Raw genomic sequence first — 72,089 nt, 5'->3', positions numbered from 1 at the left:
ATTCATCTGCTCTAGAAATTTCATTTGAGTCTTTTAAACATATTTGTCCACTTAGCTTTATGAACCTAAGAATATAGTCACAAAAGCATTTTAATTACATTCTCTGTTAACTGTATCATCTGTATCAATTTTGGATCCAGCATTGATTGATGTATCAGTCTCCCCAGCTGGGTTATTTTTTCCTATCTGTCCACATTTTATAATCTTCATGCTTTGTGAAATTTACATTTCTGGGTGTTGGATATTTTTGCATTCTTATAAATCTTCCTCTGCTTTGTTCAGGATGATCTTCAATTACTTAAAAAGTTTGGTTTCTTTTAGTTCTTTCCAGATTGGAGGCAGTTCTCAGGCTATGGGTAATTTTTCTCCTGGTTGGGGGGAGATCCTTGTTAGTACTCTGCTCAATGTATCTGAATTATGCGTTTTCCTCATAGGCTGACAGTGCCCAGATCGTGACAGGGGTCCATACTGAGACATCTAGGGTTCTCCTTGGGCAGTCCTCTTTCCCTATATCTTTTTAGCCTGTAACTTCTCACTCCTTTGACCTTATACTCTCAGCTGTCTTCAAATCAGAATCCTAACTGGCTACCTCAGTTCTTTAACCCCATGTGATGGCTTGAAAACTCTCAGGTTAGTAAGCTCAGGCAAATGAAGGCCTCATTTCCTCTTTTCTATCTCTCAAAATCACTGTCTGCCCAGGTATTTTGGGGTTGCTTCTGGGTCCAGGTCGCTGCAGCCTCCTCCCCCACGAGCCTCCTCAGCCACTGCAGACTAAGCAGCCTTCTCTCCAGAGTCCCGGGAACTCTGGCTTTCATTTTCCCTCCCTGCACCTGATCACCTGCGTGCCCCAGAGACGCAACTGTGGGCCCCAGCCAGGAGATCACCCCCAAGGCCTTGAAGAAGAATGAAGCTGTGGAGGAGGCAGAGAATGGAAGACCCACGCCCCTGACTAGGCGAATGCTAATCAGAAAAATAGGGAGCTGGAGACTGACAATGAGGTAGATGATAAAGAAGAAGGTGGGGAGAGGAGGAAGAAGGTAATAGCGAGGAGGAGAATGGAGATGAAGATGAGAAAGCTCTACAGGCACATGGGCAACGGAAGAGGATAAGGATGATGATGTTGGTACTAAGAAGCAGAAGACTGATGAGGATGAATGGACAGCAAAAAGAAACAGTACCTAAAAACAGGCCTCCGTGACCTATTCGTCCTCCACTCCTCAGAATCTAAACGTGGTTACCTTCAAGTAGAGAACCCCCTTCCTGTACCCGCCCCCCAGCCCCTCTGAGGGCAGCATCACCAAGTTCCCCACCACTCCACCGAAACCACAACCAGAATTTGCAACACGAGAAGAAAATACCTAAACTTCAAAGGCTCTTTTTGTTTCTTCAAAGTTTTAAAGTGGAAAATTTGTTTGCATTTTTTTACGTTTTATATTTTTGAACATAGGGTCAGCCATTTTTAATGATCTCAGATAACCAAACCAGCCTTCAGTGCATTCTATCCTGCTTCTGACTTCTCATATTGTGACCATGTTCATTGTCATCTCAAAGGAGAAAAAAAAACACATTGTAAAAACACAAAAGCAAAAACAACAAATCTTATTCCAGAATTATAGTAACTTTTATTGTGTATGTATTTAGCTGTACTATAAAGTAGTTGCTTTGTATGAGATGGCTAAGAAGGCCAAATAGAAAGGGTTTCTTTTTTTAAAAAATCTATGAAATTGCTGTTTATTTTTTGGCCTGTTTGATGTGTGAAAGAATGTTGAGCAACAATAAACTGGAATTCTATTTTGCTGAATTGTTCTTAAATAAAAAAAACACTGTCTATTGCTCAATATCAAGTACCTTGAAAATTATTTTGTATATTGTCTTTCTAATTTGCTTTTCTGTTGGTTGGTTTTGTTTGTTTGATGCAGATGAAAGGTAAATCTTTTCCTCATTACTCTATGTTGCCTAAATGTTCATCAGTGGTAGCAGGCAGGACTTTTGAAATATCTAATAATCAATAACTTACCTCTTATATTTATATATTTAGGATTTGAATGAGAGATTTGGTTTTAGGTCATTTCTCTGTATATTTACACCATTTAAAATTTTTTTCTTAAACCTTACAAAACAAATAGGGAAAGTAATACCATTGAATTCCTCTTCCAGGAACAAGAATTCTGTTGAAGAATATTCATTTTTAAGTTAGGACACTGGGCCAAATTCAATTTAAGCAGAGTCTATAGATCCAAATACCTACATAAGGGATTGAGAGACAGAAAGTATATGCCAGATGCAGTATGAAATAAGAGGAGGAAATGGTATGGAACTGGAGAGGAAGCAACTGTTCAAAGTTACCTAAAAGCAATACTACAAAAAAGTCCTAACTTTCTAGCCCAACTTAATCCAACTGTCTAAATCCTAAACTCTCACCAGCAGTACTTGTATGCTTTTGTTTTGTAATTTTATCATTTTTGTTTATAACCAAAGTATCTTTAAAACCAAGAACATATAGTATTAATAACTATAGGCTACTATTATTAATGTTAATAAGTCCTTCTAATGGGGTCATAGGCTCTCACAGGCATTTTAACCATGACAATACAAAATCATAAATGAGGAAGCCAGTGAGCTTTTCCTAAAACAATGAGTATTCTTTTACCATCTTAAAAAGACCTATCCACCAAGATTAGCCATCCACTCATGTCAAGACAGTGCATCTCTTCTGTCTTCCCAGCCAAAACAACCCATTTATTACAACCAGTTTCACTTGTTTTGCAACATGCTTTGGTCAATATTTTCTTAAGCTAGGAAGAAAGCTGGCTGGGCTGGAAATGGGAAACTAGTCTTAGAAACCTGTTGATAGAAGCTGGCAGAGACATGTTGGAGAGGTGGGATTAGTGTTTTAAATATAACAATTTACAGCTTTCAATGGTTATGGTCCTGTTTCCAGTTCCTAGTGGAAGCTAAGAGTATCATATTAGGAACAAAAATAATATGTAGGATTCTATGTAATATAGCTTGCTATGATGCTCATAAAGTTCTAATTCCTCCAAGTAGTCTACACAAGTACAGACTCAGAATATCTGAGTCATGTTATGAGCAAAATACATGCTCCTACTAATATTCAGTTTCCTTACCTTTTAAAGGGAGTCAAAGAATTTCAACATACAATAGTCAGATAAAAAATGTTGTTTTTAATATCTAATAAAAATGACACAAGATATTAATTATACAAAGAAGAAAGCTCATGTTGGGTAGGCAGTCTACAAGATAACCCTGTCCAGAATAAATACTTTGAAACACAGATCACTGCTGTGACAGTGCCCATTGACTTTAACTGTGAGGTTTATGGGTCTCAGAAATTTTTGAAATGGCAAACGTGTGTGTATGTGTGTGTGTTTGTGTGTGTGTGTGTGTGTGTGTGTGTGCGTGCGTGTGTGCGCATATGCACAGACATGTATCCTGGGGCTTGAACTCAGGGCCTAGGAACTGTCCCTGAGCTTTTCTAGTACTTTACCATTTGAGTCATAGTTCCCTTTCTGTTTTTTAGTGGTTCATTGGAAATAAGAATCTCAAGGATTTTCCTGCTTGTGCTTGTACTCTACTGAGTAGCTAGGAAAATAGGCATGAGTCACTGTCACCCAGTGGCAAACCCTTTTAACTTATTATTTGCTCTAATATCTTAAAGTAAATGAAGTGATTTTTTTTTCCAAGTAGATTTTGTATATAAGTGTTTTCACCCTCAGAGGCTGTTTCCACCTTCTCCCAAGGGACATTTGTCACCATGAGAGATGTTTTGATATCACTACTGCTGCTACTGTCAGGAATGATGACAAAATGTTTTATAATGCTCAGGGTATCCCCACAATGCAAAGAATTCCCCAGCTCCAAAAGTCAGTAAGTCAGAAACAGGTAATCCATGGAATTAAACTATAGCTATGTGCTATGTGATATTATTAAACTTCTGTATAAATTTCAGAGGACAAATACATTTGTTGCTAATTTTTTTTAATTACACTTGCTTAAGAAAAAATAATTTAGGCTTATTTACTCTTTTAAAATATAACCACTTATATCACTTATCACTAATCTTTTACAAAAATCCTTTCATGTTTTCTTTCTTTCTTTTTTTTTGCTTTTGCCCATAGATTGGTGGTGGTTATCTTTCTTTCTTTTTTTTTTTTTTACTGCTATCCAGGAAGAGGCTGACACATTCCAACCTAGTTACATTGACTCAAATTATGAATGAAAATAAAATTCAGTGTTCATTTGGTTATCCTACAGTTGTAACATTCTTGTTACAAATACTACATAGTGCTCAGCTTACTGGTGCACATTTATAATACCAGCATACTCAGGAGAGGCCAACATGTTCTACCTTTAAAATTAAAACAAACAAAATAAAAATGAATAAACAAGATCGACAATAAAAAGCAACAACAAAAAAACCACAACTATAAGCAACGTTTTATATAAAATTGATTTAATAATAAATAAAAAGTCAGGTGCCAGTGGCTAAGGCCTGTAATCCTAGCTACTCAGGAGCCAGCCAAGGCAGAAAAGTCCCCGTGAGATTCTTATCTCTAATTAACCACTCAAAAACAGGAAGTGGTGATGTGGTAGAGCACTAGCCTTGGGCACACAGAGGCTCACAGACAGTGCCCAGGTTCTGAGTTCAAGCCCCACAACTGACAAACAAATAAAAATAAACATAAAGAGGTCACACATGGTGGTACATACCTATAACTCCAGCACTTGGGAGGCTGAGGCAAGAAAATCATGAGGTTTAGGCCAGCTGGGATACTTGGTAAGACCCTATCTCAAAATAAATACATAAACAAATAAATAAACCTCTATAGATAGACAGAAAACCAAATCACTTCACATAGTTGTGGTGTGACCTCAGAAGACAGATGTCTTGCACTCTAAAATTAGAGAGAATGGGAGAAGGTAGGGTATTTTTTGTTTGGTGGACCATAAATATCAAGCACAGACTTCTTTATCCTCTGTTGACACTGTATTTTATTTTGGTACCCTGGTATATATAAACTCACCCTCTCCAAGTTGCAACTATAGCAGAACATACTTTTTAAAAGGCTACCTTAATTCTTTCTGGAGGAAACATTAACGAGACAAAAGAGGCTGTAATGCATGGCTGCTGGCTTTCTCACTTTACTGGCTCACTGTGGGATCTTTCCAGGATTTCTTTGGTTTTTAAACTAGTGATTGTACAATTTTCATAAACTCCTTAAAGTTATATTTTGAAAATTGCACAATCATTAGTTTAAAAATCATGGAAATCCTAGAAAGTAGAGTAGTGATGGAGTAACTCAGTAAATGAAAACATAAAATTGATAAATGTGCTTAGTCCATCCACATAAACAGAACCCACACTCCACTCAGTCTTTCAAAAGAAGAATTCAATACAAAGAGTCCATTGTGTGGGTGATGAATAAAAACAAAAGAATCCAGGGATTAGCAGCCACAGGAAGCCATTATACTTTTAAACAGGTGGGAAGGAGGAGATGGTATTTCCAGAGCCCAAGGCTGATTCCATATTAGGCTTTTCCAACAGGAGATGGAGTCCTGGATGAGACACAGTTGCTGTGGGGGAACCATGCCAAAGGCAGGAAGAGGCTGGGAGCATCCACTGATTTCTTCCACCCTCCAATCACCTGACTGCCCCTGTAGGCCAACCCTGCAGGAAGCCAGCTGACAGAGGGCTCTGGATAACAGCCCACAGGGTCAGCTGAGATAAGCAGAGGAGGAGAAGGCAAAAAGTATCCCAAGGCAAACAGGCCAGAGTCATCCCTCATCCTATGAATAGATGCCAATGGAAGAACACATACTCATTTAAGGTATCCAGTTAATATTCAGGACCTTAACCATGTTTGTTCCAATGTAACAAGATGTCTTTAGTTTTACCTGGACCAAGCAATAAAAAGTAAACTCAAAACAAAGAGGGAAATTGGTCAAAAGAAGCACAGTAACATTAGAATTGAGCGTCTACAACTTAGATACATTTTACAAATGCAAGAAAATAGTGAAATAGTGGGGCTCTGGTGGCTCACACCTGTAATTCTAGCTACTCAGGAGGCTGAGGTCTGGTAGTTCAAAGCAGCCAGGGCAGGAAAAGTCTGAGAGACTCTTATCTCCAATTAGCCACCAGAAAACAGGAAATGGGGCTGTGGCTCCAAATGGCAGAGTACTAGCCTTGAGCAGAAAATCTCAGGGACAGCACCCAGGTCCTGAGTTCAAGCCCCATGACTGACAAAAAATAATAATAATTGTGAAATAGGTGTTGAGAAGAGACGCTGGAATTTATCCATACTTGCTTTACACCCGGTAGGCCCTAGAGTCAAAATAGAAGCACATTGTTGATGAACTCTTGACAACATGGCAACAAAACCTCATCACCTTTCCTCTCCAAGTTGCAAACTGTAATAGAACATACTTTTTAAAAGGCTAGCTTAATTCTCTTTCTGGAGGAAAAATTAACAAGGAGACTAAAGAGGCTGTAAGACATGGCTGCTGGCTTTCTCAATTTACTGGCAGAACATGTAAAATATAATTTTACTTTCCAGGATTTCTATGGTTTTTAAACTAGTGATTGTATGATTTTCCTAAACTCCTTAACATTATGTTTTGAAAATTGTGCAATCACTAGTTTAAAAACCATAGAAATCCTGGAAAGGAAAGTGCTAAAGGAGTAACAGTAACAGTTAATAGAAGAGATAAGATCTGGGCTGGCTGCTGGAAACATTTTGACTTTCTTGTATATTATGGGTCTGTGTACTAACAGATCAAGAAAGCTGCTGGAAGCAGTGATGGGGTATGAAGGCCAGGTATGAAATCCTTCCCCATCCCCACCCCCTTAAAAGAAAGACACATTTAAAAGCACAGAGAAATGTGAGCAGGCACTTATGGAGGGAAATGTAAGGTATAGATCCTGGTAGCTTTGGACACAAGTGGGCTTAGCTGGCAAATTCCAGCAGACAGGATAGGATTGAAGCATCCAATATGCAGAACTGGACCTGGCTCAACTCCTCTGGCTAGGGAGAGGGGCAGGCAGCTTAAGTAAGCTGCAGATTTAAGAGAGTATCCATTTTGAAAAGAACATCTCCATTTCTCATTCTGTCAAGCAAATTGGTATTGCAAATCAGCAGTCTCTTGGGGCAAAGAAGGAGAGGTGAGCAGTCTCCTGGAGTAAAGAATGAGAGGTGTCCAAAGGACCCCAGAAGCTGGCAATGTGCTGCTGCTGTCCTTGCTGGTCAGTTGGCCTGGGAAATACAGTGAATGCTATGTTGAAAATGTGTAGCCAGGATAGGAGGTCAGGCTAAGGAGACTCTTAGATGAACAACTAAGCAAGACATTTAGATGATAATGGGCACAGGGCCAAGGGAAGTACCACTAACCTTCCTTTTTCCTTCCCAGAGCTTTTCTTTTTTTTCCCCCTTTAATCTTCTAAGGCTCAGTTTCTTGATGCACAGGGCCCATAAGTTATCAAGTTGTTTGAGAGCTGAAGAAAAAAAAATGTTTTGGGTCTAAAATGCAAAGAAAATGGTAATGTGAAGTTAGTTAATATTGCAAGAGGGAAATTGTATAAATCTCTTTAACTTTTTTCATAACAAAACATTGTACTTTTCATGTAGGATATGGCTCCATGTTCCAGAGTTTGACAGCCTGTGATGAGGCTTGAGAAAATAAAGCCAGGCTTTATGTAGCCCCTGCCTAGAACTTATTGTACCTGTTGTTGTTCATGTGGGGAGGATCAGCATTATGCTAGAAAGGCTGGGCTAGAAAAGAGTAGATGAGTAGAAAGGAAAAGCTCAAATCTTTATGACCAGAAACATGAGGGGCGGGGGAGGAGGAGGACTGAGAAGTGAGTCTGGGATAGCTGCGAAGCCTGGCTTGTTTGAGTGTTGGTAAGTGTAGGCACAGTGCCCCTGGGGATGGTGCACACTGATTTCTAATTTTGGAAGCGGCCATACCAGAGCTTCCAACCCTGCAGACTGGTTGGCAGAAAACCATTCTGAATAGCAGAGAGAACCATCTGGAGGCAGTTGGCCATTCATTGTTGTGTAGTGGTATGAATGCAGAACTGACAAAAGTGTGACAGCAGGGCTTGGTTTCTAAACCAAAGAGGTGTCAGAAGGGAAATGAGGAGTGAGTAAAACTTAGGAGAGAGAGTAGCAGAAAATCAGCCAATCAAAGATCACAACGGCTAAGAGATTCTAAGGATCCAAGGTTCATTTAGTGTGTGATTGGCTGTAAGACAAACTCAGGAAGACCTCACAAACTTAGACAACTAGGTTGCTAGTTGGGAACACAGCTTAATTATATATGCCTCTGTAGGCAGTTTGGAGCCTGAGTTTGAGTGAATATCAATCAGAGATAATTACTTTGAAGGTAAGGTCCTTTGTGTATCCAGATAAATAAGAGAAGGTGCTGCCATTTTTTGAGTCAACTTCAGAGGCAAATGAGGTGAAGTGGCATCAATTTTGGGGGGGAGAAGGGGATGTTGGAGGAGAAAGTGGCCACACAGCATACAGGGCAGAGTCAGAAGTTTAAATAAATTCTTCACAACCAGGTGTTGTGAAGAAGGGTAGGCCTCCACACATTGCTCTGGAGACATTGAGATAACTGAGCAGAATTAGGGACGGAATTTCTGCATTCTGATTCTATAACATCCATATCCTTTTCTCCCCCTCCTTTTTTTCAATATTTTTTATTTTGAAAATACTGTACAGAGAGGTTACAATTACATGAGCAAGGTAATGAGTACATTTCTTATCAAGCATTGTTGCCTCTTCCTTTGTTTTCCCTTCCCATCTCTTCCCATCCTCCCCCCACCCCAACCCCCCACCCCGCACCAAAGTTGTAAAGTTCGTTTTTCGACATAATATCTTGTATATTTCATTGCTGCAATGGGTCCACCTGTATCCCTATTTAAACAATTTGTTTTTTTCCTTCCCCTCCCCAAAGTATACCAACATCAAATACTGTGAAAACAGGGGTTATACCGTGGGGGAGGGACATACAAAGCAACAAAGAAATCATCTTATAAATATGTTAGAAACAATAGCAAGAAAGAAAAATCATTTGATTCCTTATCTTGGAGTTCATTTCACCTACTATCAAGTTATCTGACCGTTTCTGCTTGTCTCAGGCATATATAGTTATTATTTTGACCATGATACTGTGCTACCGTTTTGGGAGATGTTAACTCTGCTGGGATCTATGTAAATGGCAATTATCTACATTTGTTGCTTTAAACTGAATTGTATTTCCCAATAAAAAAATAAGATTAACTTTAGTAAATAAAAAGTATAGATTATAAAAAAGTTAAAAGTAAATAAAGAGGAGGAGATGGGGCAGCTGCACTGAGTCAGTTAGGGCTGTTGCAAGCCTGGTGACCTGTGTCTGGAGAGCTCTGGGATTCCTTGGGGCAATCTCTGGGGTCCGGAGTCAACTGCAATTTCTCAGGATACCTGAGAGTAGAGAAGGAGCACAGCCAGGGCACCAGGAAAAGAGAGAAAGACTAATAGAGAAATTTCAGGATACATTATGGCAACCGTGACCATGTAGATTCTGGGATAGTCAAAGATTTCCAACTATGGTAAGTAACTTAGGTGCTGGCCCTTAGGGAATGCCTAGGAGATGTAGAATCTTTGGAAAATCTTATAGAAGATATACAAAAATATGTGTACATAAATAAAATATATTATATACCTATATATAAATAAAATGAAATCTATGTTTATATATACATATACATTTGTTTTTCTTCTACTGCATTGTTAATGGGGAATTAACAGCAAGATGACCAAGACTTTTCCAACATAATATATTCCCCTAGTTGAAAAATGGTCATTTCTAAACCTTTAGGCATTTAATGGCCCAGAATCTAGAATTACTAGCATTCTAACTATCTTAGAATATTTTAAACCTGATTAAAATTGGTATTTGATTGACTGGCTATAAAAATGTACTGGTCTGCCATTTCAATGGCAGGACACCCTTATTCTTCATATGGTGACAGAAGGAAAACAAAAAAACATATCTCCTTTACAGTAGACCTGACAGAATCCCCACAGGACTAAAAATTCACCAGAATAGTAAAAAGCCAGAAATGTAGAAGGAAATGGAAACGTAGGGAAAGTAAATGAAATTTTGCGCATGACAAATTGCGAAAAAAAAGTTACGAAACATGGATTTTAGCGTTTTCTATGTAAAAGGCCTAAAATTTATAAACACAATTTCCAAATGAGTTGTCCTTTTCTTTCCTTTCACATGAATTACAGAAGCCAAATGTCATTTTTAAATATCTGATCACAAGTGTGAACTTACAGAAATAGGGCCGAGTTTGGTTCCGTAGGAGAAATTTTAAGATGAGGAAAAGTAACAGCCTGATACTACACTGATGGCACACTAAGATTTTCACTAGTGACAGACTGTTATTTAGGGATCTATTTATATTTTTTCTATGGTAGCCAAAAAAGGGAAAGCATGTTGTAATGGGCTAGGTATTCAATAGGTATTCAGTAAATGGAAAACTCAAAGAAAGGTAGTTCTTCATGGATTGGTAATCCAGCATTCACCTTTTATTTTATTAGTCAAACACATTTTTATTAGTATTACTTGCCAGCCCTGTACTCTTTAGTAGTACTTCATTATTTTATCACTTTATTACTGGATAAGGTTATTGAATGCTGCAAGGAGAAAAAAAATGGTATATTGTAACACTTAGGGCAAGATCAAAGTTAGGAAAAAGTCTGTACTGGAACACACTGAGGAACAATTAAGACCTCTTATTGTGGCCATTTATAAATCAACAAGTATAGTATCTGTCAACCTATCCTAGTTGTTGATGTATCCAAACTTTCACTTGGTGTGTAATAATATTTGATTAGTGGTTAAAAAAAGGATTATTATAACACAGATGGGTTTATATAAGAAAAGGTTTGATCAAAAAGGTCATGTAAAAGTTGGTCACATACTATGAAGTTAATACACAGCCACAATGAGTATGGCAGCTTTAATTTGTCCTTAGTTGGGATTTGGAGATGGTAAAAATATTTGCACTAATATTTCCTCTTCCCTTTTTCTCAGTGTTCATTTCCACACTTGGATTTTATTGTTTTGTGTTGTTTGTTTGGAGCTTCTTGATCTGCACAAACATTCTAACAATGCAATTCCAGGTTATCTGCATGTGTTCCACCATGTGAGCCATGCTCCCAGTCATTTTGCTTTGAGTTTGTTCTTCAGATAGGGTCCTTTGCTGATGTCATCCTGTTGGCTTGGGATTCTGATCCTTCCACAGACACCTGCCTAAGATTAAAGAAATGTGCTACCACACCCAGACTTCCCAAGGCAACTGTAAAGTCTGATTTTATGGCTTTCTTTAAACTTCTAGAAATGATTATATTTTAAGAATGAGTTTCTTAAATACCGGAATAAGACTGCCTTATATTAATTTGAAGTGAGCTTTTCTGTCTGTTCTTATTTATAATTCTAGTATGTTTCGGATGTTAATGTTTTTCTGGTTATGAGTGTTTTGCATGTATAAGGAGATAATTTCTACCATGAACTTGAGTGCATTTAAAAGAGATGTCACGAGCCAGGTGCCAGGGCTCATGCTTGTAATCCTATTGACTCAGGAGGTTGAGATGTGAAGATCATGGTTGGAAGCCAGCCGTGGCAGAAGATTCCACAAGACTCTTATCTCCAATGAACTACAGTATTCAGAAAAAAGGCTGGATGTGGTGCTGTGGCTCAAGTGGAAGAGCACAAAAAGGCTCAGGGACAGTGCCCAGGCCCTGAGTTCAAGCCCTGGACCGGCAAACAACAAACAAATGAAAAAACAGATGTCATACCATGGGGATGTAGATCAATGGTGGAATGGGCTCAAGAGCCTAGGTTCAATCCCTATCATCTCCATCACCCCTCAAAATATGGTATGTCTGTGCATTGTACAGAGGTAGATACTATTTGAATCCCTTTTTCCATTTTCTAGGGAAGGAGTGGATTAATGATCTGGGTGTAATGGAAAAGATCTGTAATGGCAGTACTTGGGAAGTGGACGATGTGGGTCTCAGGCTGGCCTGACCAAAAACCTTTAGGCCCTAGCTGAAACAACAAAAAACCCACAAAACTAAACTAAAAGCTGACAAAACAACAAGGGCTTGGGAGGGATGGCTCTAGGGTCGGACTGCTTCCTCTGCCATTGAGGTCATCAAACTCCAGTCTTTATACAAATCAATGTTAACTGATGCAGCTGAAGTCTAATGGAGCTCGGACAGACACACACACACGGTGGGCCCTGGACAGCTCTGAAGAGATTCACTTCGGGGTGTGAGATCCTACGTGGGTCTCCTTGTGGTGAGCTGAGTGAAAAAGTTCCGTCGCTGCCCCCCTTTCTTCCTTTAAATTCTAGGCGGCTGACGGGGCCGGGCGGCTCCTCTTCCCGGCCGGCGCCGGTCACCCCGGGGCCCGCGCGGGCTGCCGGCGTCGGCAGGCCGGGCCTCCGCTCAGCATCCCCCGGCGCGGGACACCGGCGCGCGCCTCCGCCGTCCGTCGCCGCCCGGGCCTCCGCGCAGCTGTCGGCTTCAGCTGTTCAGAGTTGAGCAACAACTCGCCCCTTAGGCTCGGCAGACCGGGGCGCGCAGGCGACAGCGGCCACGCACGTCTCCGTGGCACTGGAGGGGCCCAGGTGGGCTGTTCGGGTAGGGAAGGTTTTCCTGCCGGGCACAGCCCGGGACCCTCGTTCTCCGCACCGGGCGCCCAGCCCCGTCCCGAGTCCGGTGGAACGAGCAATTCCCAAAACCCGGCGGTGGAGTCGGAAGCCCGGAAGTGGCAGGCGAGGGCGGCCGCAGGAAGAGCCGGCGCGCCGCCGCCGCCGCGCGCACGCGCACGCGCACGCGCCTCGGCGGGCCAGGCTGAGGCTGGCGTCGTAACTCGGAAGCCGGAGCCCGGACGGGCCCGGGGCGGGGTGGGGGTGGGGGGGGCGGGGTGCGCGGGGGCGGGAGCGGCGGAGGCGGCCGCCCCTGGCGGCGGGTTTGTTTATCCCGGGGAAGAAGTTTAGGAGCCGGGGATTGGAAAGGAAGGCAGCCCGGGGAGGAGGGATGCGGCTCGGCAGAGGCGGCCGCCACAGGGACTCGCCGCCATCGCCCCCTCCCGCCGCCGCCGCCGCCGCCGCCTCAGCCACGGCTCCCGGGGCCACCGCGGCCGCCACCGCCTCGGCTGGAGGGGAGCCGCCGCCCGGGGCCGCGCGCCGCCGCGCCGCACGTCGGGTAGGTGACCCCCCCCCTCCCCGCGCCCCGCGTCGCCAGGGTCCCCGCGCGGCCTCCGCCCGCGGCCTCCGCGGTGCGGGGAACCGGCCGGCTCCCGCCGCTCGGCCACGGCCTGCCCCGGGGCTGCCTCCCGGCTCCCCTCCCCTCCGTCCTCCCCCCTTCTCCCCTTCGTCCTCCTCCCCTCGGTCCTCCTTTCTGTCCTCCCCTCCGTCCACCTCCCTGTCCGCCCCTCCTCCCCGCACTTCCCCCCCCCCACCCTACGCCCGTCCTCTCCTGGCGGAGGGGGGGGATGGCGGCCTCCCTCCTGGATCTCCCGGCCTCTCGCCCAGCAGGGTCCCCCTTCTCCCCCTTCGTTTTCTCCACCGGCCTCGCCCCTTTTCCTCCGGTCCAAATGTCTTCCTCCCAGAGGAGCTCCGCGCCAGCCAGCCCGCTGGCTCGCTCTGCCACCCTCCCTGCGTGCCCTGCTCACAGCCACAAGAACCGCACCCCCCCCCATGCGTGCTCATCCAAATACCCCGAGGTCTGCGCCCGGACCCACGCGGTGCACCCTCCGCCTGGGTGGTCATGCCATCCCCCTCCCTCCCCTGCAAGCACCACACTTGCCTTCTCCTGAGTTCTCACATGTAGCCGCCAGCCAATCTCAGGGACCAAGTCTTGGAGATCCAGATCTTGACTTTCCCCCTTTCTATCTCTTGCTGCTGGCCTTCCCCCCCCCCCTCGTTATTATTTATCGGTCTTGCCTGTAACCTGTTTGTGTGCTGGCTGACATAAAGGAAAAGGGTTAGAAGAATTTTCTCCCTTACCGTAGTCAAAATCTAGAAGTGAGATTCACCTTCTCCTCCTAACTTTGTTTAATCTTTCAGGTCTGTAAATACTGTCATCCAGCCACCTGCCATTCTTTCTGACGATTTTACCTATATTTTAACAATCCTGGACCTCGCTTTCCCGATTATGGTAGTCTTCTCACTCTTCCTTAAAATTACACTGTTTCTAGGACTGGAAACTAAAGTGGTGAAAGGGTTATACCTTAGAAAATGATAGATATCTCATTCACCAGGCTGGGACTTGGGCATTACTTCATTCTTGAGAGTAATGTGGCCTAGTGGTTAAGAGCTCAAACTCTGTAGTGTGATTGCCAGATTTCTGCTCTGGCATTTGCCAGCTCTAGCTTTTGGCAAGTTGTTTAACTTCTCTGGCCTGTAGTAGTCTTATAAAGTGAGTCTGTTGATAAGCCTCAGAATAGTAGTGATTACACCGGTTGATGAAGGTAAATTGCTTTGAGCAGTGCCTGGCACATGGTTACCTTTTGATAAATGTTACCTTTATTACTACTTTTACTTGTTTTGGTTTTACACAAAACAATTTTAGTGCTACAAAACACTTAAAACTTGTGGGAGGGATATTCCTCAAGCCCATTTAGGTTGAATGTTCCATCATTAGATAGAACTTAACTTGTTACAATCATTCATAGTTACATACCTTTGCTTAATTATCAAATGTTATTCACTTAAAATTTTTTCACCATATTTGCTTTCATTTTCCTTGATGTCACTTCATATATTCTTAAAATCTAAGTAAAAATCTGAAATCTGTTATTCAAAATGTAAAATATGTAAAAACTGCCCTACATGTAAAATAAGTACATATGTAAGTATTGAAATGGAACTGTTTTCCCATTTTTAGCACAAAATTATTTTGCACCACTAAAGCAATGTGCTCCATACTGAGTGACACTGCCTTTGAGAAGAGAAGACTCTTCCTAGTCTTGAACAAAGTAATATCCTTTGCCATCTCATGCCTGTAAAAGTAAAATAAAATAAAATGCTTCCTGGTTTCCTAGTGTCTCTATTCTGAATATTGGTCTTGGAATAATACAGGCAGCACAATTAGAAGAAAAATGTCTCCCCTAAGAATCTGGCTTTTAAAAGGTTATAGAAAACTTTGAAGGAGTAAAGAAAAGTTAACCTAGGCTTTAACATGATTCCTCTGGTTTGTAAAGATTCCAACAATATTTTAAAAACACCTGCTGTGGGCCTTGCATTAGGGATACCTGAGGGCCTTCTGTGATCCCATTGAAAATCAGTCCTAATACTCTTAAGTCATTCAAGGTGTGTAATGAATGACTTCATCTCTTGAGCACCTTTAATGGTACTAGTTATAGACTGCTCTTGAGAGAACTGAATAGTCAACATAAATCAGGCTTTGTAGGCCTTAATACCTACAGAGCCCTGGTTGGAGAAAAATAATAATGTTAATAATGTGACCTCTGCATTTTTCTTTTTCAACTTATATTCTAGTATGCACTGGCAGTAAACAAAGTAGATACAATTTGAGAGGATTGGCAATGTTATTAATGATAACACGATAGCTCATATAAAACACTGCTAAGCACTGTTTCAGGATATTTGTATATTAACTTATTTAAACTCAGTGATCCTGTTGGTTTCTTTGACAGTAGTGAGGTTTTGAACTTGGGGCCTTGTGCTTGCCACAGGTACTCTGCTGCTGAGCTGTGCCTCTAACCTGTAGACTTTGTGGTCTTCAATGCAGATTTTATTATCTCCATTTTTCACAGGAGGAACTCGAAACATTCCTCAACTTCCACAAAATGGTACAGTTCAGTGAGCAAAGCAGTGGGCAGAATGACTCCCAAGTCTGTTTCTCACTCTTGGGCTTTCTCACTTGTCACTTCCTTGTGATTACTTTAGATAAGATTCTGTATGTTTATGAGAAACTTACCTTTTATAATTTAGTATCAACCATTGAATTTCCTTATCTCTTTTACATTGTGTAGAGAAAGAAAAAATGAACTTTTGTAAAACACTTGGTACCCAGTTTTATCTCAAGCTTTATACATGACCAGATATTGTAGACATGTATATTGGGTGGTCTATTCGTTGTTTTGTTTCCTAGTTTGGATTTGCTTTCTTAGCAAAAGTTTATTAAACAGCTCATCTGTGCCAAACACTCTGCTAGACGATGGTGACACGTTAATGGTAAAATGGTACCTGTATTTATGTAGACAGAACTCAGCTGGGGCATAAAGAAACCAAACAAAACATTACAAAAATAATATTTAGATATAACTGCCCCAGTGGAAAATGATTGTAAACAGTGAAGCCCACTAATCCATTAAGGAATGGTTCTCTGTAGAAGTGACTTTTAGTCTGAAATGTAGAGTGAACTGTAGTAACACAGTGATGTTGGTTATTTCACCTTTCTGGAACTGTGGACCTTAGCATGTTAGAGTAGTTTTATGGGAAGTGAGACCAGAGTAGATCACAATGGCCAATATCCATGCTAAGCATTTTGTATTTAAGCCTAAGAGCAAAAGCAAGTCAGTAGAGAATGTTAAGCTACTCAATAAATTACTCAGAATTTCTTTTTTGCTTTAAAAATACCATTGGTTGCTAGGTAGAGGGTAAATCGGTAAAAGGCTCATGCTGGGAGAAGAGTTGGGTCCATGCTTCTGAAAGTTACCTGTGATGAAAGACCAGTTTTATTTTCGTTTCTGACTTGTATTGGTGCTTTAGTAACATTCACTAAAATATATGCTTTGGTATGTCAGATTGATATGTTTCTTAGCCTATGGGCCAATTTATTAGCTTGCAAAACAGACATTGGTATTGAGTTCAGATGTAAGTAAGTTAAAGGGCTCGGGAGATAGCTCAGTGGTACAGCATTTACTTAGCCTTTACAAGAATTCAAGGCTGTGACTTCTATCCCTAGCACCACTTGGGTTTCATCCTTAGCACAATGGAGGATGGAGGGGATGGAGGGAGTAGTTGAGGAATGAAGGAACCTTATTTCAGGGTAGCAGTATTGGTGATAAAGAAGCCCAATTTGATAATATTTGTGACCTAAAATTGATTTGCTAATGGATTATATTTGGCAGCCTAAGGAAAAGAGAGGGTGATTCTTATCCCTAAGGTAGGGAATACTGGAGGCAGAGCAGGATTTTAATTAAATAGTATCAGGAAAGGAGAGGTATTAATCAATGTTTGAAACATTAAGCTTGAGAGAGAGAGAGAGACATAGATGTCTACAAGTAGTTTCTATATCAAGAAATATTTGAATTGGAGATGAATTTGGGAATTGTCAGCACATAGTTTAATTAATGCCTTGGAGTAGAGGGTAAGAGTGCTTGGGGAAAAAAAAGCTAGAGGATAAGACGGCTTGAGCCTTGGCCTAATGGTTCTAGAGTACTTACATATTGGGGGAAAAAAGTAAAAAAGGATACTGAGAAGGAGTAACTAAGAGATTCAAGGAAAATTTGGATGACATCATTGAAACCAAGGAATAGATTACATGAAAAAGATGGGAATGCCAGTCAGCTATTTTGAGTGCAGCTGAGAAATCAGCAAAGTGTGCTTTGGATTTAGCAACATGCAGAAACAATTTGAGTTTCTCAGTAGTCTATTTGATGATGAATTATGTTTTAAACTGCCAAAGCTACAACCCTAAATTTAGAATAAAATTACATCTATAGCATGAGCTATGCCTTCTTTTTTGAGCTCAGACCAGTGTTCCTGTTTATCACCATCTGGGTATTCTATACATACATTAAACATTTAAAAATAACTCTGAATTCGTAAGTTGTAAGGGGGAAAGACCCACTATTGATAAGACACTGAATTCTAGACTTCGAGGTGTGTGATTAAAACTCGGGACTGGTGAAATGGACACACAAGATGTTCTAATGTGAGTAATGCTGTCATAACAGTGTACTCAGTCAGGGTTTGCCTTGAAGCACAGAGAAGGGATGTCAGGAAAGTCTTTTTAAAGAAAATGGCACTGTGGCAGAGTATTCCTAAAAGACAACTAGAACTAGGTAGAGAGGGCAGTGCAGTGACAGTGTATAGAGAAATGGTATTTCAGAAAGTCTGAAAACACAGGAGTTGTGAAACTTTAATAAAGTCAATAATAAGAAATAGTGAATTAAAAGAGGCAATGAAGATAATGGGTTTTATTTATTTGTTTGCTTATTTTTCTTGTGCTAGACCTGGGGCTTGAATTCAGAGGCTGGGCACTATCCTTGAACTTTTTTTTTTTTTTTTTTTTTTTTTTTTTTTTAGCACTGTACTATGTGAGCACACTTCTACTTCTGACATCTTAGTGGTTAATTGGAGGTGACAAGCTTGCAGACTCTCCTGCCTTGGCTAGCTTTGAACTGCCATCCTCTTTTTTTGACAGGGTTTCTGTGAGGCCAGGCTGTCCATGAACTTCCAGTCCTCCAAGTGCTGAAATTATATAGCCTATTTAGCCACTACAACCAGCAAAATGGATTTAAAAAAATCAACAAATGGGATAGAAGGCATCTGGCTTAAAATAATAAACTCTTAAAATTTGCTACTGAAATTCCTGATGTTATTCCGATTTAAGGTAGTCTTCATTTACCTTTTATGTTTTTTTTTATGACTTTCAAATTTTTATTTTGCATTTTTTTACTGACTTTAATTCCTTTTGTTTTTTGCCTTTCCCCTGTTTTTAGCTTTGTAGGTCTTACTAAATACTTATAAAAGAACTTTATGGTTTTCATATATTATGGCTATTCATCCTAATTATTAGCATGTTCTGAATTGTGTAATACAATTATGTGAGACTGAATTTGACATAGATAGAAGCTAGCAGTTTTAAACAACTGGGTGTGGTGGTGTATATATTTTTTCTTTTTTTTTTTCTTTTCCCTTCTCCTCCTCTGCCTCTGCTGCTGCTGCCTCCTCCTATTCCTCCTCTTCTTCCTCCTCCCCCCCCCCCCTCAGCTTTTTTGCTCAAGGTTGATGCTCTATTGCTTGAGCCATAATTCCACTTCTGTTTTTTTTTTTTTTTCTGGTTAATTAAATCTTAATGGACTTTCTAGCCAGCGCAGGCTTTGATCCTCCATCTTTACATCTCAGCCAGCTGAGTAGCTAGGATTATGGATCACTGGCATTAGCCTCTTGTATACTTTTTATTTTTATTATTTTTTACCTGTCCCAGAGCTTGAACTTTGGGCCTGGGTGTTATCACTGAGCTGCTTTTGCTCAGGTCTAGTACTCTACCTCGAGCCACAGCGCCACCTCCACCTTTTTCTAGGATTTAATTGGAGTTAAGAGTCTCATACAGACTTTCCTGTTTGGGCTGGCTTTGGACTGTGATCCTCAGATCTCAGCCTCTTGAGTAGCTGGATTATAGGTATGAGCAACCAGTGCTTGGCTGCTGCTGCTGCTTCTGCTTCTTCATCTTTCTTCTTTCTTCATCATCAGCATCATTATTTGTTGGTCATGGAACTTGAACTCAGGGCCTGAATGATGTTCCTGAGTGATTTTGCTCAAGGCTCAAGGCTAGTGCTCTACCATTTTGATCCACAATGCCACTTACCCCAGGTATGCTGTTTTTTTGTTTTTTGTTTTTTTTTTACAGTTACAGAAGTCAGGTAATGAGTACATTTCTTTTTGAACAGTGTTACCCCCTCCCTCATTTTCTCCCACTTTTCCCTCTTCTGGTCCCCTTCCTCCTGAAGTTATAAAGTTCATTTCCAAGGTAGTATCTAGTAAGTATCATTGTTCTATTGGTTTGCCTTTTGTCCCACCATTTCTGTGATTCTCCTTTCCCCAAATCAGATAAACTACAAGACAGAAATCCCCATATTTGGAGGCTGAGGCCAAAGGATCTTGAGGCTATCCCGGGCTATATCAAAAAGCACTATTCCCTGTATATTATCCTCAGTGTATAATCCTTTGCCTCAAACTCTGCTTGTCATTAGAGATGCCAGAGGAGGAACTATGATGGGAGTGGTCCTTTGTGCAAATTATGTAAATATGTTTAAAAAATATGACCTCCATCCCACTGCTATGGAATTATTGTGCTTACTTTCTTCCTTTAATAGATGGAGGAATACAAATGATTCAGGATAACAAAAACCAAAGAAAAGGTTATTTCTTCTCATAGTTAATACACATCTAAAAGGTTGCAGTCTGAAAGGTAGTAACATGATGAAAACATTTTAAAAGAAGTTTTTCTTTTCTTTTCTCAAAGAAGATACTGTGTTTTCTGAAGGAAATTTAACTTTTTTAAAATTTTGTATAAAAACACTTTTGTGCCTTACCTCTTGTGTCCTCTCCCAAGTAAAGACGTGAACTTTTTGGGTTTTGATTTTTTTTCCGGAAGTGGGATTTGAATCACAGGTCTTGCACTTACTCAGTTTGCTTACTTGGCTACCTCTACCACCTTGAACCACACCTCTTCCCTATATTTTAGCTCTTTAGTTGGACGTAGAGTCTAGCAGATTTTTTTGTCATCAAATTATGTATTCTATGGATTTGGATAAATTTAGACTATATGTCTACCATTACAGTATCCTACAGAGTAGGATTACTCCCCTTAAAAACCCTCTTTGTGAGCCGGGTACCAGTGGCCCATGCCTGTAATCCTAGTTACTCAGGAAACTGAGACATGGAAGATTGATGTTTGAAGCTGTCCTGGGCAGAAAAATCCTTTAGACTCCATCTTTAATTAACCAGAAAAACCCTTGACTTGAATTGTACTCAAGTATAGAGTGGTTGCTATGAGTAAGCAAACAAATCTTTAGGCTCTAAATCAAACCCTGGTACTAGCAAGCCCACCCTTATGCAAACATGCCTTTTCATCTCTCTCTCTCTACTCAATCTCTGGTGACCACTGACTAATTATCATTATTACTATCATTATCATCTCTTTTGACCTTTCCAAGATGTGGTATAGATGGAATCATACAGTGTTGCCCTTTTCACATTAGCTTCTTTCACTTAGTATCCATTTACATTTCCACTGTGTTTTTTTATGGCTTTGTAGGTAATTCTTTTTTATTCTGAGAAATACAATAGTGACTGGATATATCATACATTAAATGTCCTAGCAAAGATATTTTGGTGGCTTCAAGGTTTTGACAGTTATAAAAAGAAAGCTGCTGTGAACAGCCTTGTGTAAGGCTTTGTGTAGTCATGAAATTTCAAATCCTGTAGGTAATAATTGCTAGATGGTACGAGTGTATTTAGTTGTGTGAGAAACTGTTAAACTATCTTCCAAAGTACTTGTGTCATTTTGTATTCCCATGAGCAAGTCAGAAAGTTCCTATAGTGACACATCCTTTTCTCTGTTAGGTGTTGTGAGTGTTCTATTTTGGCCATTCTAATGAATGTATAGGGGTATCTCATTGTTTTTATTTTCATCTCCTTGGTGACTCTCCTTGGTGATGTTTAGAGCCTTTGCATGTCCGTGTTTGATATACATATATCTTCCTTCCTAAAGTGTCTATTAAGGTAGTACTCATGTTTCAGTTGATTTCTTATTGTTGAATTTATATATTTTATATTATAAATCTATTAGTTGTATTCTTTACAAGTATTTTCAGTAGTCTGTACCTTGTCTTTTCATTATTTTGACAGTTAGTTTTCTTCTCTATTAGGATAGTTTAGCATTTACAATTAGGTATATGACCCTAGTTTTTGTGAAGAGTGTAAAATCTGTGTCTAGGTTTTAAAAAAAAAATTTTACTTTGTGTATGTTTAGTTGTTGCAGTACCATTTAAGAAAAGACTATTGTGTAGTGTGAAACACATTTCTTTGTCTCAGATACTTTCACAGATAGCTCTTAAAGCACTTGAATTTTTCAGAGCAGTAAGACTTATCTTTTATTCATAATGACCCACCTTGATAACTAAAGTTCATGCTCATGAGGTAAATAAGAGTCCAGTGCCCTAGATAATCTCAAGATGAGGTCAGTCACCTGGAGGACTCATTAGAGGATTTGAGCTTTTGGCCCCACCTCTGGACCTCTGGGTTAGGCTGAAAATCAAGCTTCATAAAAATTCTTGAACTAGACTCCATTCTTTAACCTGCAGGTTTGGGCTTCTACTTTCCCCATCACATCTGGTTACTGAAGTGTCCTGTGTTGATTGAGAGTAGACAATAGTTTGTTTTCACTCTTATCACAGTATTTGCTTCATTATGTTACCTTTTTCCTTTATCAGAGATTGGTTAATCACACTTGCGTGGTCTGTTTCACTTCTGTTGAGTTATCCTTTCATCAGTACATTATTGTCCTAATTGTTGTAGATGTTTACTAAATATTAAAGTGAAGTTGTGTCATTCCTCCGACTGAATTCAAGTTGGCTTTTCTGGGGCTTTTGCCTTCCATAGAATCAGTTCCTTAATAACTCCAAGAAGAATTTGCTGTTATTTGGACTGGGATGTTTTGAATCTAGATCAGGTTGAGAACTGATATCAGTATAGTCTTTCTGTTTTCAGATGAGGGCTGAGGGATGTCCTCAGCTGTTTTTTTTTCTTTTTTTGTCAGTCATAGGGCTTGAACTCTGGGCTTGAATGCTGTCCCTCAACTCTTCAGCTCAAGGCTAGTACTCTACCACTTGAGCTACAGTACTACTTCCAATGTTCTGGTGGTTTATTGGAGATAAGTTTCACAACGTTTCCTGCCTGGGCTGGCTTTGTACCGCAATCCTCAGATCTAAACCTCCTGACGAGTTAGAATTATAGGCGTGAGCCTCCAGCACCCCACCTGTCCTCAGCTTTTGAGGTCCACATATGAAAAGAATTTTACTGTATTTTATAACAAGGAGAATCTCACAAGGTTAGAAGTTTTGACAAGGATTTATTTTAGTATACAAGTTAAAATAGTGAGAAATGGAGACAAAGTAAAAAGCAGGAAATACAAGTAAAGACATTATGCAGTCTCTTTAAAAAGTATATATATGTATTGTTATTGTGAAGGTGATGTACAGAGGTTATAGTTAAATAGATAAATCAGATAAAGAGCCGGGCGCTGGTGGCTCACTCCTGTAATCCTAGCTACTCAGGAGGCTGAGATCTGAGGATCGCGGTTCAAAGCCAGCCCGGGCAGGAGAGACCGTGAGACTCTCCTTGCCCAGGCTGGCTGTGAACCGTGATCCTCAGATCTCTGAGTCCTCAGTAGCTAGGATTACAGGCGTGAGCCACTGGGGCCCAGCAAGAGTACATTTCTTTTTAAACAATGTCAACCTTCCCTGGCACTCTCCCAGCTTTTCCCTCCTTTCACTGTCCACAAGTTGTATAGTTCATATTCAACATAGTGTCCACATTTTCAACATAGTATCACTGTTGCGTTTGTTCATCCTCTGTCCCATCATTTCTTTGTTCCTCCTAAAGACAGTCAAATGAACAAACAGAACAAGAGGAAAAGAGAACAAAAATAGTGACAAACTAAGAAGAAAAACTCTTTATTTCCATTTCCTAGAGTTCATTTAGATAAATACTATTTTATATGATCAGATGCACATAGCTATTTTGCCTTTGGATCCTCTTCTAAGAATATCCTTCCTTGGGCTTTCTCTCTGTGAATGTCTAGAGATCTGTATAATTTATCATGTCCCAGTGTGTTATTTATTTACATACTTTAATGTGAGAGCTCATATCTATCATCTTTATACTTTCTTTTTATTAAGTTTTTTTTATTGTGAAAATACTGTACAGCGGGGTTACAATTACATGAGCAAGGTAATGAGTACCTTTCTTATCAAGCATTGTTGCCTCCTCTGTTTCCCCTTACCATCCCTGCCCTCCCGTGTCTGTCTGTGTCCCCCCCCTTTCCCCTCCAAAGTTGTAAAGTTCATTTTTCGACATACTGTCTTGTACGTCTCATTGTTGCAATGGGTCCACCTATATCCCTGTTTAATAAAGTTGTTTTTTCCCTTCCCCTCCCCAAATTATACCAACATCAAATACAGTGAAGCAGGGGCTATACTGTGGGGAAGGGACATACAAAGCAACAAAGAAATCATCTTATAAATATGTTAGAAACAATAGCAAGAAAGAAAAACCATTTAAGTCCTTAGCTTGGGGTTCATTTCGCTTAACATCAACTCATCTGCCCATTTCTGCTTGTCTCAGATATATACTAGTTATTGCAAATAAGGGAAACCATGGGACCTATGTTTCTTTGGGCCTGGCTTACTTCACTTAATATAATTTTTTCCAAGTCTTTCCATTTCCTAACAAATGGGGCAATGTCATTCTTTCTGATGGAGGCATAGAATTCCATTGTGTATATATACCACATTTTCTTGATTCATTCATCTACTGAGGAGCATCTGGGTTGGTGGTTCCATATCTTAGCTATGGTAAATAATGCTGCAATAAACATAGTTGTGCTGGTAGCTTTAGTGTGGTCTTGTTTGTGATCATTCAGGTGAATGCCCAAAAGTGGGATTGCTGGGTCATAGGGGAGCGCTATGTGGAGTCTTTTGAGGAACCTCCATACTACTTTACAAAGTGGTTGAACAAGTTGGTATACTAGTGGCTTAGAGCAATATTGACTTCTTAGAGATTGGTTTTGGATGGCTGAGTGCTGTTTATTCTAAAGCATGCAGATGTTATTTAGGCTTACCCAGGGGCAACAACTTCATTCTCTTTTTCTCACTTCTCCTTCTCTTCCCCGTTCTTCCCCCCTCCCCTTCTCCCTTCCTTCCTCACTTTATTCCTTCCTTCCTTGATTCCTTGCTTCCTTCCTTCCACCAGAATTGAATTCCAGTTCTGTTTCTTTATCTGATTGTGTAGGGTTTGTATCTTCTTAATATCTCAAAGGGGAAGGTAGATGTAGGTAACTCCTTTATATCACCTTATTCTTGTAACTTAACATTGAAAAGTAGATGGTGGGAGGGCAGAGTTTTTCAGTTTTTATTTCTTGGCTTTAATGTCTTAATCTGACCCTTTAAATATTTATTAACATTTGTTTCCCTATCTTCTCATTTATCTTACCTCATTTCTACTCATTAATTTGTAATATCTCTCCATTTATTTAGCTCTTTGATTTTGTTAATCAGTTTTGTAGTTTCCTAATGTAGAGCTCATATTTTTATTAGATTTTTATTTAAAATTAATATTTCAGTTTTCAGAGGTGATGTAAATGATAAGGTACTCCTACTTCCAGATTTTAATATTTTATCGCAGGTAAGAAATAGAAATAGGGAAAGTAATTGATATTCATGTTAGTTTTGTATTCAACAACCTTTACACAATTGTTCATTGAAGTAGTTATTTTCTAATTCATATGTGTACATTCACATTTACATTTACATGCACACATTTAAATGTATACATTACATTTCCTTCTTTTCAATCATTATTCTCAACCCCCTGTTCTAGTACAGTATAGTAAAGTAGTGGTGAGATGAGACATCCTTTCCTTATTTGATTTTCAAGGAAAAGCTTCAAGTTTCTCACCACTAAATATGATATTAGCAGAGAAAATTTTGTAGATTTTCTTTCTGAATCAACTTGAGGAAGTTCCCAGTGTTCCTGATGTTTATTATGAAAGGAGCTGTTGGATTTTATAAAATGCTTCTTATGCATATATTGATAGGAACATAAGGATTTCTTTTTAATCTGTTGAATGTGTTGGTATAGAATCTTGTTAAAAATTTTTAAATATTGGACCAGTCTGTGTTACTGTGATAATTGAGAACTGTGTAGTGTTTTAAATATATTTTATTTCACAATATTTCGTTGAAGGATTTTTTTTTCTGCTCCTCAGAAAAATTCATCTGAAGTTTTCTTGTAATGTCTGTTTGATTTTAGTATTAGGATGATGCTAGCTTCATATAATGAATGAGTCAGGAAGAATTTGATGTGCTTCAATTCTAAAGAAGTGGTATAATTTATTTTTGAACATTTGATGGAATTCTCCAGTGACTGTTCTTGGTACTTTGTTTTGAAAGGTTATTATTGATCTAGTTCATTAATAGGTCATAAACCTTTTTAATGATTGGTATTTTTTCTTGTGTGAAATTTTCAGGTAGTGTTTTCCATGCATTGATTCATTTCATGTAGGGCATCAAATAGAACTGGTTATATTATCTATTTAATCTTCATGCATCGGTTGTGGTGTTTCCTTCTTTATTTCTCAATATTTATTTTTCAATTATTTTAGCAATTTGTATCTTATTTATTCATTCATTTATTTTCTTAGATTAGCTGATCTTTTTTTTTTTTTTTTTCAGTCATGGGGCTTGAACTCTGGGCCTGGGTGCTATCCCTCAGCTCTTCAGCTCAAGGCTAGTACTCTACCTTGAAACATAGTACCACTTCTGGTTTTCTGAGTGGTTTATTGGAGACAAGAGTTTCTTGGCCTTTCCTGCCTGGTCTGGCTTTGAACTGCAATCCTCAGATCTCAGCCTCCTGAGTAACTAGGATAATAGGCGTGAGCCACCAGCGCCCTGTGACTAACCAGTCTTTTAAAGAAATCAGCATTTCATTTTTACTGATTTTTCTTTTGATAATTTTGTTTTAAGTTTCATTGATTTCTCTTAATTTTTATTTCTTCCAATATTGAATTTACTCTTGCTGGTTGTAGTTGTTTTGTTGTTCCATCTCCTCCTTTTCTTTCAGCTTTCTTCTTTTACCCTTCTTCTCTTCCTCCTTTTCTTTTCTTTTCTTTTTTTTTTTTTTTTTTTTTTTTAACTTGGTTGTGGTGCTTGAACTCAGGGCGGGCCTGGGCACTGTCCCTGAGACTGTGCTGAAGGCTAGCACTATACCACTGGAGCCACAGCACCATTTCTGGTTTTTGAATGGTTAACTGGAGGTAAGAGTCTGATGGAGACTTTTCTACCTAAGTTGGCTTCAAATTGCTATCCTCAGGTCTCAGCCTTCTGCACAGCTAGGATTACAGGCATGAGCCACCCAGCTTTCTCCTCCTTTCCTCATTAGTTTCCTAAGGTGAAAGCTTAGATGTTTGATTCTCAGTCTTTTCTGTTGGTCCTGGGCCTTGGACTCAAGGCCTGGACACTGCCCCTGAGCTTTTCTTTCTTAAGGCTAGCACCCTACCACTTGAGCCACAGCTCACCTCCAGCTTTTTTTTTAATTGTGAAAATACCCTACAGAGGGGTCACAATTACATGAGCAAGGTAATGAGTACAGTTGTCAAACATTGTTGCTTCCTCCTTTGTTTCCCCTTACCATCCCTGCACTCCCATCCCATCCTCCCGCCAAGTTGTAAAATTCATTTTTCAACATAATGTCTTGTACATCTCATTGTTGCAATGGGGTCCACCTGTGTCCCTATTAAAACAATTTGTTTGTTCCCTTCCCCTCCACAAATTATACTAACATCAAATACAGTGAAAACAGGGGTTGCAGGTAAGAATCTCATGGACTTTCCTGCTTAGGCTGGTTGCAGACTGTGATCCTCAGATCTCAGCTTCCTGAGTAGCTAGGATTGCAGGATGAACCACTGGTGTCTGGACTGATGTATATTTGTTTCCAGGTTTTGCTACTATTGGTACTGATGCCATGAACTAGATGGTTATGTACATGTCTGTATGCATAAGTGTGAATTAGTGAATCATAAAGTAAACCTGTGTTCAGCCCTAGTGGATAGTGCCAGCTATTTTGTAAAGACATCTTAAACTCCTAATTCCTTGACTACTCTTTCAATATTTTTTTCAGTCTTTTTCTTTCTTTTTAAAAATTATTGTCAAGATGATGTACCAAGGGGTTACAGTTACATAAGTAATGTAGTGATTACATTTCTTTTCATTTTGGCTGTACAACAAAAGTTGTAGCTTTAACATTCTTTCATTTCTGATGATGAATGATAGTGTACACATTTTTATAAGCTTACTGGCCATCTGGATATCCCCTTTTGTGAAGCACTGGGTCAAGTCGTTTGCCTATATACACATATATAATTTTTTACAATTAGAATATATATCCTTTTAGAAATGATTGTTACCGGGTGCCAGTGACTCACACCTGTAATCCTAGCTACTCAGGAAGCTGACATCTGATGATGGAGGTTCAAGGCCAGCCCAGGCAGAAAAGTCTGTGAGACTCTTATCTCAAATAAACCACTAGAAAACCAGAAGTGGCACTGTGGCTCAAGTGGTGGAGTGTTCATCTGAGCTGACGAGCGTAGGGACAGCGCCCAAGCCCAGAGTTCAAGTCCCACGACTGACAAAAAAAAAAAAAAAAAATTGTAGGAAATATTTTTTTCTGCATTTGAGTCTTTAATGCATATTACAGCTATTTCCTCTCACTTTAAGACTTACCTTTTGATTTCTTTTTTGTGGTTTTTCAGTCGTGGGGCCTGAACTCTGGGCCTGGGCACTTGTCCCTCAGCTCTCAGCTCAAGGTTAGCACTCTACCACTTGAACCATAGCTCCACTTCAAGCTTTCTTTGCTTATGTGGTGCTGAGGAATCAAACCCAGGGCCTCATGCATGCAAAGCAAGCACTCTACCACTGAACCACCTTCCCAGCCCCACCTTTTGATTTCTCAATGCCATTTTCTGATCAACCAAAATTCTTTTTTTTAATTTTTTATTTTATTTTGTCGGTCATGGGGCTTGAACTCTAGGCCTGGGCGCTGTCCCTCAGCTCTTCAGCTCAAGGCTAGCGCTCTACCACTTGAGCTACAGTACCACTTCCTCAACCAAAATTCTTAATTTTAACTTAATGTCATATATCCAATTTATATTACTACTATTTTTATGTGTGTGTATGTGTGTGTGTGTGTGTGTGTGTGTGTGTGTGTGTGTGTGTGTGTGTGTGTGTGTGTGTGTGTGTGCGCGCGCGCGCGCCACTACTAGGGCTTGAACTCAGGGCCTGGGCTCTATTCCTGAGCTTTTGTGCTCAAGGCTAGTGCTCTACCACTTTGAGCCACCACTCTACTTCCAGTTTTCTGCTGGTTAATTGGAGATAAGAATCTCAGAGACTTTCTTGCCTGGGATGGCTTTGAACTTTAGTCCTCAGATCTCAGCCTACTGAGTAGCTAGGCATGAGCCACAAGTACACTTTTAAACCTATCAACTCTGGTATCATGGGAACTGGTTCAAGGATTCCCTGTGTATACCAGAATTTGTGGGTACTCGAGTCCCTTATTTAAAGGTCATAGGATTTTCTTATAACCCATGTACCCCCATACTTCAAAACAATTTTAGATCACTGTAATTCTTGATCACTGTGTAAATCCTAAGTAAATAATTGTTATACTATATTGCTTGTTTAGGGAATAATGATGAGAAACTCTTCCCAGCTACTTAGGAGGTGGAGATTGAGAAAATTGAAGTTTAAGGCCAGCTCAGGATTGGAAAGTGAGATCTCAGCTCAACAAGTAAGCTGTGTATTGTGATACAAGTCTGTATTCACTACTCAGGATCATATATAAGAAGATTGAAGTCCAAGCCCATCCCTGGGCAAACAGATTAAACTCTTATCTCAAAAATAAGTAGAACAAAAAAGGACTAAGTGTGTGGCTCAACTGGTAGAGCCCAGCTAGGGTTAGGCTCTGAGTCCTAACACTAGTACTACCTAAATAACAAATAAGCAAAATAAAACAAAGGGAAAAAAGTTTGTAGTGTTCAGTATAGAGTTATATAGAGTGTTCAGAGGTGATTTTTTTTTCAAATACTTCCAATCTGTGGTTGTTTTACTCCGTGAACACTCAACCCATAAAAACAGGGTTAGCTATGTACATTTGTTGTTACTTATTTGCCAAGAGGTGCTTCTGCTACACTCCACAAAGTTTAATAAGTTGGGTTTTCATTCCCATTTACCTTAAAGTATTTTCATATTTCTCCTTTGAATTTTATGTTTTCTAGAAGTGTGATTAATATTCAAGTCTTGGGGATTTTTCAGCTATATGTTGATTTCTAGTTTAATTCTACTATAGTCTGAATAGACCTACCATCATTTCTAAGGTATGTTTTTGGAGTTAGGTCTGTCGTGATGAATGTTCCATGTGGTATTGAGAAAACTATTCTGCTGCTTTTTTAAAAGAAGTTATCTGTCAACGTCCATTGTATGTACTTGATGTTCCTCTGTGTCCTCACTCGACTGTCCTGGATCAGCCCACTTTTGCTAGAGGGGTGACGAGTATTCATGTCTATTTTTACAATTCTCTTAAGTTTTTCTCTCACATCTAGATGCTGTCTGCTCACAGCATACACATTAAGAATTAGTATGTCTTCTTGGAGAATTGACCTCTTTAAAAAAAATTTTTTTTATTGTGAAAATACCATACAGAGGGGTTACAATTACATGGGCAAGATAACGAGTACATTTCTTATCAAGCATTGTTGCCTCTTTCTTTGTTTCCCCTTACCATCTCTTCCCTTCTCCCCCCTCCTCCCCACCCCCCGAATTGACTTCTTTTTAACGTTACATAATGGCCATTTATTCCAGTAATTTCTTTTTTTTAAAGAATTAAGTGATTTTTAAAGATTGTATAGTCTTTTAATAGTTTTCCAGTTATCATTGGAATAAAGTATGTGTGCATACATGTGCATGTGAAGTGGAATATTATTCAGCTGAAATGTGAATAATGCTGGATCGTACTAGATATGATTGTGTTAAGCGAAATAAGGAGCACCAAAAAGAAAATTTCACATGTTCTCTCATATGCAGAATCTAGTCCTTAAAAAGAAATGGCAGAGATGGGTGCTGGTGGATAATACCTATAACCTTAGCTACCTAGAATGCTCAGATCTGGGAATTGTGGTTAAGAACCAGCCTGGGTAAATCCAAGAGACTGTTATCTGCAAATCACTAGCAGAATAAGGGAAGTGGAAGCATGGCTCAGGTGGTAGAGTGTCAGTCATTAGTGGAAAAACTGAGAGTTCGAGAGCATGAGGTCTTGAGTTCTAACTTCAGTTCCAGGTGGAAAAAATGGCAATGTAAAATAGAACCTGTTTGGATGTGGGTACCAGTGGGGAAGATGAAAGGAAAGAGGTAAATGTGGTTGAAAATAGAATGCTAAACATGTTGAAATTGCTTTAAGTGGAAGGATGAATGAATATGTCATATACTTATATGGGGATATCAGAATGAAACCCCCTTGTGAAACTAATATGTGCTAATAAAAATACTCAGAAAAGTGGCTGCATGAATTTCTAACCTCATATAATTAGGCAACATTTGTTTCATATTATCTAATTTTTTAGCCATTCTGGTGAGTGTGAAGTAAACATGTTTAATAAGTCAACAACATGACCATATCATAAAGGATCAAAACTCAAGAAGTGTAAAAGAATGCTTGAAATGAAGATATTTGATCTAGTGTATAAAACAACTTGGGAAACATATAACACCAATTGTTAACTGCTTAAAAGAGTAGTCACTGGAAAGAATAACTGTGTTTCCTAATACCCACGAGTAAAATCAATAAAGTTATATTTTATCTTGGTATAAAAGAAATTTGTTTTTTGAGACAGGGTACTGGCCTTGACTTCATGATCCTCTTGCCTTCAACCTTGCAAGTGCTGGGATTAAAGGCATGTACCGTCATGCCCAGCTTTAAAGGAAGATTTTCAAAAACTCTGTTATGAGTGTTCAAGTATGGTCAGCTGACCAGGGATTGGGAATATTTCATAATCAGGAGCAAGTAGGAGCTTAAGCCACTATTGGCCGGGTGTTTTCTCCAAAATAGATTGGTTCCTTTCCTCATATGTTCAGGGGAAGTGGAACAGAGGCCTGTATATTTTCACAAAATCTACACGATGTCTTACCTGTTGGTAAAGTGTGTATATAAAGCAAATTTAATTTTTATTTATGGAAAATCACATTATCATGAAAATGATAGCTTCCTAGCTTCATTTACTGACTTTTAACAAATGATGTATTTCTACCTAACTTGCTAAATATGGAAAAAAACACTGTGATTTTCAAGTGATAAATTTTGTAGGCTTTATTATTTTATCAAGTATGCAACATTGAAATCCCAAACGTTTAATTACACATTGCTTTAATGTACTTGATCTTACTTGACTACCTACCTAGGTGATTGTGTTCATTCATTATTCTGTTTTTTTTTGTTTTTGGTTTTTGTTCTTTTTTTTGGGGTCCGGTCCTGGGGCTGAACTCTGGGTCTGGGAGCTGTCCCTCAGCTCTTCAGCTCAAGGCTAGTGTTCTACCTCTTGAGCCACAGCGCCACTTTTGGCTTTTTTTCTTTTTGCGTATGTGGTGCTGGGGAATTGAACCCAGGGCCTTATGCATGCAAGGCAAGCACTCTACCACTGACCATCTTCCCAGCCCCATGATGTTGCTATTCTTTAGAGAAAAGTAATTATCTGCATTGTAGAACTCAACTCAGTTTCCAGAACTTGAAACTAGTGTTGACAAACAAACTTTGCCATGTGTTCACAGCATGCTGTGTGTGTTTTAGATTTCTTTGTGGAGCTTTAAAGAATTTTTCCCTAGATCTTACTGAAAGTGGCTAACCACTGTTTTTCATTACTGAATTAGTGAATTATTAGTAAAAACCAAGGACAAAAAAGTATTTCTGCTTATAGCTCCTTTTCAGTGTTAGGATTTAGACCTTTTTCATTTCCTTAATGGGTATAGATTGTATTCGATGAATATGTAGGAAAATGCCATTCCTATTCTTTCAAAAGATATTTGGTGGTGGTTTCCTTTGTAGACACACACGCATACACACAAACACATTCTCTAGGTAGCTTATGCTTTTTTCTTTCTGACATATTTATTACCTCACTTTTAATAGCTAACATTTTTATTTTTATTTTTTATGTTAAAATACTGTGGTAGAGTACCTCCTTTCTGAATATCTATACTCAACATATTCATATATAGTTCTTGAGTTATGCTGGTCACAGGAATCATGGAGTATTTACTCATCATCAGAAGAGCCAAAATGGTATTCATGTCCTTAACATGTTCATGAAGTTTATTTTCTGTGTAAGGGAAAAAAGACTCATAGATAAATGGCACTAACTTCCTCTTTTTAAGTATAGTTTGGCCCTGTGTTACATCATTGCAGAAGAAACTGGATTAATGTTTTGGAGTCTTGTAATACATTCTTCTCATACTGTTTTCTTTCATTTTTTCCCCCTTTAAACTGAGTAGCTATGTGGTAAAAATGTTTTCTCCTAAAAATTAAGCCTTTTTATGAACATGCACAGTATAATGAAATCAAAGCATTATTCTGCTTCAAAGTACCCTAATGTTTACCATTTTGTCATTTTTCTTAAATATATAATATTGTTCTTTAGTGACAATATTGGTGTGTATCTCCATGATTGGAAGTGGGTAGGGACACTGCTGATTAGGGGCAGCCAACTTTGTTTCATCCTGGGGGGAAGGATGCTGAAGCTTTTAGGTGTTCTTGATCATAGGACATGCTCATTACTGCAGTATGATTCTTAAAGCCACCAGCATAGTGGAGTGGGGGTGGGGGCGGAAATCTGTGGGAACTTATAGGTTATTTGAATTGAATTACTGGCTAAGCAGTTTTTAGGTAGAACACATCAAATAGCTGTTTAATAAAGTTTCATGTCATGATAGAAATGTTCTGTAACTTTGACTTTCTAATGGTAACCACTAACTATAATAGTCTGTTGAACACTCACAATGAATGTTAAATCTAGTACAGCTGCAGGACTGAATTCTAATTTTATTCAACTTAAACTTAGATAGGGACACATGTCTAGTGATGAATGGGTTAGAGTATTCTGAAAGCTTTTGTTACTATTTTTAGGGGTAGGTTTATAGCGAATCATTTCATTATTTGTTAAGACATTTATTTTTATTTTGGTGCAAACACTTTTGATGGCAATAAGAAAAAAAAACAGTTTTTTGTTGTTTTTGTTTTTTTATTGGTTTTGTAGAACTTGGGGCCTAGGTGCTATTCTTGAGGTCTTTTGCTCAAGGCTAGTACTTTACCACTTTGTGCCACAGTGCCACTTCCAGTTTTCTGGTGGTTAATTGGAGAAAAGAATCCCAAAGACCTTCCTGCCTGTTCTGGCTTTGAAGGTTGATCCTCAGATCCCAGCCTCCCAAGTAGCTAGGATTACATTTGTGAACTACCAGCACCTAACTCAAGAAGTGTTTAATGAAAACATGTACTTCTTTTTTTTTTTTTAAGATTATTATACAGCTCAGCAGCTCAAATAAGGAGTAAGTGGTTAAAGGAGGATTTTCAGGGTGATTGTGGTAAAACAAGTAAATAAAGCATGAAATGTTAGGTATGCTTGCTAGGGAGAGTTAGTTGGGTTTAATTAGGAAGGTAGTGAAGCCACTGGATAATGATAAGAAAAATGGGAACAGGTCAAGGGAGTATTGGTAATACGTTCTTAAAGGATTAAATTGATGTAGGAAATGGAATAAACTTTGTTATGAAAGATAAGCCCAAGGCTGTATTTTTAGAGTGTGTCAAGCTACTTGGTAAGTTCACTTTGGAAAAGATTGATGAAATGCTAAATCAGTGAGAGTATTCTAGAGTGTCTAGGAACTTTGGTTCTGGTAGGTCAAAAGTCCACAGGTGAGAAATCATCCCAAGATAAGATAGGGATAGTTTAACAGACTTGAGGGAGACCAGTGTTGTAGGCCTCCACTAGTGTGCCTAACTGGAAGAGAAATGAGTTGGTAATAGCAAGGGGAAAGAGGGAAGAAGGATGTAAGTAACATTTAGATTACGAAGTTGCCAAACAGTTTTGATAAAAGGATGGAAAACTGGTCTGGAAAACACGGGGGGGGGGGGGGGGTTTAGAAGAATCTGGTGTGAGAAAAAGGTTATTATTTTAGCAGCTTTGCTTTATCTGCTTTGGATAGGCATTTGCCTATCAGATCTTTTCTTTATAATCTTTGTTTTACCAGTGGCTGACTTATTTGGGTACTTACATGTTTGCTGCTCAGTAAATGCTAGACAATCCTGAAACTGCTCCCCTATTGTGGGATTCTTAAAAAAAATGAACCTTTTACTGTGATTTGAAAACTAATAAAAGGAACTGCTATTTTAACCTAACTGTATTTTCAAAGTATAAAGTTAATCCAGCTGTAATTAAACATTTGGGTTGAGCGGGTTGATACAGGAGATATAGTACATAAATGTTTATATGAACTGGTGGATGTTAGTTCCTTGATGAATTACTAAGGGTATTTGGGATAGTTGGTGGGCTTTATTAGTAAAAACTGGTGGGAGAATAGTTGAAGGTAAAGGTACTTACTAAAAGTCTGTTCTTTGACAACTTGTGGGGTTGGTTTTCCTTTTGATTAGAATATTGAGCTTTTGAGTTAAATTATATAGCAGATTGCTTTGGGGCAGGATAAGTAAAGAAAAGTAATTAAAGATAAGTAAATTTAAGCTGCATGCTGGTGGTTCTCAGCTGTTAGCTACTCAGGAGTCTACTTGAGGATCTCAGTTCAACATTAGCCTTAATATCAAGAGTATCCTTAATTTGTTATAGTATAGGAAAAATACGATCTGGAATAACATGTAGCTTTTTTTTTTTAAAGTAATGTACATGAGAATATTACTTGGTAGTACCAAATAAGTCTTATTCTTTTTTTTTTTTTTTTTGCCTGTCCTAAGGCTTGAACTCTGGGCCTGAGCTGCTTTTTTGCTTAAAGCTAGTGATTTAACACTTGAGCCACAGCATCACTTCCAGCTTTTTCTGAATAGTTTATTAGAGGTAAGAGTCTCAAGGACTTTCCTGCTTGAGTTGGCTTTAAACCTTGATCCTCAGATTTTAGTCTACTGGGTAGCTAGGAGTGCAAGCATGAGCCACCAGCACCCTGCTTTAGTCTGTTATTAAAGAGTCTTTCTGGGAGAGCTGGATAGGACTTGGTGATTCTTGTATTTTCTCTTTTGTATAGCCTAAAGCTCAGTGTGCTAGAGGACACGTAGTCAGATATGTGAAATAGAACGTATGTATCTCAAAGCATACCATTGTCAAGCATGATGATATACTTATTATGCCAATATCCATAAGTGTTGACAAATGATTTATGTTATTTGAAAATACATTATTAAAGGAAGAGAAAAACATTAGAGGAACATAAACAGCACTTTGTTTTTACTACACTATAGTATGAAGAGGTTGACATTTAGTTGTTGAGTTTTTTGTTTGTTTTTAGCTTTTTTCTTTTTCCATTTGGAGGATGATCCCCTGGCATTATATACATAGTAGCAGTAAGCAGAGTCTTGAAATCTTTACTTGTAGAAGTCTCTGCAGCATGTATTAATAGCTCTCAGGAATTATCAGAGTGTTAGCCCTAAAATGTCTTTAAATCTTTTGCCTGTTTTTTATATAATTAAAATTACCTCCTCACTTATAGTGTTGGGAAGATGCTGTAAATTTCAAAGAGGTTGTCAATTCAAAATAGATTCCATAGTATTAGAATAAAGAGGCTGAAATTAATTTATTCGGAATGATACCCAGGTAAAATGGAAGAAGTAATCAGAGGTAGTGGACAAATGAAGAGCAAACCAGATTTTAGTACTATAACCTTGGACATGTTACTTAGCTGTTTTTGTGTCCTTAGTTTACTCACCTGTAATATGGCCAGAGGTAAATATTGCCTTCCTAATAGTTATTCTGAGACTGAAACTATATAAATACTTAAACGTAACCAAAAGCCTTTAGAAAATTTGTTATTTTAACTTCTGTTCAGGAACATGTTGACACATTAACACTTTGTCCTGGTGATCTTCCAGTGGGACATGTTATAGAAAAAAATAGTGATACTGGTGATCCTTTATACAGACCTTGGCTAATGTATTTATTTGTGTTTTAGTTTTAACTGAAGTCATTTATGAAAACCTTACAGAGTAAGAATATGAAGAAGAAAATACTTTTTTTTTTTTTTTTTTTTTTTAAACTGCTGTGTAAGCATGCTTGTGCTGGCTTTGTTTGTGACACTCACTACTGGAGTTTGAACTCGCCTGCTTGTTAGGCACATGCTCTGCCACTAGTTCCATACTTCTAGGCTTCTTTGTGATAGTTACTTTTTAGAGAGTGTCTTGCTTTCTGGAGTCAGATCCACTACCATTGCGCCACGAGGTCACGAGTGTCTTGCCTTCTGTGTAGTCACATGTCTGCGTTGTGATCTGCTTTTCAGGCTTATTGTAGCTGGAGTATTAGGTTGGTGCCACCATACCCAGCCTTTGTCCATTGAAATGGAGTGTCAAGAACTTGTTTTTTTTTAAATTGGCGCTGGCCAATCTCAGCCTCCCACACAGCTGCAATGACAGGTACATGCTACCATGCCCAGCTAGTGTTGAGAAGGAATTCTTAAGTGTTTCCCAGTTTCCCCTTGTATAGTGATTTTCCTGATCTCAGCCTCCCAGGTAGCTAGGATTACAAGTGTGAATCTCCAAAACCCAGCTGGTATAGTTGTGTTTTAAGTTATTAAGAGTCAAAAAAATTTTTAAGTGAAAAAAGTTTAGGTAAGCTAGGATTTATTATTACAAAAATATTTATAGATTTATTATAGTTTTAAATGCACAGTATTTATGAAATCTACAGTCTTCACATTAATTGAACACTTACTCTGTCTCACTCAGTGTGAAATCCTGTCCCAAAAAACTAGGCATCACAAGTGTTCTAAAAGTGTGCCAGTATCTTTTCTGTTTAGACATATTTAAATACAGAAGTACTTGCCATTGTGTTATAATTGCTTAGATTATTGTAACATGCTGTACAGGTTTGTAGCCTAGGAGCAGTAAGCTATTATACCATTTAAGCTTGTGTAAGTACATGCAGTTTAAACAGTGACAGAATTGCCTAACAACACATTTCTCAGGATGTAAATGAGTTATTGAGCAATCAGTGACTGGGTATGTCTATTTCTGGACACTTAATTTTTCCACTGATTATTTCTTTAGTTTTATACCAGTAGCCCTCTTTATTTTACTTGCTATATTAAGTCATTATTTTATACTCTTTTAAGTCTTTAAGTCTTGGTTTTTCTTCAAAATTTCTTGATTCTGTTGTATTGCTATGTAAAATTTAAAATTGCTCAATTTTCACAGAAAGCAACCCTGGATTTATTTTTATTGTAGTTATACTGAATTTATTCCTATAGCAATCTGGAGAGGACTCAATTCTTATTTGAATTTTTTTTTAAGTATCCTTCCATTACTTTAGCTTATCTTCTCTAGCTTGCTTTTTCTATATTCCATTTTGTAGTTTGTTATACAGAGATTGAGAGTATTCATTTTCTAAGAATGGAATTTGAAAATTATCCTATCAGTTATATCTTCAAAAAATGTTTATTTTCTTATTAGAGAGGATGTTGTATACTGACCTTGAGTGTACCAACCTTGATGAAAATTTTTCTTTCCTAGCTTGTACTCATCATATTATCTTTTGATGACTATTATTTTTCCTTCTCACTGAATTGTTATCGTGTAATTTTTCTTGCTTTAGGTACTACAGAACCTGCAGTATTATTCAGTGTAAATGGTGATAATGATCCTTCTCTCCACCCTTTTTCTGGGAGGTGGGGGGAGGTCCTGGGGCTTGAACTGGGCCTAAGTATTGTCCCTGAGCTTCTTTTTGCTCAGGGCTATATAGCTCTACCTCTTGAGCCATATCACCACTTTCTGCTTTTTCTGAGATACGAGCCACCAGTGCCCAGGTTGTATTTTTTACCATTATTATTGTTGACATATATAATTTTACATATTTGTAGAGTAATATGATGCTGTGGTAACATGTATATGATGTGTAATATTTTGAATCTGGTTAAGTATTTCTTTGGGGTAAATACACTCTTTTGAAGTAGTCATTGTTATCTATAGCCATCTTACAAGGATGCCATACTTCAGACAGATAAAAGGTTCAGACACTTTATAAATTTAATCAAGTTATTTCAGCTTGTTTGTAGAGTTGTCACTGTTTTTTCTTATTACATATTATTAGCACAATTAGTTGGGCAAGAGTTTCATTTGACGTGTCCATACATGTATACAATGTACCTCAATCACACTAAGCCTCTCAGTTGCTCTTTCCTTGAAACCTCTCCCCATTCCTCCAACAATTCAACAAACTTCACCAATTTTTCTAAATATACTTGGGCCGTATTCACCCTCCTTCACTTTCATCTGTCTTCTTCCTATTAGTTCCCATCATCCAGACAGCACAGTGTTTTTACTATTAAATGAACATTGAATTTTATCAACGGCTTTTTCTGGAGCTATCAAAACGATCTTTTTATTTCCTTTTTGTTTAACAAATTTTCATGTACTCTAGGTTTGATTTGCCGAGGTTTTTTTTGTGTGTGTGTCTGTGTTTGACAGTGTTCCTATACTAATTTTTCTTGTAATGTGTTTGATAGACTTAAGTATAAAAATTAACAATGATTTCATGAAAAAGCTGTCAAATGTTTTTGTTTTGTTTCTTTCTATGGGAGAACTATTTAGTGCAATAAGCTATGCGGTTTTCTGTGTGGATACTTTGAAAATAATTAGGTATTAACCAATACAGTATTATTTGTGACTTTTCTTTTTATTTGATTGTTAAGGTAAATTATGTTTTAAAATAATTTTCACATTTCATGTAAATTCACAATGGTGAAATTATTAATGTTAACATCTTTTAGTTTATCATTTTTGCTATTGTACATTTTGGTTCTCTGTCTTTGATTAGTCCACTTTTACTATTTATTAATAGGAAGTAGGTGTAGCTTTATATTTTCTCATACATTTACTATATTCCAGTTAATGAATTCTTCTCAAATCTTTATCATTTTCTTCTGTTTTACTTGCGTTTGACTATTTTTTTCTAGCTTCTTGACATGGCGCTTGTCATTGACCTGTCTCAGAATCATAGTATGTTTAATATGTATATAAACACTTCACTATACTAAATGGTAGAAATATCTAAAAATTATCAAATCCAAGAAAGCTTGATAAGAAATGTACTCGTTATCTTGCCCATGTAATTGTAACCCGTCTGGATGGTATTTTCACAATAAAAAAAAATAATGTTTGTTTGGTACTTTTAACTAGCTGAAAACCTTAATATTCTGAGTTCTGCCATTTTTGTCATTTCTTTTAGTTCTAAGATCTGATGCATTTAGTAGTCATGTTTTAAGATATTTGTTAATTTAGTCAAGTATAATTATTAGTGAATTTAGCTCCTTTTACTGTGGATGTAGTTACTTATTTGCATGTTTTAATCTGCCTTTTTTCCCCCTCATTTTTAGTTATGCTGACTTTCCTTTATAGTGGTTATCCTAGAGAAAATAGTATACATGCTTCATTGAGTTAATGCAGCTACTTCCAATAATTATTCTTACCACTTCACTTCTCTAGGAAGCAGAACCTTTAGAATACTTCTTTTCACACTAAGAACAGATTTCACCCCATTTCTCTCCCCTTTTACATCACAGCTAACATATAAGTCTGTATTTAGACATTCTTTACAGTTTTGTTGGTCAATTTGAAGAAATTCCTGTATATATATATATATTTTTTTGTAAGTCCTGTAGCTTGAACACTGGGCCTAGGTGCTATTCCTGCGCTCTTCATCTCAAGGCTAGCATTCTACCACTTGAGCCACAGCACCACTTCCTCCTGGGTTAGTATTGACTCACTTTTCCTTCTGTGATTCCACTTACATATTGTTAGATTCTCATGTGTCATATGCTGTAGATTCTTTTGGTGTTTTTCATTTCTGTTCACTCTGCTTCAGGGAAAAGATCTTTGGACCTTTCTAACCATTTTGTAGTCCTAACTTACTGGTAAGGCTGTGTTAAATGTTTATATTAAGATATTAATTTCGGTTACTTCCCAGTTCTACATTTCTTTCTTAAAACCATTTAAATTCTTGGTAAAATTACATTGCCTGGGATTTTGTTTTTATTTTTTGTTGTTTGGTTAAAAAAAATTTTTTTTTGGCTTGTACCAGGGTTTGAACTTAAGGGCCTCTTTCTTGGCTACCACTCTGTCACTTGAGCCATGCCTTCAGCATTTTGTGGGTATTTGGAGGCTGAGTCGTTGCCGATGGGGTTTTGTTTTTATTTTCTTTTTCTCCTAGTTTTCATTTATTTGCATCTGTCTTGTAGCAAGTTGGTAGTTTTTTTTTCTCCTTTTTGAATACTTTTTATTATAAAAACTGAAAACTTCTCATGCTTTCTTTCAGAAAGGATTTGTCCCTTCTTAGACATAGTATGGAAAGTTATAACTTTCATTTAGTCAGTGACTGACTTGATTCAAGAGTGATTTAAAGGGGGGGGAGTATTCGGTGGGGGGGGAAGGGGGAGGCTGGGAAGGGATGTGAAGGGTAAACAAAGGAGGAGGCTGCAATGTTTGATAAGAAATGTACTCATTATCTTGCCCATGTAATTGTAACCCCTCTGTACAGTATGTTCACAAAAAATAAAAAAATAATAAAGAGCGATTTAAAGCTATATATTGATACAGTTGGTCTTCTCATAATTTTGGCTTTCCAGGCCTTTATTTGAGAGGCATCGTGTTTTTACCTCCAATCCCAATTATCCTTTGGCAGTGGCTCTCAGTCTGAGTAAAACACTGAATCTCATTCTAGGACTTGAATCAGCATATATTCTTGTGGAAGATAGGTAGAAGTCAAATCACCTTCACATTGAAATCTTGAGATTGCTTGGCCCAATTGCCTGAGCACCTTTAGATTCCTTTCAACATTTATTTATTTATTTATATCTTTCTACTCAATAGGATAGTTTCCTTCAGCTATTGTATCACATTCAGAAGCATTCAGTACTTGGGATAGATGGATAGATGGATGGATGGATGGATGGATGGATGGATGGATACATACATACATACATACATACATACATACATACATAGAAAGAATCTTGCTTTGATTACTATGGGTCTTGGGGCCCTTGCTTAAATTATTCACACTTAGATTTCATCAGTAAGGACATGCTTAGTAGGTCTAGTCCAGTATAGCTGCTACTTACCATGGGATATTATTAGGTAAACCCAAAATTGTAAATGAACTATAAATATATCTAAGCTATGGAACATCATTGCGAGTCTACAATACACATTAACTTCACGATTTTATGGCTGATTGGGAGCTATGGCACACAGATACTGCCAGCATCATACCTTACTGTATATCCCTAGTTTTGAATCAGAATTCAAAATTTGAAATATAGTTTCTATTGAATATATATATATCTCTTTTTGCACCATTCTAAAGTAGATTAAGCTTAAGTCAGACCATCATAAGTCAACAACTGTTTGTACTCACATTGTGTTTAGGGTTTGTATGTCTAACCACTTAAGAGACAACATACAGTTATTAGGTAGGTCATTCAATGATCTCCCCAAATCTGTGATTTTTTTGTCTTCTTCAGTTTCATTTTTTCATAGTAAACCTCATTCTGAAATAACTTCTTAATTTGAATAACATGATAAAATTTCATGCTGCCTTGCTATACTATATATACTGTTAGCCTAATAGACAACTAAAAAGGCTCAGATACACAAGACTAGTGATATAGCAATTAAGGTATGTGAAAGCCAGAAAATGCTTCCCTTAAATTAAGTGAAAAGTTCGTGAGTTAAGAAAACAAAAATCTGAACTTGCTAAGATCTGTGTGAATGAGTCATTTATCCATGAAATCTTTGTTTTGTTGCTGTTACTCCTCAGACTACAAAAGATATTTACAGTTGTTCATAAATGCTTATAGTTGAGATGTAAAAGACATTAAATTATAGGATGGAACCATCTACAGTTTCAAGCATTCAGTGTCTGTCACCTTGTTCTTTGTTATCTTAGCCATTTTTCTCTGATTCTGAGAAAACTTTACACAGATTTTTCACTTGTTGAATTTTTTTTATTTTGAATACATAGTTTTAATGGTTTGTCTGTTTTCATTTTTTGCAATACCTGGATTTGAACTTAGAGCTACTCCAACCATATCAAATACAGTTTCACTACCTATCTGCTTGCCTCAAACTACAATCTCCCTGATCTCTTAACTCCCAAACAGCTGAGATTATAGGAGTGTGCTACAACTCTTAACTAGACAGAAATCATATGATAGAGAATGCATGTTAGTGATAGATACATGTGATAGAGACTTAAGTCTTCTAAGGGGGCCTTTCTGGCGTACATATAGACTTTTATGGAAATCTGTATTTTATTTGGTGCAAACTTCCTGTATTTTATGGTGTGTCACTAGTACTTATAATGACAACTTTGTAGCAACATTGTCATTTTACCTATAAGTAGGAATCTTGTTTAAATTCAAGGCCTTACATATGATTCATTTGTTAAAATTATTTCAGATCATCACATTACCTCTAAATTGGATTTTGAATATTGTTCTATAAAATTTAAGTAAATCTTCCTTGTTAGCTCTTTTCATTTAAGATCAGTAATCAAACTTCTTTTCTTTATAGGTAACTTATTCGAGATTGTGTGAGATAGTGTATAACTCCTAAACATCTGTAATAAGGTGGCAATGTCTCGAGAACCCACTCCACCTCTGCCTGGAGATATGTCTACTGGTCCTATTGCAGAAAGCTGGTGTTATACACAGGTACATGTGTTTAAAATGCATTACTTTATGTCACTTTAAAATTTCAGAGTATTAAGAATATTGTTGTGAACTACTTCTAATAACAACAAGTTATTAGAAGGATTTATGCAGTGGATTATAGGATGCTTGACATGATTACCTAGAAGATTAGGCATCATTATTATAAAAAGTGACTTTCTGAATCTCTTAGGTAAAAGTAGTAAAATTTTCCTACATGTGGACCATTAATAACTTCAGTTTTTGCCGAGAAGAAATGGGTGAAGTGTTAAAAAGTTCAACATTTTCATCTGGTCCAAGTGACAAAATGAAATGGTAAGTGTTTGGGGTGGTGATTTTGTTTTTAACTTAATAATCAACTGTTACAGTTGGTTTGTTGTTATTCTTGTTGCTCTTTCAGTGTACTGTTATTAGTACAATTTTACATTGAATTGGTAATATGTATCTAATAATATGGAGAATTATGAAGAACTGAGGGGACATTTATGGAAAAGCCATTTATGATATTAACAGATGATTTCAGTATTGCTTCTCTTTTTATTGTATTCTGCAAGTATTATATTCTCCCAAGTGAGTCTGTTGTTTTATTTTAGGTGCCTGAGGGTAAATCCAAAGGGATTAGATGATGAAAGTAAAGACTACTTGTCCTTATATTTGCTTTTAGTCAGCTGCCCCAAAAGTGAAGTTCGAGCAAAATTCAAATTTTCCCTTCTGAACGCTAAGAGGGAAGAAACAAAAGCAATGGGTAAGTGATTTGCAAACTGAGTGAAGAAGTGTTTGCAATCCCTTGACATTACCTAGAAAAGTCTGAAGGTTCCCCACCATGCTTAAATCTGCTTATCCTCACAAATACTTAAATTGGCCATTGTTTCAATTTTAAATTTCAGTGGGAGTCTATCGTTGTTTTAGTAAATCTTAGACAGTATAAGACATATGAGTTATTATGTCCTGAAATAACATTTTACTTGTTAACTTGGAAACATAGTTACTGTTAGGACAAGATACCTGGCATTAAATAATATGTTTAAGAAATATTTCTTTTCCTTTGATTTATTTGCTGCATAATCTGGAAAAAGATGCAGAGGAGAAGGAATGCCCTAATATCTTGGCACTAGAAGTGTTTGAGTGATAAACTCAGTACTGACTCCCAAAGACTATTAAATTCAGCCCAGAATTTGTTTATTGCCCTAGTTGTTGCCTGGAGTCTCATAATAAAAGACATACATATCAACATATCCTTTGATATATATAGGATACATTAAATGAGATAGTATCTCATGAATGGCCACACTAAATTTTTAATAATTTTTAGAACTAAAGCACAGAATCAAGTGCCTTTTTATAACAATAACACATTTTAAAATATTGTCTTGATGAAGTAACTTGTAGTTTTACCTTAATTAATGTTTAAGATAGTGGAGAATTTCAGTTAGATCACTGGTTTTCTACCTCCATTTTATAGACATTAATAGATGATGAATGATTTCTATAGAGGATCTTATTTTACAGTTATTACAGTATAGTAGGTATTTCAAGCATTTGCTTCTGATATATATTTAAAAGCCTTTGATAAATCATGCTAAAACTATGTTTTAAACCTTCATGATAGTATTTTTTTCTTTTTATGTTTTTTGTTTTGTTTTTGCTGGTGATGGGGCTTAAACTCAGGATTTGGGCACTGTCCCTCTGAGTCTCTCTGTGCTCAAGGTTAGCATTCTACCACTTGAGCCACAAAGCACCACTTCTGGCTTTTTCTGCTATGTGGCACTGAGGAATCGAACCCTGGGCTCCATGCATGCTAGGCAAGCACTCTACCACTAAGCCACATTCTGGAATCAGCCCCCTTTTTTTCTTTTTAATTTAAGGAATGAGAAGGTATCTTTACTCAGGAATGATTAGGAGCTTTTTTGTGTGCCAGTTCTGAAGCTTGAATTCAGGACCTAGGTGTTAAAGCATTTTTGGTAGTTAATTTGTAGAGATGAGTTTCCTGCCTGAGCTGGCTTTGAACTGGGATCCTCAGATTTCAGCCCCCTAAGTAGCTAGGATTACAGGCGTGACTCACCAATGCTAGCTGACTAGGAGATTTTTTAACTTATTTACTAGATTTTGGATTTTCTGTAGTTAAGTAAAACTTAACTAGGTAGGATGTGTTTGTTAGGAATGCTTAAGAGATGTCTTGGTGATTTGGAACATATATTTTAAAGGGAAGAAGCTGGAAATGAGAGGTACATTTCAACCTGGGGTCTAGCCGGATATTAAATAATGAGTATTCTGTACTATATCTTTGTCAACATTGCATTTTAGGTTGAGACTGTTTTCAAAAAATTTCTCTTCACTTGGGCTGGGAAGGTGGCTCAGTGGTAGAGTTCTTGTCTTGCATGCCTAAAGCCCTGGGTTCGATTCCTCACCACCACATAAGCAAAAAGAAAAAAGCTGGATGTGGCACTGTGGCTCAAGTGGTACAGTGCTAGCCTTGAGCTGAACAGCTGAGGGACAGAGTTCAGGCCCCACAACCGGACCCCCCCCCAAAAAAAAAATTTATCTTCTCTACTAGATTTGATCTGAATTTTTCTTTAAAAGTCTAGAATTCTTAAATTGAGCTCACTGACCAAGTTATCTCATGGCCAAAATTTCAGTCAGTAGCAGCATGAATGATCTGGTTCTTCCTCACTTATTTCTTAGGGGTATGTTATTTGTGAACATACATACTTAGATTTTTAAGATTTATAGAACCAAGGCCTGCTTTTTTAACATTTCATTTAAAATGTGTTATCATTAAGAAAAATCCATTAAGAAAAAATGTCTCCTGTATACTTGTTTTATTTAAGCTTTTCTTTTCCACCAGAAAGCCAAAGAGCATATCGATTTGTGCAAGGAAAGGATTGGGGATTTAAAAAATTCATTAGAAGGGATTTTTTGCTTGATGAAGCTAATGGTCTTTTACCAGATGACAAACTTACACTATTTTGTGAGGTGGGTATATATATGTACACACACACATATATATCTATATATATATATAGATATTAACTATAAAGAACCCTTATAATTGTATTTAGTAATATGGCAAAATGTAAACTGAACTACTCATGGTATATTTAAAATTAAGGAATTGGTATAGTTAATAAGGTTTCATTTGTAAATACTTGACCAAAAAAACTGACTAAATTAAAACTTTCTTACAAATCAGTGTGGTGGCCCAAACTGAAAAATTTTTATCTTATCTCTAACTTTAAATTGTATATGTCGTTACACTACTGCATATTAAATCCTTTTCACTCTTGAAAAGACTAGATGTGCTTTTATATGTGTATGAACTTTTCTAAATATCTTCTTCATTCTGAATAACACTGACATAGATGGCCAATTATTTTAGATTTTTCATATTAAGCATATTACTCAAAGTTTATCAGTTTGAATTTAAAAAGTACCTGAAGGGAATCTTAATTTTTTAAACAGTTGGAAGGATTAATTATGTAGGTAATAGCATTCTGAGAAGTAGATCTCACAGTGTTAACTGTGTACATATTTGGTTTTGCAAATATATAAAATAACTATATTCATAAAACTTTATAAAAGTTGTCAGTATTGCTCCTACCAATGACTTATTATTTGTCTTAATGTTTGGATTAGCTGTTGTCATTATGATCAGTTAAGTAATTTCATCTGAATGAATTTTTGAGAATCATCTTTGGAATCAATTCAAGAATTATATAAGTACTGTTTCACTCAAATCCAAAAGACTTAAAGTACTTGTTGAGATTAGGCAGGTATTCCAAGTAGTAGACTAAAATAAATACACTAAATAAAAATTTTACTATCCTAAAATGTAGAATCTTACTGATTTTAGCAGCTATCTTAAATTTGAATGTGTAACTTTTTAAAACATCATCTTATAGTTTAAAACATCATCTTATAGGTTGAAGTAACCTTAAAGGTTATTTCAAAAGAAACTGCAGCCAGTCATCTTTTTTTCTTTTTCTTTTTGAATGAAAGGACCTTTATAGAAAATAATCCCTATGTTAGCATTGAAATAATGATTTTAGGTAATTTCCTAGGTGTATTTTGCTGGAACCTAGACAATTAAATTCAGAATTAAGGCTGAAATTAAGTTTAAGGTTTTTTTTGTTCTGTATATTTGAAGTATGTTAAGTATCTGTATGTTAGATTATACATGTTAGTTACCCTCTAAAAGTTGAGCCAACCATGACATACAATTTTTTAAGTTGGCATTGATCCCATCTATTTTTAGATCCCAAATTATGCATTTGTACCCTGGGCACCATATTTAGCATAGGTGAGCAAAAAGTGCTTTTAACAACATTATTCGTGCCCTCGGTCATTTCTTCCACCCCTCTCATGGATGCCCTTCCTTCGACAGCATCTCTAGCACTGCTTGAGGAAGAGGAGGAAGCATTGCACTGCCTTCCCTAAGAACTGCCTCCTCCCCCTCCCCTGCAAGTGGTGCTGTAGACAGGTAAGGCAGGTGGGTGCTACCCTTTCTATACAAGACAGCATAATCTTGCAGGGTAACTGAAGTGGTAAGAGATAGATGAAACTAGCAATATAAGAGAGGAGGTCTGCCTCCTCTCTCCATATAATGCAGATAACAGGAATAAGCAATAAATAAAACTAGAAAACTGATTGTGTTAGTTCATCTTTGTAAAACCCAACGAATTTTAAATACTCAGTGTTAAGTTTACAGATTCAAGCCATTTGTGAAATACGGGAAAAAGAAGTAAAACTAAACTCATTATTTTTAAGAACACATTTTTTCATACTATTTATTTTATTAATATACATAATAGCTTTTTCTATTTTAAATATTTTGTAATAGTGGGTATAAGTTGGGTTTTATTTTCAAAACCACCTGTCTTGGCAAAATGAAAAGCCGACTACCATACATGTCACTAGATTTTTTTAAAAGGCACCTATCTGTGAAAGTCAGAAACTTAAGACCCAATAATCTAGAATTCAGTGAAAAAATTGAATCTTAAAAGCTTAGAGCCAGAGTGGGGAGATAGATGAGGGTAGTTTATTGGAGGAATAGCTTGTAGTGTACTACATAGCTTCAAGATTTCCTAGATTTTAGACTAGTTTGGAGAGTTCATGTTTTTAAAATTGAAACTCATAGTTACCTTAACTCCATAGTAGAATAAATTTAGATTTTAGGATAGTCATTTGATTAACTGCCTCAGTTTTTCATCTTTATATTAGTTAGTATTGAGTCAAATATGTTTGAAAAACAACTGTTGAATAAGTAAGTAGAATCTCAGCCTTCTTCCTGAATTTTTAATTCTAGGTTCCATGACTAAGCCTATTTCCACTATCTTTTTTGAATAATAGGGAATACTAAATTGGTATAATTTGTTTAATTATAGACATGAAGAAACAGTCATAAAAATCATGGCATGCTAATTTTTGTTAGGTCACTATTTTTCTATAAATAGTCACTTGGATATTCTTTGGAGTATGCAATGTTAATTATTAGTTTAAATTGGTGGTTGTGTGATGGTATTAGGTAAGTTAATAATAGAAATCCTTGTGAATTATGGTTGCTTAAATTATCATTGCTTATCAGGATACAAATAAAAACATCTGTGTCTATACCTGATAATATCTATATTATCTTAATCCTTTTTTTCTATCACTTGGCTGTTACAGAATTTTTACTGTAAGTATATTATTTTAAATACAATTGGGATAGATAAGTGGAATTAAAAAAATTCTATACTGGTTGGGTGCCCTGGATCACAACTGTGGATTGTGGTTCAGAGCTAGCTCAGCCAAAAAGGTAGTGAGACACCATCTCGATTAGTTAGGCATGGTGAAGCAATTGGTAGGAGCATATGGATCTGAGGCAAGACCCCATCTAGAAAATAACTAAAAGCAAAACAAGTTCAGGGGCATCACTCAAGTGGAGGAGCACCTGTGTAATAAGCTTGAAGCTCCAAGTTCAAAATCCAGTGCCACTAAAAGAAAAAAAGAAGCCTTTCCTTAATTAATAGTTGTCACATTTTTAAAAATAAATAATACATACTTTATGTAAGTAGTTTACCAGTCCTGGTTGCTTCTGACTAGAAATTTCTAGAGTAATGCTTCTTGATAAGAACAACGAACACACTATGTGTGTAAAAAAAAAAAAATCCCGATCCTTAACTAAAGCTTGAATATTAACAGCAACAGTATTAGTTTATATATCATTGGCATTTAATATGTAGTGTAACAGGGTAATCAGGTAATCAGGTAGCTTTTGTACCTGTTTTAGAAGTTTGAAGAATTTGATAAATTATAGATGACCTTAATTGGTATATTTATTTATATACACAAAGCCCTTGTATTAAGAAAAACCATCTCAGAAGAAGAGTTTGGTAATACATTAAGTCATTATCATGTTACAGAGTAATATTGCTTAATTTTAAATAGCACTTTAAAAATTGCTATTTAGAACAAGTAACTTTAATAATTGAAATAATTTGTTTTTTTCTCATACAAACTAATATTAAGATTTTTAGGGCATTTTATTTATCTTGTCTTAATAATACTTCGAAATCTCTGTAAAATAAGGTGAATTGATTAGGTGATAATGTGACACTTGTGGGTCCAGAAAGGTTAATATTGTGTGTTGGTGGGAAAACACTTAATATCTAAAGGTTTTCTCATTTTTCGATAGAAGTTTTCTTTAATTCACAAGATGGATGTTCATCTGTGTTTATCCAGACTCTAAAAACATTTTATGTTGGACTTTATTATACTTCATGTATTAGTATGTTAATAATTTTGACACAGTTTGTCCTTTTTAATTTCCATTTTGCTATATGTACATTTTATGTATCCTTATGCATACTTAAAAAAAACTGAAAATAATTATCTATTGCCGCATAATAAATGACCCAAAAAGTTGGCAATATAAAAATAACAGATAGCTAACAGCACTCCTTGTTTAATTTTGAAAGATAATTTATTTGTTCTGAAGATTTATTAGCTGAAATTATATTTGATATATTAGAGTGCCTTTTAAAGTGATATGAAAGGCTTAGCTAATATTTAAGATTTTATTCAATTTTTAATCAGTTTAGTGGGTTTTGGTTTAAATATAACATTGAATTTGCATAAAAACAATTGTTGTAGCCATACCAACTTTTGTTATTTATTTCATAGGTAAATAAAATGTCAACAAATTGAACTAAATTATTATTACTCTTGCTGTTGATTTTCCGTAAGAGGTTTTCATGAACTTTTAAGTCAGTTGTACTAGCTATTTAAATCAATTCTGGTGGAATTAAAATTTGTAGGTGCAGCACTTTTAAGAAGTTTCCAATTTACATATCATGGAATACAGCTTTATGTTTTATACTTGAGTCATCTGGTAAATATACTAAAATTTAAATGTTAATAGGTCTGAAATATAAGTGAAAAAAGCTTTCTTCCTCCACTTCATAAAAATACCATTTTCTTGTTTAACATTATAGCAAGGCTTTCCTATTGCAAAATAGTGTCGGAGGTTATAATAATTTAGCTTCCCAACTAATTGATGTCATTTATTTACAGAAATTGTTACTACTCAATAAAAAGATCTGGTTGTCTTCTGATTTTTCTTAAGGCATTTCTCTCATTTGTGTTTCATTTGTAAATTCATTTCCTTGATACTAGGATCTTTTGATCAACAGTACTGAATAAGCCAATGATTTTAAAGATACTAATAAGTATAGATATAATAACTAATTATTGATAATACTTAGTGAATGTCTTTTTCCTGATGTCTCTTTTTCAATAGGTGAGTGTGGTCCAAGATTCAGTAAACATATCAGGACATACTAATACAAATACTTTGAAGGTGCCTGAATGTCGACTAGCAGAAGATTTAGGTAATCTCTGGGAAAACACAAGATTTACAGATTGCAGTTTTTTTGTGCGAGGACAAGAATTTAAAGCTCATAAATCTGTGCTTGCAGGTACTTTATACTTTGGATAAAATAATACATTTTTAAAATAAATGTGTGTATTAAATAATGATACTCAATCTTATTGCAGCTCGATCCCCGGTGTTTAATGCAATGTTTGAACATGAAATGGAAGAGAGCAAAAAGGTAAAAATGGCTCATAGGTTTAATATTTAATTGTACATAAAATATTAGTACATATTTTTATTGTTGTATTGTGATGAGTAGGGGAAATATTTGCAAGTCATATAAACAGCAGAAAACTTGTGTAGCAGAATGATAGGTACAGCTCCCTGTGAATGCTCAATGAATATTCTAATCAGTAGCTGTGGTGAAGCTCTTCTGGAAGGTAAACTAGTAGGTAGCTGTTACCCTGCAGGGTGTGGCTTAAGGTTAGAGCCTTCGATTCAATTCATTGTACTACCACAGAAAGAAGGGGGTGGGAATTTGATGCTGTGTTAGTCTGTAGCTAATTGAGAGGTCTTTGTTTAAATTGTATGTTCTTCCTTTCTTTCTGTAAGTATGCCTCAATTAACAATGCCTGACTAAAATATATGAGGCTTGAATTCAAACCTCAGTACCACCAAAAAATAAACTATGCACTCCCCATTTCTAAACATTGTAAGTTAACTTTCTTCCATGTCTAAATTTTCTCACCACCAAAAAAGATATATATTAGAAGTAACAAAAATGCCAGGCACCAGTGGCTCACGCCTGTAATGCTAGCTACTCAGGAGGCTTAGCTCTGAGGATCACAGTTCAAAGCCAGCCTGGGCAAGGAAAGTCCATGAGACTCTTATCTCCAATAAACCACTAGAAAACCGGAAGTGGTGCTGTGACTCAAGTGGTAGAGCACTCGCCTTGAGCTGAAGAGCCGAGGGATAGCGCCCAAGCCCAGAGTTCAAGCCCCACAACTGACCAAAAAAATTCCAAAAAGGTCATACTGTATCAGTACTACTGTATACTCAGTAATCTCAGGTGTTTCTGTCTTCTGTCATTTACAAATGAATTTATATTAGAGATCAGATGTTGATTTTTTTTTCTTTGCCAGTTGCATAATGTGAGCTTTAAGGCTCCCACTGGACAACTCCGTTTTATTCATGTAGCCTAGCTTTGGAGAATTACAGAATTAAGTCTCTGCTTTCTTTCCACTCATGGCTGACCTAGGGGCTGCAATGTCCAATGTTCAGATGACATCTAAGTGATTTCTATGGGAGGGGGATATCAATGGTATCAAATGTTATTGATAGTAAGGTGTCAAAAAACCTGGTGTTGTTTAGCTTCATTGTTTTTAGGAGAGAACTGAATGCCAAGATACAGAAGTGAAAAAGCAACTAGTCCTCCTGAGGCAGTGAGCTCTCTTACCCCAAACACCTACTTGTCCTCTGTTTGCTTAATGCTAAGGATACAGCTGTTGGTTTTGGATTTTTAGACATTTTATTAGAATGTAGAAATCCAACAAGGAAGTGTTAATAGCCATCATTCTCTAAGGTAGAAATCAGAAACTGGACATGGATGTATTTTGTTTTACCTATGGAATTTTTTAAAATCTTTTTAATATTGAAAAAGTAGGATTTGCATTCCACAGAGTAGTGCTTAACTGCGTATGAAGGTGTATACTTTAAAGCTGGAAATGGTCCCCATCTTCTACAAAATATATGCTGTTTTTAGACTTTTACTGTAGTTTGCTGATTCACTTACTGAAGATTAACATATACATCACGTTTAAAAAACATCTGTGTGTGTGTGTGTGTGTGTGTGTGTGTGTGTGTGTGTGTGTGTGTGTGTGTGTGTGTGTGTGTGTGTGTGTGTGTGTGTGTGTGTGTGTGAGTGGCAAAGTACTTTTGTTCAGATTTGGGTATTTTAATTGCTGTCAAAGATTCAGATTAGTTCATTCGTATGTAAGTATTTAAGACTTTTTCTATGTTGTTTTCAATATCAGAACCAAGTGGAAATAAATGATTTAGACCCTGAGGTTTTTAAAGAAATGATGAAATTTGTTTACACGGGAAAAGCACCAAATCTTGATAAAATGGCTGACAGCTTGTTGGCAGCTGCAGACAAAGTAAGTAATTAGGTTTTAAGGAGCTGAAAAATATCCTAAAGCTTGATGTATATAGAAGACTATCATCAAATGAAAACTCCCAACTGTTTTCAAAGTATTGAATTATACAATTTGTAAGTGGCTCTTCAGAGTTTTATGAAATAGCATACAGTAGGATAATACAGAACTGAGATTGTTTAAGCAAATGACAAGCTGTAAAAATACCTTGAAAAAGAAAGAAGCGATTTTCTCCCAGGGGAATTAAACTATAAGCATAATAGTTTTGAATATGTTTATGTATATTATATATATATATATAAATAGCCTTTGATAAGAATTACAAGCATATAAAATTATTAGAATTTTCAAATTCTTGGTATTCATATGTAGTGTTTTTAAGATGAAACATTTGTATTCATAAATTAAGCTTTTGAATATGACAGCATGGAAGGTAGAGAAACATCTTGACAATTTTATAATGTAATAATTCCTTTTAAGGTAGAAAAGCTCAGAGGTCTCAGAAAATCTTAAATCTAGCACATGTCAAACCTAAAAGCACACTGTATGTATGTCTTTTATATTTAGACTGTATAAGAACTCTCAAAATTAAACTTTAAAGAATTTGTTATTTCCAAGAGTGTACAGAATGCTTGAACACTTTCTGAAATAAATGAAATATTAAAAAACCCCAACGTCACCAGGAAGATATAAATTAAGATACAGTGATGGTAGGCCTGTGCACCCCTCAATAATAGCTAATACTATAATGATTATACTGTTCTGAAGTTATAAAAGAATTAGGACTCTCAGACACTGCTAATGAGAGTATAACAGGTTTTAACTACTTTGGACAGTTGTTTGGCACTTTCTTAAAAAGTTAAAATCACATACTTGAATAAATCCACTTTTAGATATTTAGCTATAAAAAAGAAAGCCTATATACATATAAAATTTCTATGTGGGTGTTCACAGCAACATTATTTGTAATAGCTGAGTACTGGAAATAACTCAAATATTCAAGTAGATAGACAAATTCTCGTATATGTATGTATATCTATATATAAATATAGATATATATTTAATGGAATACTGATCAAGAATAAGGATTGAACTATTTAACACATGAGCAGTTACATACATGGATCTGAAATTAATTGTTTTAGAGAAAGATTCAGACAAAAATGACTACATAGATCTTTAGAGTGATTGTAGTAAACATAAACTAATCCTAATGACATGTAAAATATGTGAATTTATAATTAATAAACTTGTGTTCCACATATAAACAATACTACTTATGCACCTCAGGTATAGCACAAAGGAGAAAAGACCCACTTTATGAAACCAGTGTGATATCTTTCCCTACTTTTCATTTTTAATAAAATTACTCTTTAGGCTAATGCTTTGTTTGTTTGATTGTACCAGTCCGGGGATTGAATTCTGGGCCTGCCACTCTCCTTGAGTTCTTATGCTCAAGGCTAGAGCTCTACTACAGCTCTACTTCTGGCTCAGATTTCTTTTAACAGAAAGGCCGGCGAGCCACTTACCAGTTCACTGTTCATGCCTGTAATCCTGAGTTCAGAGAATCCAGGTTTGAAGCCAGTCTGGGCAGGAAAGTCTATGAGACTCTTATCTCCAGGTAAACACCATAGAACCAGAAATAGAGCTGTAGCTCAAATGGTAGAATTCTAGCCTTGAGCATAAAAACCCAGAAACAGCTTCCAGGCCCAGAGTTCAGGCCCCAGGACTGGCACACACACACACAAATAATAAAGTAAGTTTGAAAGCTGATCTTGCATGGCTTTAAAAAAAAATGAGTACATGTTTCTGATTCTATTTGTAGGAACTTAAAGAAATGCAAACTAATTTATAATGATAACTATAAATTAGAAGCTGCCTGTGGTGGAACAAGAGGAAAAGATTACAAAGGGATAGGGAAAAATCTTTTGAGGACAATGAGTCATTCCCTTTGGAATAGATGATGATTTTTATGGCTGTAAAACTTATCAACATGTAAACCTAAATAAACATTTTATTGTAGGCCAACTATACCTCAAAGTTGCTAAAGATGCATGCTATAATAATTGAAGGACTTTTTATTGGTATTAATATGATTTGTTTAGCTTTCAGTTCATTCTTCAGGTTTGAGTAGTGGCAAAAGGCAGTGATTCTCACTGGTATACTCCAGGTGTGAAATAATGAAAAAGAAATATACTCAGTTATGAATATATAATATATGCATTAGTTATAAATAAGGTTTCAGAATATAAGATTTTAGTGTAAAGAATAATGTAGAGTAATATACTGTATTTTCCACTAATGTAAATTGAATTTTTCCAAAGCAAATTACTCTTTCTCCTAAATGTATTAAATCATATTTTCTTTACATTAAGTTAAAACCATGATTCAGTGATTAAAATAACCTTAATTCAGAGAGTATTCTAGTTTATTTTGTAAGTTGCAAATGTCATGTATTTGAAAACTTAGTCATTGTAGTAAGTGCTTAATGGTTGTATTTTTCTTGGATAGTATGCACTGGAACGGCTGAAGGTCATGTGTGAAGAAGCTTTGTGTAGCAACCTCTCAGTAGACAATGTTGCTGATACCCTTGTCCTTGCAGATTTGCACAGTGCAGAACAGTTGAAAGCACAAGCCATAGACTTTATTAATAGGTAAGCTGCTTTTATTTCATTTGACATGACACCTTCAACCTTTTTTTCATCATATTTTGTTTAAGTGTGTTTAAATCTTTTTTTTTTAATTTAATTTTATTTGTGAACATACTGTACAGAGGGGTTACAATTACATGGGCAGGATAATGCGTACATTTCTTACCAAGCATTGCACCCTCCTCCTTTGGTTTACCCTTCACATCCCTTCCCAGCCTCCCCCCTCCCCCCCAATCCCAATCCTTCTCCTCCCCCCCCCCCCTGCACCGACATTGTAAAGCTCGTTTTGGACATGACAACTTGTACTTCTCATTGTTGCAACAGGTCCACCTGTATCCTTAAACAACTGGTTTTTCCCCATCTCCTCCACAAGTTATACTGACATCAAATATAGTGAAAGCAGGGGTTATACTGTGGGGGAGGGACATACAAAGCAACAAAGAGATAATCTTATAAATGCGTTAGAAACACATGCATGAAAGAAAACATTAAAATACATATCTAAGGGTTCATTTTCCTGACACCACATTATCTGACCTTTTCCGCTTGACTCATACATATACTAGATATTGCAAATAAGGGAAACCATGGGACCTATGTTTCTTTGGGCCTGGCTTACTTCACTTAATATAATTTTTTCCAAGTTTTTCCATTTCCTAACAAAGTGTGTTTAAATCTTTAATGCAGGTGCAGTGTACTTCGACAACTTGGGTGTAAAGATGGGAAAAACTGGAACAGCAAGTAAGATGTCATCAGTTTCTATCTGCATAAATGAAAATTGTTTTCGTAGCCTTTTCTACCATAAGTATAAATCTAGGTGTTAGTGATATGAAACAAATTGCCAGTTACTTTTTTAAAAAATTGACAACTTAGTGGATTCCTGAGGCTATGCTCCCTTGTAGATCAGCTTATGTTACTAAGAAAGCATTGCAACAGCCTCAATTAAGGGGAGTAAGATAAGAAACTAGAACAATGCATACTTCAGGGATCAAACTTTTAAAACCTTCATTCTTTGATTTGAAACAAAACAACAGTAAGACTTTTAAGATAATTTAAATGATTTGAACATTTGGAGAAAGTTAGGCAGTGTTTAGACATTTCAGAATTCACATATGAAAAAAACAGGATAAGTTAACATTGTTCATTTTGGGAAAGATTCATTAATAACCATCATTATATTTCATTTTTTAGCCAAGCAGCTGACATAATGGAAACATCTGGGTGGAAGGCCATGATTCAGTCTCACCCTCACTTAGTGGCAGAAGCTTTTCGAGCACTGGCATCTGCACAGTGTCCGCAGTTCGGCATTCCACGCAAACGGCTAAAGCAGTCCTGACACTTCCATGGACAATAGAAATCGGGATTGACTTTAGTCTTCCAGGTGCAGAAGGATTCTGATATAGACCACAAGCAGGAGTTGTTTCTGTTTTCTTGTCCACCGAACAGAAACTGGAAAGTCATATTGCTTGCATTTCAAGTGGATAATTTATGGTTTATACTTCAGCTTTAAATTAGACTGATTAATTCACTTCAAGGCCTTAAATTATCTTCAATGACTTCTCTTGTTCATAGAATAATTTTTTTATTGTGCCTTGCATTTTGACCAAGGCTATGCAGGATTGCACTAGCTCCATAATGCAGTAATATTGATAACTGAAGATACTAAGTTTCAAAAGAATCTTCCATTATTTTGAGAAAAGGAAAATTAATTTTATAGGGTTTGTCCTATGCTATCTCAAAGTATAAAACTAGGTTCTCCTTCAAAGCACTTGCATTGGAGATTATCAGGAATGTCTCCAGTCAGAGCTCTATAAATATAGAAGAACCTGCTTACCTTCAGGGTAGGTTATGGCAATACATTGCTTGAATTTAATTTATTTTCATTTCAGGGGCAAATATGCAATGAGTTAGCCCAAATTTTTGGTAAAATCTGTGATGTTTGTCCTTATGTTCACTGTCCAAGAAACTGTGGGTTTATCTGAGTTTACAATAATTGAGAACTGATTGAGGTTAAGATTTCAGTAAAAGGGCATATTTTATGCTGAAGTAATTTTTTTTAATTTATAATGACCTATGTTTATATGAAGAATTCTGTACATGTTAAAAGTAAGGATGACCAAATGTAAATTCATGTGGGCCAATTAAGAAAGATATATATGCACTTTTAATGTGTAACTTTTGTATTCTGAATGGTACATATATTTTTTTGCTTTTGAGGAAATTAATAAGTATAATTGTGTTTTAACTTTTGGAAGAATTTTTTAAAATAGGAGGCAACTGAGATGTTTGTGATAATAAGGAAGATCCTTGATGATGGATGAATTAGTTTGATTTCACATATTCATTATTGAATTTATTTCTGCTTTATTTCACTTTGGACAAGGCACCCAGACAGTAATTGAATCATGGACAGTCCACTTCCTTTAAAAACTGAATTGTATCATTGCCTGTGAAAGATGCATAGTAAAGGAGAGACCCATAGACTATGTCAGGCTACACTAAGACTTTTTTCCCCACGTTTTCTCCTTTGTGTTTTAGTTCCTATACTAACATTATGGATGATTGAAATTCTGTATAATGTGAACAGGATAAACTATTTATAAACTGCTTTATATGGGCCAGTTCTTTATTCTAATGAATCTTAGCTTTAAAGACACAACTATTCAGAGTTGTGAGATCTCTTCCTGTACACTGTTACAGAGAAGCAGGAGTGATCAGTGTCCAGGTATCACTGTATCCAACTTACTTCAGCACTATCAATGCGCTTCTTAGGCAAGATTTATATTTGAATGCAAGGAAAAAAGCGTGTCACTGAGAAACACAAATGCATATACCTATATGTGGGATAATTTGTGTATTTTGTTTGTGAATTCAGGATAAAAGGAGAAATAGGAAGCTTGAGGTTGTAAAGTGGATTTAATTTGCTATCACTTTATTAAATGTTAACTGAAGCATTCCTAAGACATCAGGAGTGATTCATCTTTACATTGAACATTTTCAAATAAATATTTGTTGTCCACAACAAACCTGGAGTCTGAAAAAATTATATTTTTAAATATCCTATATTAATTGAGTCTTTGTTATAGCAACTTAAAATTGGAAGAATCCCTTAGGATAGAAGCAAGATTCTTACCTGGTGATCATCTTTAATCCTATACAAGAAGATCATGGCAAGTAGAAATTAATTTCCTTAACACTACTGAAAGATTGAGTCTGTTAAATTTATAATGTGCAATTAAAAAATAAACTTATATACAAATATACACTTTTATTCTTATGGCCTTAGGAAAAAACAAACATTTTGCCTAACCATAGAAATTTATTAAAGTATATTTAAAAAATAGTGTACCCATTTATATCAAATGCATATTGTAAAATAATTCACTGCTTCAGTCTACATTTCTTAACTACAATGACTCTAGAAGTGATCCCATATAGTGAGCATTTCAGCTTGCCCCTACTCTATTGCATATCTTAATGATCTTACTATAAGGTTTATGTTTTGTTTTTAAGTTCTGGTAGCATATTTTGTACCAAAAATGTCAAACACTGTGCTGTGTATGTATGTTTGTAAAAATGTCCACTGTTCAGATAATATAATGCCTACCATTATACTAATGAATCATATGGAAGTTGATTTATTTTTTTATTTATTATGTATATTTTTGGTATTATGAGTTCTTGAAGCAACGATTTTTAAAAAACTTGTATTCCTATTTGAGTGCTCTAAATCTTGTCCCACCCATTTCCCCATTCCATACTATAGGCATTCTGTTCAAAATAGGCACAGTTTCTCTCTAGAGCAGTTTTGGCTTTTAAACTAACAGCAGCTGCCATTTCCCTTTTGTCATCTAGACAAGACTTTCCTTAAAAAGTATTGAGTGGTTTTAGCTATTATATATTAGAAAAATAACCATTAAAAATTGTACTTCACACCTAAGATCTATAAGCACTGTATCTGTGCCTTTTTCATTTTGTTAGTTTTAATGTATATTTGTATTTGGAGCACAAATATGAAGGTGCCGTGATATGGCTTGCCAATGTTACCTCCTTGAATACTCTTAAGTCGTTGTCTTCAAGTGGTGATTGAAAACCTTGCATAAATTGAGTGGTTATTTGTGCGAGGGGTGTGTGTGTGTTTTGTGTGTGTGTGTGTGTGTGTGTGTGTGCAGATGCGCGAACACGTTCATGTGCATATGCATTGGTGTGTGTCTATATATTCACCTGAGCTTGTATATTGTTCAGAAGAGTTAATTATTTCTGAAAATAGGACTTAGTTCAGTATTGACAGTTCAGGTTAGTTAACGTGTTTTCTTTAAATGGGTTTTATTTGGGTAGGTAGTTGATTAACTGTAAATTATACCCAAATTTGACCACTTTACTGCATGACAGAATTTGAAAGCTGTGCCTTTTAAGGATGTCCATTGTAATTAAGTTTTAAAATATTAACATAGGTCTCTTAAAAAGGTGTTATGATAATTATTGGTTCATTTTTAAGTTAGAGCTAAATGACAGCCTAAATTGTCAAATGTTTAGTTATTTTACCTATGTTTACCTATGTAAAATTTTATGCATAAATTTAAAATCATAGCAGCAGTCTAAAATTGTGGATAAGTGCTGTGGTTGTACCTCATTGGCAAAAGTACTTATTAGTACTTGTGAAAATTGGGGTTTAATCCCCAGCACTGTCAGAGCACACACACACACACACACACACACATACATGCATGCATACATACACACATGCACACACACATAAATATGGATTGTAGCTGCTATTATTACTAAAATATAATAGGACCTTGTCTAAAAATTTTGAGAGACAACAAATAGCCACATATTCTTAAGCAGGTATACTAGTCTGACTTGAACATACATGACTTCTGATGGGTAAAAGATATAGTATATTCCTAAAAAAGGAGGTGGGTGGATAAGTGGAATTGTTTAATGTTACTAGAGTGTAAAGAGCACTGTCAGCACACATGAGAGTATTTTGCAAACTTTTAATACAGATAATGAACTCTACTTTATTGAAACATTCATAGGATGATGCAAATTTTAGGTTCAGTTGGAAAAATATTGAGTGCCTACCATATGCAAGACTTCCTCTTCACTAGGAATGAAATCACACAGTGTCTTCTGTTTGTAGTATGTCAGCTCGTTTGAAAAGGAATTCTTATATTTAAATATTTTTCTGTTACTAGTTTGTCGTTGTATATTGTAATCCAGTTAATTTGTGTTTGTTCAGCTTTTAATAATGAAGATATAACTTAATTGATTCACATTTTTGGAAATCAGGTTCTGCTAAAATTATTTAAATTTAAAATTTTTGTTCAGAAGACAGTTGACTTCCAAGATTTCAATGTATAAAAGCTTACCAAACTTTTCAACGTTGTTTTTAATCAGTTGGTGTTAATGATGAGATATATGCTTCTTGTATCTGGTTGCTGAAAATATCTTTTGCATTTCAGCACTGTTGAGGTAAAAATAAAGTTGTTACTACTTACTCACAATTACTTGGCTTATTTTGTGTTTATTTGAATCTTCCCTAAAAATGTCTTTCTTAGTGTGTTGCTGCTTTCTTTTCATATGAAAGCTTAAATTATGCATAGTGATTTTCTTTCCTATTCAGGGAAGCTAGTATTTTTTGGAATCTACTAAAAATTGTTTTAAACTGTGAGATAGTGTACATTTAGTTTTTAGCATGTTCCTACCATCCTGATACCAAGCACATTAACACTTAAGGGTTCTTTTTTCCTGTCACTCCTGTCCTTTCTTAATTTCAGTTATTCCAAACAATGTAACCATTTAATAGTATCAGAATTATATAAAGGCAGGATTTTTTAATCAAGTTAATAACAGTAATTAGTGCTTAAAAATTGTAGCAAAGTGCTCTTAGAATAACTATATACCTAGTACACTTATAAATCTTGAATTATTCCTCAAGAAAAAAACAATAAGCCTATAAATTTTAATATATTGTCTGTGCAAGTAATGTAGGAAAAGAAAGTCTTTCTCTAAACATCCCTAATGAATCTCTATATAACCTATTCCTCTGAGTCCACAGTAGCAGCCTCCTCAGTACTTTGGTTTAGAATGTTGGAGCATGTGTTTCCCCCACATTGGAATCATTTGTTTCTAAAAGAAGCCCACGAGTGGTATTTACTTTGATAACTTTTATTAGAAAACATAGTAGAAATCTACAAAATAAGCTTGCCATTCCTGTGTCCTGTAGTGTGCTTCTGTTCCATTTTTCCCTCATTCTCTTGCTCACCCTCCATGTTTATGCTTTTCTAACAGGTATAACCTTCTGCCAATCTGTGACATAACTGCCAACCATGTCTTCAATTATCAAATATTAACCATTTTTCTTACATTAAAGATGTGAGCAAAGAATATAATTGTGTGATACATGAATAACAATTATAGCAACCAAAAAAATGTGTCCTAAGGGCTCTGATGTTAAGTACTAAAATAGATTTAATACCATAAACAGGTTTGTAGAATGTGTGCTTTTTAAAGGTGCTAAAAAATTGTGAGGATCATTATGAAAAGAACAAGAAAAGATGACAAATGATACTCAATTGAAAAAAGTATAGATTCTTAACTTTGAGAAATACTAGAAATGATAAAGCAGACCTTTGCCTCAGTAATAGTCAATATTTAAATATGCAAAAAATGCTTTTATTTTTTTGATGGTGGTGGTGGTGGTGGTGTTTTGATTTGGTAGACAAGCACTCTATGGCTTGAGCCATGCCTCCAAATACAGTCTTGCTTTTGTCTTGGCTAGCCTCAGACCAAGGTCCTCTTTCTGCCTCTTCATAGCTGGGAATGCAGGCATGAACCTTTATTGACTTTGTGACTTTCAGATATTACTAATGTTTTGCCTTTTGTTTGAACTGGCCCTCTATTTCCTCCTGCTTCTCTCTTCCCCTCCTTTTTCTCCTACTCCTCCTCATCTCCGAAGTATGTAGAATTATAGGCATGTACCAAAAATGTTTTCTTTTTTGAGGTGGGTGTCTCAGGGTCACTTCAAGGATTCTTCCTTCCTTAGCCTTCCAAACAGCTGGAATTACAGGATAAAAATAACTTTGTCTGGCTAAGGCCCTGCCCCACTTCTTTTAAGTAAACTCTTCCTTTATAGTCCAGATTGTATGCAATCTCATGATCCTCCTGCTTCAGCCTCCCAAATTTTGGTTTTACAGGTATATAACCATGCCAGCTCAGCTGACTTTTTTAACGGAAGTAGAAATCCAAGTAAGAGAACTCTGAGTAAGTAAATAGGTAAAACTATATCCATTAAGCTTTGGGGGTTTTGGTTATTTTTGTTACTGTTCTTTGGCTTTGATTTTGGTTTGAGACAGTGTTAGCCACAAAGCCCTGATAAGACTTGATCTCATTCTGAAGACTAGGCTGAACTCACCAGCTCTTTCTTGAATTCATCATCTTTCCACTTCAGCCTCCCAAGTACTAGAATTGCATGGTTTAACCACCACAGTAGGTTTAGTAAACCTCTAATTTTCCTAAACTGACAAATGTAGACACTGAAACAATTTTCCAATAGTTACCTCCACAAAAGACTGAAAGTAAGAACATTTAAATGGGAGTTTTAACTCTCATGATAAGAAAATTGAGATAAATATTGAAAAAAGTACTTTTAATCAAACATAAATCAGATGCCCTAAGAGAAATGTAATAATCATGAGTGAAACACACATGCAATGTCATAGAGCAATAATTTAGTAAATATTTGTTCTTCATCTCTTCCCTCCCTTAACTAAGAGGACACACAAAGAATGACACTCACAGAACTGTCTCTATTACAAATACTGATGCTAGAATTCTGAATAAGAGGCTAGTAGCTAGAGTAAAAAAAGAAAAAGTAACCTAAAGTAAGCTTAGGTCTCTGGTTTTGTACCCACAGTGAAAGATAATCTAGAAATCATGATCCTATTTAATTCTTCATTCATTTCTCAGGAGAAATACTAAGGATACAGCCAGTCTCAATACTAGTACCAAAAGGAAAAATCATGACAATACATTAGAGATAGTCCAGGGAAAATCCACACATAAGTCCAGAGAGCTTGACAATACTAAATACTTTAACTTGTGAACTGTATGAAACATGCAATATAAGCATGGAAAGGAAAGCTGCACTGGGGAATTCTATACAGCTTTCTTCTAAGAGGACACAAAACTTATGATTTAATGCTATTCTGTTAAAATGGCTAGGAAAAACATGATCTACAAGGTAAATACATGGTACTAGGACCCAGGTTGCAGAGGTAGTAAAGGTCTGGGAATGATCTTGAGATGTATGGATTCTACATGGGAGAAAATTTCCTATGAAATTATGTTGACAGGAAAATAAATGGAATAGTATATAAAGCAGAGTAAAAACCAACATACTATTACATACCAATATTTGATGATATAGTATGCTTGAAGGAAATATAAGAGAAGGCTATAATAGTATTTGCCTTTTGATTATACACTGGGGACCTTTTTATTTTTTGCAAAAACATTTTCCAAGCCTTTTACAAAATATGTGTTTTACATTATTAAGACAGAGGATTAAACTTATTTTTTAATTTTTTTTTGGTCGGTCCTGGGTTTTGAACTCTGGGCTTGATGCTGTCTCTCAGCTTTTCAGCTAAAGGGTAGCACTCTACCACTTGAGTCACAGTGCTACTTCCACTTTTCTGGTGGTTAATTGGAGATAAGTGTCTCGGAATTGCTTGCCTGGGCTGGTTTTGAACTGCGATCCTCAGATCTTCGTCTCCTGAGTAGCTAGAATTACAGATGTGAGTCACCAGCACACAGGATGATTAAACATTTTTAAATGTACATTTTCTTACATTAAGTTAAAGTTACCCACTATGGTGGTGATGTTGAAATTAAGAACAATTAATTAGTATGGAAGTTCCTCAGAAGACTCCACATAGAGCTCCCCTATAACCCAGCACTCCCACTTTTGGGCATTTCCCGATGATCACAAACAAGACCATATTAAAGCTACCAGCACAACTATGTTTATTGCAGCATTATTTACCATAGCTAAGATATGGAACCAATCCAGATGCCCCTCAATAGATGAATGGATCAAGAAAATGGTATATATACACAATGGAATTCTATGCCTCCATCAGAAAGAATGACATTGCCCCATTTGTTAGGAAATGGAAAGACTTGGAAAAGTGAAGGCAAAAGAAGCATAGGTCTCATGGTTTCCCTTATTTACAATAATTAGTATATGTCTGAGACAAGCAGAAACGGTGAGATGAGTTGATATTAGGTGAAATGAACCCCAAGATAAGGACTCAAAAGGTTTTTCTTTCTTGCTATTGCTTCTAGCATATTTATAAGATGATTTCTTTGTGGCTTTGTATGTCCCTCCCTTATGGTACCCCTGTTTTCACTGTATTTGATGTTGGTATAATTTGGGGAGGCGAAGGGAAAAAAACAAGTTGTTTAAATGGGGATACTGGTGGACCCATTGCAACAATGAGATGTAATGTCAAAAAAAGGACTTTACATCTTAATTGGGGGGGTGGAGGGGAGGGGGGAGATGGGAAGGGATGGGAAGGGGAAACAAAGGAGGAGGCAACAATGCTTGATAAGAAATGTACTCATTACCTTGTTCATGTAATTGTAACCCCTCTATACAGTATTTTAACAATAAAAACTTATTAATAAAAAAATTAATTAGGAAGACCTATAAGTAGCCTGAGAAGGTAGGTAACCTTACCATTCATGTGTATAAGTTACCAATTGTACTTTATACTTTATTCCTATGCAACTCATCATTTCTGATGAGACATTTTAGACCTGTGGAAATCAAGTGCCAGTAAAATTGCTAGGGTAATGTAAATTCTTCTTAGTTGAAAAAGACATTCTCCATAAAATGAATCAGAGGTAAGGGCAGGTGCTTTTGTTTTACTTTGTTTCATCTGTGAAGATGAATAACACGGCATAAAATAATTTATCAGGTAAGATTCCTCTTGGGATCCAAGATTTTGGGGGGTTCAGAGCAGACATGACTAGTTGTTGCAATTTTATATCTGAGTCCTTATTTTGTATAAGATGGTAAAGGTATAGACAAAAAAGCTCATATCATATTTTCACTCTGCTGGCAGAGTTACTAGATGGTCATCAAAATCAAACTTTGTTGATATTCTTTGTTGCTGGTCCACTATCAATTCCACTGAAGTTACATTTAGTGTTTTTTAAACTGTATTCCCTACCTTCTTAAGGTGAAGGCTTCAATGATCAGTTTTTATATTTTTTTCTTGTCTAATAAGTATGTAAAGCCAATGATTTTTCTCTAACCACTGACTTAATGACATCCCGTAACATATTGTTGTATGGCTATAATAATCAATTCAAAATATTTTCTGATAACCCTGCAATTTAATCTGTAGCCTATGGATTTAATTTTGTATATTGGGAGGATTTTAATAAGTATCACTTTTTCATTGATTTTTGTTTGGTTAGCTTTTGGGTTTGGACTTTTGGGTGCTTGAACTCAGAGCCTAGTTGCTGTCCCTGAGCTGTTTTTGCTTAATGATAGTTTCCTACTACTTGAACCACAGCACCACTTCTAGCCTTTTCTGAGTAGTTTATTGGAGATAAGATGACTTTCCTGCCCAGGCTGGCTTTGAACTTTGATTTTCAACTTCCTGAATAACTAGGATTACAGGCATGAGCCACGTGGCCTGATTTTTTATTTTAATCGATGGTTGTGGGGGAATATTTTTATTATTTTAATACATTTTTATTGTGAAAATACTGTACAGAGGGGTTAGAGTTACATGAGCAAGGTAGTGAGTACATTTCCTATCAAGCTTGTGTGCTGTAAATGGCAGGTGGTTGACAGTACATTTTAAATCTTTTCTATGGTTACTTACTTTCTCTCTTTTCTAAACAGTATAAAATCCCAGTTATGTTTCTTCTCCTTCCTTTAGGTCTGTTACTTTTTTATTCCTTATTTTATTATCTGTTATTAAAAACACACTGGGATTATGTCTCTTGGTAATATGATCCTTAATCCTCTGTAAAACTGTTTACAATAATACTCATTTTGAGTATCAATAATGAGTAAATATAGTCCCCTCAGCTTTTTTATACTATTTTTAAAATGTATCTTTCACACCCTCTTATTTTCAATGCCTTTATATTAAAAAATGTTTTTCTGCTAAGTAGCATATAGTTATATCCTCCTATGAGAATTTCTGCATTCTACTTTGGGTGGTTAGTCTATTTCTAATTGACTAAATATATTTATGTGTGAGTTTGGATTAACTTACCCCTCTTAATGTCTGCTTTTTTAAAAAATTCCATCCATCCTTTATTCCTCTCTTCCTCCTTTTCTGCTGAAATACAGATTGAATTGCTTTTTTTTTTTTTTTTGCTTTTTTTTGTGCAAAAAAAAAAACAAAAACAAAAACAAAAAACATTTGGCCTGGGTGCTGTCCCTCAGCTCTTTAGCCACGGCTAGCACTATACCACTTGAACCACAGTGCCATATGGGGCCTTTTCTGCTTATGTGGTGCTGAGGAATCGAACCCAGGGCATCATGCATGCAAGGTAAGCACTCTTCCACTGAGCCACCTTCCTAGCCCCAATAAATCACATTTTTAAAATAGCTTATTTTATATAAATGTTGTTATACCTCCCTTTATTTTTGAGTGGTGTTTGAAAAGACTACAATGTGTGTTTATCACAGTCTATCTTCAACAGGTGATACAACTTACATACTGCAACACAATTCCATTCACCTTCGGTACTTAGCTTATACTTTCTCCTCATGCCATAAACCTCACTGTACTTGCTTTTTTGTTTTTTATTTTTAGCAAAACATAATTCTTAAATACATCTAAATTATGAAATATATTTATATGAGTAGAATTGTTAAGCTACAAGAATGTCATTTACATTTTACTCAGCATGTTTACCTTCTCAAGTGATTTTTATTCCTTCTTTTCAGACCTCCATTTCCAATTGTAATGTGCATTTAACCATAATGAACTTCTATGATTTCTAGGATGGTCATAGTGGAGATAAATTCAGCTTTTGTCTGGATAAAGATGACTTTATTTCTCCATTTCTTTTACTGTACAAATTTATTTTTACTATTTAAGTAATTATATAAAAGGGTTTCAATTCAACATGTCAATGTATGAGTGCAATGCATTTTTTTCAATGTCACTCTTTCCATTAGGATCATTCAATGGATGCAGTGGTCATTTCATTCTAAGCAACTAAAAAATACTAATATATTATGTCATAGTCTTTACTCTTTTATTTGGTTTATATTGTTGTTTCCCCCAATAATGCAGTTTGTTCTTTAGTTTTCATAGATGGTTTTCTCTGAATTTATGCTGCTTGCTCATGTAACTAACCTCTCTGAAGAGGAAAGAAGGATGGCCAATAGACACATGAAGAAATGCTCAACCTCCTTAGCCATAAAAGAAATGCAAATCAAAACAACATTGAGATACCACCTCACCACAGTTAGAATGGCAAAAATCAAGAACTCTAATAACAACAGATGCTGGAGGGGATGTGGACAGAAGGGAACCTTACTGTATTGTTGGTGAGAGTGTAAACTTGATCAACCACTTTGGAAAGCAATATGGAGGTTCCTCAAAAGACTCCACATAGATCTCCCCTATGACCCAGCAATCCCACTTTTGGGCATTTACCGGAATGTTCACAAACAAGACCACATTAAAGCTACCAGCACAACTATGTTTATTGCAGCATTATTTACCATAGCTAAGATATGGAACAAATCCAGATGCCCCTCAGTAGATGAATGGTCAAGAAAATGTGGTATATATATATATACAAAATGGAATTCTATACCTCCATCAGAAAGAATGACATTGCCTCATTTGTTAGGAAATGGAAAGACTTGGAAAAATTTATATTAAGTGAAGTAAGCCAGGCCCAAAGAAACATAGGTCCCATGGTTTCCCTTATTTGCAATATTTAGTATATGTCTGAGTCAAGCAGAAAAGGTCAGATAAGTTGATGTTAGGGAAATGAACCCTAAGATATGTATTCAAGTGTTTTTTTTCTTTCATGTAATTGTTTCTAGCATATTTATAAGATGATTTCTTTGTTGCTTTGTATGTCCCTCCGTCACGGTATAGCCCCTGCTTCACTGTATTTGATGTTGGAATAACTTGTGGAGGAGAAGGGAAAATCAAATCATTTAAATAGGGATACAGGTAGACCCATTGTAATAATGAGATGTATAAGTCGTTATGTCTAAAATGAACTTTACAACTTTGGTGGGGGGGGGGGAGGATGGGAAGGGATGAGACAGGGAAACAAAGGAGGAGGTTGCAATGCTTGATAAGAAATGTACTCATTAGGGGCTGGGAAGGTGGCTCAGTGGTAGAGTGCTTGTTTTGCATGCCTGAGGCCCTGGGTTCGATTCCTCAGCACCACATAAGCAAAAAGAAAAAAGCTGGAAGTGGCGCTGTGGCTCAAGTGGTAGAGCGCTAGCCTTGAGCTGAAGAGCTGAGGGACAGCGCCCAAGTCCAGAGTTCAGGCCCCACAACCGCCCCTCCCCGCCCCCAAAAAAGAAATGTACTCATTATCTTGCCCATGTAATTGTAACCCTTCTGTACAGTATTTTCACAAAAAACTTAAGAAAAATGAAAGAATATTTTCTACCTACTATTTATTGCTTTTTACCTATTTCCATAAATCTGAGTTTTTTCCCTTCTATGAATTTTCAGAGATTTAGTAAGCTCTGGCAGAAGTTTGTGGACAAGTTAATGATTGATAACTAGAAAACTAAGCAAACATATAAATAAAAATATTTACTAATTCCAGCAACCCAAAAGACTGAACAGAGAGAAAATGCAATCAGAGCATGTTATGCAGTTCATCTGGGACTAATGTTTCTGCATAAACATTTAATGTAAACACTGAATACTGTCGTAACCAAAAATTGTGGTTCCACATTTTTAATCTCTTTAAATAGGAAAATCAATAGATAGTGCCAGACATTAAACAATTAAAAATTAAATAAAAATTAGAAAATAACTTTATCATTGGTGTGAAGTTGTCAAAAATCTCTACCCACAGACGCAGGTTGGTATAAAGTAGTGTGTTATGCATTCTACCATAGTTCATCTTGTTACCAAAAACAAGTTGCAAAGCTTAAGGATTTTTTAAAAGTAGAATAAAGCAAACAACACTACAACACAAATTTCCTCACCTGTATTTCAGAATGAATTTTATTTCTATTTATTTTTTTTGTTTCGTGCCTGTACCGTGCCTTGAACTCAGGGCCTAACACTGTCTCTTAGCTTTTTCATTCAAGGCTAGTGCTCTACCACTTGAGCCAAACCTTTATTTCCAGCTTTTGGGTGGTTAAGAAGAGATAAGAAGGTGGGTGTTGATAGCTCAAGCCTTTAACCCTAGCTACTCAGGAGGCTGAGACTTGAGGATTGCAGTTTGAAACAAGCCCAGGTAGGAAAGACTCTGAGTCTCTTATTGTTAATAAACCATTCAGAAAAAGCTGGAAGTGGTGCTATGGCTCAAGTGGTAGAGCACTATCCATGAGCAAAAAAGCTTAGGGACAGTAGCCAGGCCCTGAGTTCAAGCCCAAGACTGCCACAAAAAATTTAAAAATTAAAAAGAGACGAGCCTCACAAACTTTCCTGTACAGGCTGGCTTTGAACAATAATCTTCAAATCTTAGCCTCCTGAGTAGCTAGGATTATAGACAGCAGCCACAGCACCTACCCTCTATTACCTCTTTAAAGATAATGTATTAAAACATGTTCAAGATTCAGAAGCATTAAAAATTTATGTAGCCAAAGGAAATTTCCAGATGAAAGCTGCAGTGTAAGAGAATCAATATAAAACATTGTTTATACTAGTTTTGTTATGTCTTTTTGACAGCTTTTAAATTTATGTAAAGTAATTTAAATAATTTATTGTCATTTTTCATTCAAAATATTCACTTTTTAAACAAAAATTGTTTGTTTTTTTCCCTATTGAGGCTCACTCAAATGGTATAAACTTTTCACTTTACAAAACTGTAGCAGGCTCTGATGCTGAGGTGATTCCGGGTTGAACAGTTTTTCTGGGAAGCTCCATGAGTTTATTCCTAACACTACTGAGAGCATACAGTTAATCGCTAAACTGGAATGAATCATCCCACAGATGGAGCATCTCAGAAATTGACTTCTTTGCTTTTAGTACCTAGCTATAGACTCTTAATTTACCACAATGGATAGTTGCATCCTAGAGCAGATGTTGGCCAAAGCCTTTGGGTGTCCTTGGACTTAATAACTTTCTCTTTCAAATGAGCCTGAGACCTCTCAAGCTTTTTTGTTTCCTCCAAGCAATATAAAACAGTCATAGGACCTTGCCATGTCCAAAGAAAAATTTATGATGCTATCTACATTAGTGCTTCCAGGAAATATTTTACCTTATTTTTTTAGAGGAGAGTAAATGTAGGAAATCACACTTTTGTTTAAAAGTCAGAACTCAAGTTTAAATTGAAATTTTTGTGAGATGAAAGACCAGTGTGCAATATAACAATGACAAAACATGAAATGTAAGGCTGTGGGTAATATTTTAAGGGCAAACATGCAAGAATTGGCTCTAGTAATTTTCTGTTACTGTTTCTAATGGTCTTTCATTAATCACACACTGAAAATTAGAAGAATTGAATTAGGTCTCCACTCTGACTTTTTTTTTCCTCACGCAATTGTAAAGAGCAAACCATTCCAATAGATCAATTATAATTGGTTCTCATTTAAAGAACAGTCATCATTCTACACTGAGTAGTTCCCTGTAAATTGTATTCAAAGTTTTACAGTTACTAATCTCTCTCTTC

The 72,089-nt window shown here is 36.4% G+C and overlaps 1 protein-coding gene across 2 annotated transcripts; it reads left to right on the top strand.

The window, feature by feature from the left end:
- The first annotated feature begins 13,030 nt into the window (after positions 1-13,030).
- On the top strand, positions 13,031-61,735 carry Spopl (speckle type BTB/POZ protein like). 2 transcript variants are annotated; one of them, XM_070023826.1, is made up of 11 exons: positions 13,031-13,283; positions 43,430-43,569; positions 43,760-43,881; positions 44,160-44,311; positions 46,412-46,539; positions 51,344-51,434; positions 51,601-51,656; positions 53,452-53,574; positions 56,083-56,225; positions 56,910-56,963; positions 57,414-61,735. In XM_070023826.1, exons 2-11 carry the CDS (start codon positions 43,492-43,494, stop codon positions 57,556-57,558), a joined length of 1,092 nt encoding a protein of 363 aa, XP_069879927.1. In that variant the 5' UTR covers positions 13,031-13,283; positions 43,430-43,491; the 3' UTR covers positions 57,559-61,735. The 2 variants fall into 2 exon arrangements, with proteins under 2 accessions (XP_069879927.1, XP_069879918.1); XM_070023817.1 differs by having other exon boundaries at positions 51,344-51,521.
- The last annotated feature ends 10,354 nt before the right edge of the window (positions 61,736-72,089 follow it).

This window comes from Dipodomys merriami, unplaced genomic scaffold (assembly GCF_024711535.1).
Source record: "Dipodomys merriami isolate MVZ:Mamm:240054 unplaced genomic scaffold, mDipMer1.0.p SCAF_1, whole genome shotgun sequence".
Taxonomy (NCBI): Eukaryota; Metazoa; Chordata; class Mammalia; order Rodentia; family Heteromyidae; genus Dipodomys; species Dipodomys merriami.
Note: the sequence above shows the minus strand (reverse complement) of the source record. Positions and strands in the feature narration are given on the sequence as shown.

Bases quoted from the DNA above. Each gene is read 5' to 3' on its own strand.
- Spopl (XM_070023817.1), top strand. From the start codon at position 43,492: ATGTCTCGAGAACCCACTCCACCTCTGCCTGGAGATATGTCTACTGGT. The intron at 43,570-43,759 runs GTACATGTGTTT...TGAATCTCTTAG, and splicing joins AAAGCTGGTGTTATACACAG to GTAAAAGTAGTAAAATTTTC. The intron at 53,575-56,082 runs GTAAGTAATTAG...TTTCTTGGATAG, and splicing joins TGTTGGCAGCTGCAGACAAA to TATGCACTGGAACGGCTGAA.